The sequence below is a fragment of the Panthera uncia genome (assembly GCF_023721935.1).
Source record: "Panthera uncia isolate 11264 chromosome A1 unlocalized genomic scaffold, Puncia_PCG_1.0 HiC_scaffold_17, whole genome shotgun sequence".
In the NCBI taxonomy this organism is placed as follows: Eukaryota; Metazoa; Chordata; class Mammalia; order Carnivora; family Felidae; genus Panthera; species Panthera uncia.
The window spans coordinates 100,840,099-100,912,187 of NW_026057577.1; the positions used below are offsets into that span (position 1 = coordinate 100,840,099).

Sequence of the window (72,089 nt, forward strand, 5' to 3'; positions counted from 1 at the left end):
ACTGGCCATGTATCTCATGAGAGAGTCCGGATATTAATTGGGAAGGAAAGTGAGGCTAAAACTTGGATGGTGACAGCTGAGTGGACTTGAGCAGGGCTGAGAATCTTAGAACTTTAAGGCTTCCTAAGACTTTCTTATAATGGAAACAATCCACCTTCCTGGATGTGAGAAGACACTCTTGCTCTTGAATTCAGATCCTTCAGTGATTCTGTCAGATAAAAAACTGCAAATCAACCAGTTGACAGGCCGACTACAAAAAAAAAGTAGTAGAGGAAGGGTGTTATTGTGTCAACTACAATCATGTAACTAATTACAGATATGGGAACTATAGAAGGTATGAATATTTCCATTCCTTGCTCGCTATTACTTTCCTAAATATATATAGCTCTAGATATCTCTAAAGATCACATGGGCATTTAAACTAATTGATATTTGTATATATTAAATAGTTTCTTTTGACCTCCTTTCTCCTATCCCTTTAGTGTTCTACATAAAGGTGTTTTCATCATAGAAAGGCTTACAATGGACTCTTTGGGAAACAGATTATTCAAGTGTGCTGTGATTATATTAGATTAAATGTCATCACTCAGAAATGGATACTATAATTGCTGCCCAGAATGGATATGATGGCTGTGCAGATCTTGTATATCTCCTTTTTGGACAAATGTTGAGAGTATTTTGTTTGCATCAAGGATAATTGCATCTTCTGGTTGGGAGTCAGCATACATATACAGAAGTGAATGTGTGATATCAATTAACTGACAGGGTGAAGTATGTCTGTTATTAAGCATTTTTCTGTCATCTCCAAATCCAACCTCCTATACCCTATTTTATGATGCTGGGCTGGGAACTCTTTAATTTCCATTTCTTTTCTGCCCCTGACACGTTATTCTAGTAGAAGGTGCTGGAGGAAGATTAGAAAGCAGGTGGAAAGAGAAAGGAACATTCTCCTTTCTATCAATTTGTTTTGCCTTTTAATGTTACCCTTCACCTTGCAAAAACAGTTGATTAGAGTCTTCAGTGCTTTGCATTTCCAAAGCCAGTCTCCCGAAGGTATCAGTTGCAGTCAAGCAGCACCTCCTCCTTGCGAGACTGATCCTAAATGTGCAAGTGTTCTTTGGCACATGACTGAGATCCCAGCAGCACATGGGCAGACCACAGAGGTCTGAGACCCAGCCCTGAGGTGCCCCTTCTCCAATTACCTGTGATTCCAGCATCGGGCAGGTGGCACCCTGTCCTTGTCTGACTCCCAGCTCTGGGGTTTCCTTCTCTGAGCTGCTGAGCTACTTTCACCATCCAGGTGGTGTCTTCTCTTCACATAATGGAGTCCATCTCTAGAAGGCCTCTTGCCTAACTTTCTAGGCTCTGTGAATAGTACCATCTTTCTTTTGGTGTCTGCTCCTATAGTTACTATCTCTATGTTGCTTATTCATCAGTTTCTTCTGTATTAAATTCTCTTTATTGAAATACCTAATCTGGTTTCTGTTTTATACAGTTCTAATTTGTGTTGACTGGGATAACTCATGTCCCCATTCAGACTCAATCCCTTACCTGTTTAACTCGTGGGTGGTTATAGAAGGTATTGTACAAATAATATCTAAGGTGGTTTCCCAATTTTTTTTCTCTGGGGAATACTAGTCCTAACATTGTCTCCTTGCAAAATAATACCTATGGCTGAGGGGATTTGGGAAATGTTAAATACTGTAGCAATCTGTGAGAGAATCATAATGCACATAAACATAATAAAGGCTCTGAGAAGTCCAATAGAAAAGAAACTTATTTTACTCTGATTCAGCACATCTTCCCAAATTACTTGATTAGAAAAATTGCTTTATTTTCATTTAACATCTATCACCACTCCATGACATACACTGAGAAATAGTATTCTCTAAAATCCTTAGCAATTCAGAAGTTTTATAATTTTATGGATTTTTAAGATCATTTTATTGGGGTGAAATCTGCCTCTAATATCTAATGAGTTTAATTGGTCTTATCTGTTTCAGTTCTAAGCATAAACGTTGACTGAAAGTAAAGTCTTTTGCAGTGAAATGTAGAATGATTGCTGAGGACGCGGCAGGAAGGATGTCAGAACACCAGAAAATTACTACAGGAAATGAAAGATGAGATGAGAGAATTCTGGAGGGGATTAAAGAACAGAGTTACACTGGGTTTGATGAGGATATGTATGGTTATGGCTATGTGAACAAGCTATGGATTCGCACTATGTGGGTGTGGCTCTCAGTTATACTATCTGAGTGCCACTGGCTTTTGAAGAAATTTAGTTATCTTCTCTGTACCTGGTTTCTTATTTGAAATGGAAGTCTGGGTGCCTGGGTGGCTCACTATGTTAAATGTCCAACTCTTGATTTCAAGTCAGGTTGTGATCTCAAGATTGTGAGGTTGAGCCCTGCATCAGGCTCTGCACTGGGTGTGGAGCTTGCTTAAGATTCTTCCTTTACCTCTCCCTCTGCTCCCCACCCCCAACTCTCTCACTCTCAAAGATAAATAAATAAATAAATAAATAAATGGAAGATCATAGTGGTACATATTTTACTGATTTGTGAGGAAGGTTAAATGTAACATAGAGTATAAGATGATTAACCTCTGCCTAGCATTTAATGTACTTTCTAAAACAGAAACAGGCCCTATATAATTAGACTAATTTAATTTACATAGAAAAGAATAGGAATGACATAAGTATAAATTGTTCAAAATGGAAGGACCTCAAAAGGGCATCTGATCCATCCCTCTTATCCTATAGCTGAGAATAGAAGGAAGTCTCCCAGAGACCAAGAGATTTGTTCAGGGAGCTAGTTAATGGAGATGTTGGATGGAGTTCTCTGTCTCCTCCCCTTAGTAGAGAACTATTTCAATTAACTTGTCATTTGTTAGACTGTAGAATTTTCCCATTTTTCTGTATTAACTCAAGAGTAGTAATCTCAAAATGTTTTTTCTGCATTCATAGCTCAGGGTGATGTCAATGATATTTAAGCCCCAACAGCAGCTAATGAAGAGTTTATCAGTTTGGACAAACCACATCACATGCTTTTTCCTACTCCTAGTTCCTGTTTCTCTAAGAGTATCATTCAATATGGGAGAAACATGGCTGGACTTAGAATCAGGGAGAAGTAGGATAGCATAAAAAGAGAAATAGTCTCAATTAATTTTTTTCAGCTTTATTGAGGTATAATTGACAAAATCACAAGGTATTTAAAGTGTACAATGTGATGATTTGATATATGAATACATTATGAAATGATTCTCCCCACTGAATTAGTCAATTAATGTATCTATCACCTCACATATTTACCTTTTTTTTTTTTTTGCCGAGAACATTCAAGTTCTACTCTCTTACCAAATTTTAATTATGTAATATAGTGTTGTACTCTAGCTATCATATTATACACTGGATGATCAGACCTTATTCATCTTACAACCGAAAGCATGTTGAGTGAAGTAGGAAAGACATGAAAAATCATCTCTTTGAATACAAACTTAACTCTGTTTAGAGCAAGATGACTGAGACTGCCTGTCCCATACCTTCTACCTGTCAGAATCACTGGGGACCCTAACATTGGGTAGAGGTAACCACTTCATTTCTTCATATTTAAGAGAAAGCTCTTTTTCCCTATCTTTATTAACCAGATCCAGGGAACCATGTTTTTTTTTTGTTTTATTTAGTGGCATACTTAAAAAGGTAGAAAATGTGAGATATAACCACAGTCAAAATATAACAAAGTTTTCTTATAGTCTCATTTTTTTCTACAATCTCATGGAATTATGATAAGCATATTATTTTTAAAGGAACTCCTAATGAGATAAAACACCACTGTATTGCAGCTTAATTAAAGCGATATACATATGCATACTTTATGTATTTATTGAGGCAAAATAGCACAGCAAGGTTAAAAACAAATGGCTAAGTTCAATACAGGCTTAACAATGTCACTGGAAACCATTTTACTAGCACAAAGGCCTTCAACATGCTGGTATTAACCTATTGATAAATATTTAGACTATTTATATTGTGTACTCTTTGACAACTAAGCCAAAATAAACATATTTTAAGGCAACCTTTGGAAGTATTAGCATTTCTTATTTTATCTTTGTGGTTAATGCTCTTCACAGTGACAATTAAAATATTGAACATTGAAAGACAAAGATTGGCAAATTCATCTTCAGGGCATCTTATTCTCATACAAATTCTTCCTCTAACATATAGAAAAGTCAGTTTTCAACAACATTCAACTTCCAGTTTTGAGGGGTAACATTATTGCTTTTTGGCCCAAATATGCTTACTCAAAGCTATGTGTTACAGGTTTTCAATGTTCAGAAAAGCATCCATACAATTCTTAATGCTATTTTTAAAAATTAGAAAATGAGAACTTATAGAATAGAAGTTATCCTGGCTGCAAGCTATTCAACACTGCTGCTCATTTCCATTGTGTCTTTGGAAAGATAAACTACCCAGTATACAAGGTTAAATCCTGCAAATGCAACAGGGAACAGAATCCGAGAATACTGGTCTATTTTACTGGTGCCTCCAAAGGCTGCAGATAGTGGTGGGGGTGTGACAGGTGTTGACTGTAAGATAGGAGCCCTAGTGAGGACTTTGCTGGCCTCAGGGGATGGAACTATTGGCAAGGTCAGAGAGGAGATTCTTTTCTTCAGATGATACTTGGAATCAGGATGCTGTAGGGAAAAGACATAAAATTCAACCTAGGTAAAAGACTAGAGATTACTTAGTTATTCACTTTTTCATCACTGACAGGTATTTATTGACTACTTACTATGTAAGATAAAATATTAGCAAATTGTTAATAGTACTTGATAGTGCTACTTTTCCAAGAAAGTGTTAAGTTTAAAAAAATGATTTGTTTCTATCTAACATCCTATAATTTAATCCATCAGAAATTGATGCCAAGCATATTCCACATCTCAGAAACTGTGTTGAGCATTAGGCTATTAGGAAGAGATGAACCGTGTTACAAAGGCTTATCTAGCCACTTGCAGTTGCTGGTGATGCATAAGTCTATAGGGCAATGAGTGTGGGCAACGAGAGGGGAATTCACTTTGGAATATATGGACAATTACTTAATATAAGAAAATATAGCAGTGTGCCTGGGTGGCTCCCTTGGTTAAGCATCCAACTTAGGCTGAGGTCATGATCTCATGGCTCGTGGGTTCGAGCCCCACATTGGGCTCTGTGCTGACAGCTCAGAGTCTTAAGCCTGCTTTGGATTCTGTATCTCCCTCTCTCTCTGCCCCTTACCTGATTGCACTCTTGTCTCTTAAAAATAAACAAACATTAAAAAAGAAGAAAATATAGCAGTTCAGTTAGTTGATATCATTCTTCTAGCCTACATCTTTATCATCACACATTCATAAATTTGAACCAGCTGAGATGACAACAACAAAAAATATTAAGGTGCTTGTATATGTGAAAAGCCAGTGGCAAAGTATCAATACCTTTAAATTGCATGGGATGACTGTTCATTCCTTGAAATACAATTGGCTCTTAAGCCCAGAAGTTTTATATTGAGAGCTTTCTGCTTCCCATTCAGAACTTCTCCACTGGTCTCCCTCCATTCTAGGTCACCAAAAAATGATTCATTGACTGACCTCAGAATTGTTATATGTTCTTTTTTATCATTTGAAATCATGAGACAACTACTTTTTGTCCTGAAAGAGATATTTAGCATATTAATTGTTAGGTGAGAAGTCTAAGTCCAGAGGGTGGAGGTGAAAATGCCTCGTCCATAGTTGCACAGCTATGGTGACTAGTAATAAACTATGCTGGTCAATTTCAATGCTTGTTTCATCATCCCCACATTTTCTTGTCTTTACTCTGAAGTATTGGGTCTAGTTCAGAGACTCTAATTCTGTTTGCTTTAGCATCTTTTCATACTGTTAGAGACTAGGGAATCTTCCTTTGATTTGTATCTTTTCCTGTCTACATCCTGTAATAGTCACTCTCCTTGTGGCCAGGTTGTCGTCACTGGGTCTGCCTTCGAACACTTGCTGTACATTATCTCTGCTCTTGTAAAACTGCCTTGTTTTCTCCCTGGCAGCAAAATCACCACTTTGATGCCTGGCAGGGTATGTTACTCACATGGGCAGACTCCTGTGGCTTTAGCCAGCAACCCCGCGGCAACAGGATGAGGCAGCTGCCTCCCCTGTGCTGGTTGAGCCACAGGACCAGAGTGACCTGCCGATGTGGTGACATTTGGAGTGTGAGAAACAACAATTCCAAGAACCTCTTCTCTCTATCTTCCTCTCCTGAATTTTGCTGTTTGATTTGTCATGGAATTTACTGAGTATCTAAATAATAATAGACATCATTGACAGTTCAAGCCCAGTGTGCTTTTAGAGACCGTGGGAAAATCTCTCTCTTCACCAAAAACAAAAATGAATCTCTATAGTCAAGTTTTATTTCTCACGCCCATGGTGAATTTCAAGGAAAAGTGTGTATCTTTATTTGTTAGGTATTGGCGCAGAATTGAGCTAGGTATTCTGGACAGAATTAAATAAATCATAGGTCTTGGGAGTAGAAGATAATTTAAAATAGTAGAGGTTTCAGTCTGCTGACCTTAGGAAATAAGTGACACTTTCTACTAAAAAACATGTGACAAATAAGGACTACTGTGCTCGGGGTCACCAGTCAGTATGAGGATAGGACCAGAGTAGTGGTATTTTGGTCTCAGTGTATGCTGCCTGTCTTAGGAAATAAACACAGTAACTTCTTTCAAGAGCTTTCTATTGTGTATCTCAGATTCTAATTGGAATTTTCAGCCATTGAGTATGTTATTGAAATATTCTCCACATAAAAGAGCAAAATGTATTACTGTTGCATTTTCCAAAAAGAGTTATCCTCCTCCCAGATCCATGGAACACTAAAAAATTTTACTCTAGTAAAATTTCTAAGGATCGTGATGGAGTAGAAAGAGGGCAAGCCTTTAAAGCAGATTCTCTTTTTAAACTCACCTTGATTTTTAATGGCATGCATTGCCTATGTTCATTTCTTTTTTAAGGAGAAACAGGGTAGACATAAAAAAATTCATTGAGACAAAAAAGTGATTATAAAACATAATCTTCCATAAAAATATAAAGCATTGTGTTATCTTCCCCTCTTTAGAGCTGTGGGGCAAAAAGGTATTTGTCAATCTTTTGGCATTGTCACACATAACTTAATAAGAATTACCAAATGACTTTTGTCCAGCGTTAAGCAACATCACTCAAGACCAAACACCATGAAAAAATTAATGACATTACCTTGAAATTAAAGATTTGCCATTTCCTCATCTAGTTCTCCAAACAATCTCTATGGAGGCTTGCTGAAGAGTTAAGACAGGAGAGTCAAAGAGCCCTGGATTGCAATTCCACATATACTACTTACCTACTAAATGAAGTTTCCATCTTTAAAGTTAGGAATTAAGTTTCTTCTTTTTGTTAAGAATTTGAGGAAGAAAATGTAAGATATATTTATCTGATAGATTTATAGATAGATGGATAGATATTTTATATATATATATATATATATATATATATATTAGAGAGAATACTTTTTGCCTTAGTTATTATCATGTTCTTACATTCTTCCTTCTAAACACTATTGTGCCTTATCTCCTTTCCTGACGTGAAATCCACTTATTGGTAGAGGGCATATATTCTTCATTTAAAAAAAATTGTTTTAATGTTTATTTATTTTTGAGAGAGAGAGAGAGAGACAGATTGCAAACAGGAAAGGGGCAGAGAGAGAGGGAGACACAGAATCTGAAGCAGGCTCCAGGCTCTGAGCTGTCAGCACAGAGCACATGCGGGGCTTGAACTCATGAGCCACGATATCATGATCTGAGCCTAAGTCAGATGCTTAACTGACAAACCACCCAGGCACCTCACAGGGCATATTATTCTTAAGTATGAGTGTCCCACAGTGCCTAGCCAGTGCATAGAACAGAATATATTCTTAATAAGCAAATGCTGATTCAACAAATGAATGAAAATCTAAAAATTTCCAGAATTTCTTAGAGTAGTCAGGCAAAGAGGAGAAAACAAAAAGTTTTATGATTGTTTTACATTATATTTTAGTATGTTGTTTCATATTATACTGTAAGTACCATATCTAAATGCTTACCAGTGACAAGCACTGCACAGCATTTTGCATGCATTATTTTGCTTATTCCTAGAAAAAATCTATAAGGTAATAGTATTATTTTCATTTTAAAGATGAACAAATGAAGGCTTAAGCAGGAAGTTAACACAATAACTGGCAGTGCCTGTGATGCTACCAATCACACTCTTAATCATTTTTGTGGTTTCTTCCCATCAGCTTTAAGGTTCAGGGCATGGTTTCCCAACCACTGAATTATTGACCTTTTGTGTCGCATACTTCTTTGTTGTGTCCTGTACATCATGAGACGTTGAGCAGCATCCTTGCACTCTACTCACAAGATACCTGCAGCAACCCACTCCCCAATGTTGTGACAACCAAAAATATCTCCAGACATTGCCAAATATTCTCTGGGGAGAAAAGTCTTACCGCTGAGTATCACTGATTTAGAGTCACAGCTATCTCACTGCCCAGCAGTGATTGGGGGGTATTTCTAGCAGGAAGTAAATACGATATGCTCAAGGAAATGCAAGAGGCCTGGCTAACCCACATGCTGGACAATCAGTTCCTGCATAATTGGGAATTGGCAATACAGAAAACTGGACTACGATTTAGAAGATCACATTGAATTTCTGAAATGAAAAGAAAGCCAATTTTGCAAGCCATTCAAGATACAGGTTTGCATCAGGCCCCGCCTGCTCTATTGTAAGCCCAGCAGCTTCAGCTGATGGTAAAATAGGTTTTTGTCAGAGTCCAGATGAGGGCTCAGCTTGGGGCTGTCACTGTTTTGAGTGGAACACCTGTGGTTTTGAATTTTTCCAGCGCTCCCCTGCTGCTGAATGCCATCCTGCTCTGGGTATTTATAGAGTACTGCTTTGTTTTAAGTAATGCCACATTGCAAAGGTACTTTGAGTCAAAGTGGACTTTATGACAATCAGTTATTTGATGTAAAGATAAGACATTTGGAAAGTGGTTAAGGCAATTTTAATATGACGTTCAGTGAATCTAATATGTTATAGAGGAGGGGGCAATGGGTTACCTCACAAGAGAGAGATTCTAACCAGGGCTGCATTACTCAAGGAACAAACAAAGCATCTGTTTTGAGAACCAGCAAACAGGGCAACAAATATAAGAGAGAATACTTTTGAGGGTGAGAGAGAGAGAGAGAGAGAGAGAGATGACACGTGCCAGAGGAGCAGAGGGAGATGGAGGGAAAGAATCTTAAGCAGGCTCCACACTCAGCACAGAGCCTGATGCGGGGATCAATCTCAAGAACTGTGAGATCATGACCTGCTCCGAAATCAAGAGTCAGATGCTTAACCGACTGAGCTACCCGGGCACTCCAAGAGAAAACATTTTTGAAAACATTTAGTACTTGATATTTCAAAAAACCCCACTATTATATTAATTATTATGAAAGAAATAAAAATTCCATCAAATTTTCTTGCATCTACGTAATAGCTGGTAGAATTGGGACAGAGACAATTCCAGAATTTCTATAAAGAAGCAGCTTATTGGCAGCAATCTGGTGGGTTAGTGGTGTGGGGCACATGTCTACAAACCATATTGGAATGCTTAGAGGGTAGAGAAGGAAATATTGGATGGGGATTTGATAGAGGGTATGGGGAAAGAACTAACCACCTACATCCCTCATCTAATCCACACTACCCTCTCTATAACTTATGCAATAGCACAACCATGGTGAAGGGACTCAGAGTCTCTCATTAACTTACTTTAACCCTTAGTTCTACAGAGTAATGATAGTATTCAAAGAAATCTTGGCAATATTTGGAATGCAGGAGGCAAATCTTTCATTATATGCTTTGTATCTCTTTACATAGGTGGAGGGAAACATAATAATGGCTAAGCAGATCATCCCAATCTTGAAAGGGATTATAAAAAGGACATAATATGTCTTATTTTCCTCTCTATGCCCAAGTTTCTAGCAATTGACTTAGTGTTTCTAGAACAGGACAAGGTTCATCCTTCTATCTCAGCTTAGGCATCACTTCTTTCAGAATCATGACCCCTCCAGTCGAGTTAGGTATTCTCACATGGCTCTTCCTTAGCCACTACACATCTCTAACCACAACCTTTATCACAATGTTTTGTCATGGCTTATTGGTTTGTCTTTCTTCCTGTTGAACAAGAAGCTTGTGAGGGAAGAGGCCCTATTGATGTCAATCACTAAATGTATCCCCGGCATTCTACAAAGGATATGGAACATAAAAACATTTAACAAGTACTTATGGTATGAATAGTTCAATGAATACATAGGTATTCAATAAATGGGTTCCAGATGAAAAGAAAAAAAATAAATTAATAAACCGCATAATCAGTATAAATATAATTATTGTCCTGGCTAATGAATTTTTGGGCAATTTTGTTTGTAGATAATTTACCAAGAATATCACACCTCCTGTGAAGAAGAAAAGCCACATTGGATGTGTCAATAGGTGGGGGAATTCATTCTTAGGAACATAGGAATGAGGGCTTAGACCTTTAAAATAACAAGGAAACTAGAAAAAAATCCAAAAATTGATTGAGGTCCAAACTTGGTCTTACACACAAAATAAATATACCCTAGTCACATAATAATTAATGAAACATGAAGATAAGAATAACTCTCTAATCCCAAGAGAGCATGCCAGATAAAAATAATAAGGAAGATACCATATAAGCAAGAAAGAAGCTGTGGACAGTTTCTTCTCAAAATCTAAGAAGAAAGAAAGAAAGAAAGAAAGAAAGAAAGAAAGAAAGAAGAAATGAAGAAAGAAAAGAAGAAGGAAAGAAAACCCAGTATCTACTTCCAAATGTCTTAAAACCAGGAGGATCATTTGTCTACAGAACACTGCTGAGGATTTAGTTTTAGATGTCTCTTTGGGTTTGAGTACTACATTTAAAACTCCTGAATTTCTTTGCCATTATTATATTACATTTCAAGGTCAAAATCAAAGTGATAAACTTTCTCCCATATTCATTCTTAGTTTCTTGTGAAAAGCAATGAGGACATTAAAATATAAACTTAGAATCACATGAAATATCTAAGCACGTAATTTTACTTCAACCTCACCACATTGGTTTGCTATTTTAATGTTCAAATTACTCAAGTAATGTTATTTTGATTACAACTGAATAGCCATTTTTAAATGTCGTGGTATTTGAAAGAAAAAATGACCTGGCAATCATAATATACCATTGTGTTGTATAAATTGCAAATGTGTAATTTATGTTTGTTCCTCTGTATTATATAAGGCAAATTCCCAAGGTTTGACATGAATAAATAAAATGTAAATGTTCTATGTAATCATCTATATTTATTTTTGATACCTACAAGGTTTGCATTGTTAGGTTTGCTTATTTTGGTTTTTATTTTTATTTTTATGCTTTGACCAGCCTTTTAGAAACAAAATGCAGCTTTCCATTGCCTTAAAATATTTTAAGTGAAACCAGGTTAAGAAATAAATTTTTTCATAAGAAAAAAGTCAACTTGCAGTCAACTTTGAGATGATTTAAAATGCATTTTTTATCTAGCTTCCCAAAGGACCTGCTCATTATAGGTTACTATTTTAGAATCATAGAAGATAGCTTATATGAAAACCTGAGATCTTAAGTTCCATCTTATTAATAAATTATACCTTTAAAATAATAGACATAGGGAATGCTAACTCTATACTTTCTCCAAGGATTTGAAGTCATTTTCCTCTCAGTGATCCATATTCCAAAAGAATTGAATAAGGAAGTTGGTCTTTCTTTTTATCTCAATATCAGATCAAAGAACATATTTAAAATAATTTGAGTTATTTTTTATCTTGTCTTTCATGAATTTCTCTTTTGATTTTAATTGCATTTCTCAAAGAAAACTGTTAAGCTGAATTCTGATAAATACCAATTCTTCTTTCTCTATAGACACATGTTAAGATAATATATGGCCATTGGGACATATATTGATTATATGTCTATATATATATAGACAGTTTATAACATAATCACTTATTTTTACAAACAAAATAATTCTCAAAAATATTTTCTAAAAAAAAATATTTTCAAGTGTTTTGGACTGAGTCTTCAGAGTAGCATCTTTTTTGCTATAAAATTGATATTTTTGTGGTCTTTCAAAACATTTATATAAAGAAAACAGCATTAGGTCATGGGAAGAATTTTGGGAATGGCCTAGCATTCTGAAAATGTTTTATATTGCAGTATGCATTCCTTTATATTTCAACCTTTGAGAAATTATTGGGGAGGGGATGGCCTCTGCCTCTGGTGTATATCAGGACTTATGGAATCAATTTCTAGTTTTCCTACCAACTAGTAACTAACATTTCCCCCCTCTGAGACTGTTTTTGATTTGTAAGCAGAGGTAGTTAGTCTGGATTACTGGTAAAAAGAATGGTAAACTTTTTTTTAATGAGAGCTAATTTAAGAAAAAAATCTTTAAATTTTATCTTATTTTATCTTATCCTTGGAGAAAATAGATTCCAAGAAATATACCAAGAAACTTGTTTCTTAGTATATCAAACCAGATGTTTCAATAAGAAAGTATCATCTTTTTACCCAAATACATGCCTGAGTATATGAGAAGTACAACACACATAGTAATTTTTATCATTAAAGTTAACCAAGGATTACCTAGACTGCATGTGGTTCTGTGATTTGGAAATGTTCACAAGAATTGGTTATAAAGACATTTTTAGTTCAAAGTGTTTGCAGCACTTGATGTTACAGAGCAAAATTTTCTTGTTTCAAGAACTATTATTTGGAATTTGCATTGACATAAAAACTTGCATTTGTCAGTAAGTTCTAAAATCCATTAAAAAAAGTGTGTGCAGTTGAACTGTTGTGAGAATTTACTCAGATGTGAAATTGAAATTTGGGGACACATTCATGACCCTTGAATTATTAATGCTATCACTTATTTCTTTTTCAAAAAACCTTTGAGGACCAGAGCTTAGCAACAGAAAATCTAAACTGAATTTTATAGGTATTTATCACTTATTATTAAGTCTTTGAATAAGAACAGGTTGGGATATATGCATTTAATATACAAATATGAACATGAGAATGTTTTCACGTAAATCAAAAACTTTGCTTATGACTCAGCATTCACAGAACCTATTATTCACATCTTGCCTTCATGAAATAAAGCAGCAAACAGACAATTTCTAACAAAAATTGTCTATTCTATAGGAGTCCCTGTTTATTTCCCTCAGACTCTGAAGCTTCATTAGGAACTTTTTCTTTTTCACTTTATTCTCCCTAGTTGGTAGAAGTAAACCTGTTCAAAGGAAACATCTAAAGGCTGAGAAGAATTTTCTCATCTCCTCTGAGAGCACGGAATCTGCTAGTACCAGTGAGGATGATAAAAAAGAATGCCAAAAGTTTAGAGCAAAGATAAATGAAGGATTGCTGCTTCAGGTTTCTTTTCTTCTATGAAGTTGGAAAAGAAGTTGGCCTTAGAACCAGAATTATGTAACTTGTGCTCAACTAATAGTATTTTTGGACTACTAAGTTGTTTGTGATCACCATTTGGCTGCCTTTTCCTAACTGGTAGGTAACATTAGAAAAGTAAACAATTACCAAAACAATCTCAGCTTCCAAGGGTTCAGTCGCTTTTGATATTGTCACTGGGGGTGAGGCTGCAATCTGTGCCCTCCTTTTGGCCTTCTGTGTCTGAAGATTGGTAAAATAGTTGACAGCCGCAAATTCAATAAGAGCAGAGAAGACGAAAGCAAAGCAAACAGCTATGAACCAGTCCATGGCAGTTGCATACGACACTTTTGGCAAGGAGTGCCGGGCACTGATGCTTAATGTGGTCATGGTTAAAACAGTGGTGATCCCTAAAATGAAAAAGAATGAGAAATGCAGTATTAGCATTTAGAATCTTATAATAACATCAAATGACAATGTGTCAGTGGATTAAACGTTCTGCAAATGTAATTTTTGTTATTATTGTTTTTTTTAATGTTTATTTATTTTTGAGAGAGAGCACAGGCAGGGGAGGGGCAGAGAGAGAGAGAAGGAAACACAGAATCTGAACCAGGCTACAGGCTCTGAGCTGTCAGCACTGAGCCCAACATGGGGCTCAAACCCACAAACAGTGAGATCATGACCTGAGCCAAAGACGGACGCTTAACTGACTGAGCCACCCAGGCGCCCATGTTATTTTTTGTTTTTTAATTGTTGACAGTTACTGTCATAGGTATTAAAATTTTTGTATCCTTCAGTACCCAGTGCAGTGGCATGTACACTGGAGTTGATAAAAAAATATTTTTTAATTTGATTTAGTTTAACTATTGTAAAGCTTAACTCGCAAATAATTCTAGTTGTTTACTTCTTAAGAAAACTCACAGCAAGTAATTATCATGTAAGTACTAAAACCTTGAACTCCTGGTCTATCTGAATAGATGATGATATCTATTATCATATTTAAGAAATCTATCTGGTATGAATAGTAAACATAAATTAAGTCCTTCATTTTTTAAAATTTCTAGCTTGATTTTAAGATAAAATATTTACTCATGAGAAAATAATTTCATCACTGAGTTGTCAACAGTTTCATGTCTTGTATTATACTTGGGGAATTTATGTAATTTCAAGATGGTCAACATCATTGTATAGATATTCTTTTATAATTTGCAGAAGGAGGTCTGTTTTAAAATGTACTAAATTAAAAAGTCAAAATTCATCTGAGATTTCAGTTCAACTCAGGTCTTACCTATGAACTTCTAAATTATAATCATGAAAACTCAGAAAAAATTGGATTTTGTTATTATTGATGATATTTTCGGTTACAGCTCTTTCTCTTATTACATTTTGTTCCATCAAAACTAATAGTGATTCTATATATCATAAATGGAGCTCATTATTTATGTTGAACCATGGGAAATTGGTTATATTTAACTATTTTCAGATCTTGAAAAATGGCAACGTTTTACAGTTCAATCTAATAAAAGCAAGATTTAATTTATATATTAGATATAATTTATATATCAGGTTTCAATATCTTAGCCTTTGTTTTCATGGGTTTACATGTCAGTTGTTACTTTCCTGCTTTTCCTTAGTTATGAAATAGCAAATTAAGATTTTATTTTATTTTTTTAATGCTCATTTATTTATTTTTTAGAGCAAGAGGGTGAGAGAGCACAGGGGAGGAGGGGAGAGAGGGTCAGCTGTCAGCACTGAGCCCCACGCAGGGCTCAAACTCATGAACCAGGAGATCGTGACCTGATTCCAAATCAAGAGTTGGGTGCTTAATTGACTGAGCCACCCAAGCATCCTGAGATTTTAAAAAAGAAAAAAAAAACAAAAAAACTAAAACTAAACAAAAAAGCCTCCTTAATAGGGCACATGAAAGTCACAGGAATCCAGCCAGAATTCTTGCTAAGACAAATTTTTTGTAGATTCACCACACAGCTTAGGATAATATAAGGGTCATTTTATGTAATACATATGCCTGAATAAGATAGGAGTCTATTTCCTTTGTGGATTGAAAAAGTGCACTAGTGTGAATATTCCCCTAAAATACACAAGCAATAATTGCTGGAGGATGGGTGAAGTATAGCCAGAGAATGAAGCATACCAAAGACAGTTCTGGCTGGGACAGACTCCTTATTAATCCAGAAAGACACTTGAGAAAGAATGACTGTCATAATGCAAGGAGTGTATATCTGTATCATGAAGTAGCCCATCTTCCTTTGCAAGTGGAAATAAACTGTCATTATTACGTATTCACCTGTTGGAAGACACATATATCAGAATTATTGCTCTTGACAGTATGCAAAAAGAATGCAGCTGGAAATAAATCTTGCAGATCTTTAAATTAACATGGGCTGGAAGAAAACAAGCAAAGGCATATTTCAATGTATGTCAAAGATACTTAATCAGTGAATGATAGATACATCAGCTCACTGTTTTCGGTGGTGTTCTTTGTGTCATATACATAGAAAACTACTCATCCCAAGGTTACACAAGTCCTTATACGCACATGGTTGCAAAATCAATTTTAAAGAAACCTACTCATCACTTCAAAACAGCAAGCGTAGCTGAGGATGGCTAATGCAGAGAAGAAAGAAATATATACTTTGAAAATGTACATTAGGGTCACCTTGCTGGGTTGCATTCATGAGTTGGTCTAATTCTTACCTGTGTTAGATTTAATTGTCTCACTAGATACTGTTTGTCCAATCAGATCATACTGGAGGAGGCTTGAAGATTCTTCTGGGACTTCGACTGAGTAAAGTGGTCCTTTTTTCCATGTATATATGATTTCACTTTTGGGGTAAGCATCTGAATTTTTTAAACAAACAGCAGTGAATATGACTAGTTGTGTTTTTCCTTTTTAAAGCAAATCTTGTCCATATAAAAAGGAAAATACAAACATAAATTTTCTTTAATGGTATTCTTTACTCTGTGTGACTAAAACCTCTATTTATAAGATTGACAGACATGATTAAGTGAGTATATTCCTGGAATCTCATTGAGAGTATCATAGTAATATTTCTCTTTTGCTTCCCAGTCTCTGACTATAATCAAATAACTGTATATTTTGAATGCATTATTTGGCTTTCAGAAGTCTTTTGTAACTTACAACTCCCAAACTTGAGTGGACAAGCATGCCCATCCATAGGAAAGTTAACCAGCCTCATAGGACAGTCAGCATTGATGGTAAGCCTAGGGACATTGAAATAAATCGTTCTGAGTTAGTATGATGGACAAATCATTTGGGTAGAGGAAACTGAATTGGGAAAACCTCACCTCATAGTGTATAAAATAGTTCCATTCTGCATTATTCTGAAGAGTTTATTAGGGGTTGTCATATTGTGAGCAATTGATTTTTTGCCATTCCTGAAAAAAGTGTCAGGTGTCCAGATTTTACTGACCATTAAGTTATTCAAACTCAAAATCTCAGTTGGCCCCCCAAACTTCAACCTCTCATCAGTCCAAGTCTGGCGGAAGAAAACGTCCATTGTATATTCCTAAGAAAAAAAATAAGATATTCATGCAAACTGGGGAGATAGTTTATTAAGAATAGTTGATTCACTAACTTATATACCCAATTCTAAAATTTAAGAAATAAAACAACTTTTTTATGACAATAGCCTATCAGAAAAACTATGATTTCAGTAAATTATTATTTTTCTCAAACGCAAAGTTTGCAACATTATTATAAAAGATAGTATTGTGTCGTGCAAACCTCCCTCCTTCACCTTTACCCTCTTCCACATTCTTCCTCCTTTCTATTAGTCATCCACCTCTCCTTCTGTTGGCCTATCAATTTTGCCTTCATTAGCTTAGAAAAAAAAATATGAAAAGATTTACAGTCTAGGTTTTGTGTTGGCCATCCCACCATCAGTTAGTCTAACCATTCCCCTCAATGTCTTGTTCACCTTCAAAGGTGTCTCCAAGAACCCTGGTACCATGAAATCAACTTCCAAGGACAGACAAACTTTGCTTGATAAGTGTACTCTGGCTGCACATCATAATTATTTTATATTGTTCTCAGAGAACATAAAAACAAATGTTACCACAATTACTCAGAGGATCATTTAAGTATGCATAATTAGAACTTTGAGTTTTAATTTGTAGCTTTTATGAAATAACATTAGAAATCTTAAGAATTATGGTGAGGGCGTTGCAAAAGTCAATAATAAATAACAGCTTATAAGTATATCAAAATATTGCCAATAATTGCTTTGACTACTTTATAAGTTCCTTTATGAGACCTATTATTAAAAGTGGTGATTAGATTTTCAAAGTATAATTTGACACATAATATATCCATATAATAATGGTCTAGGGTATAACCAATCTCCACTGTATAAATATACTTTAAAAATGAGACACATACATAAAATGAAGTTCCAAGTGTTCCCCAGACTTCAATAATATAATATAATATGGTTGTGATTATTTATTCTGGAGGTGAGTCAGTAGTCAATGAAAAATATGAGAGTAAAATAATTGAGGATTCAGGATAATTCTGACTCCCCCTTCTTTCAAGACCTAATACATTTATCTCTTAAATAATGTCCTCCTCCTTCTCCTTCACTTCCCTGTTTTCTTTCTTACTTTTGTCCCTCCCTCTCCCTTTCCCTTCCTCTTGTACTGCTTCCTTCTTCTTTTCTTCCCTTCTTGCTTTTTTATTTTCTTGACAACTCAAAAAAGCAGAAGATAAAAAGTCTCCAGTAACTACTTATGCACAGTTACATTTTCCTAATTAAATGAGGCAACTATATAAAGATTTATTTTTACTTCAATTTTAGTATTTATATTTTACTTTCAAGGGGAGATAGTACCTGAGAACTATGAAAAAATACCATGATACACTTTGTTCTAGAAGACTAGTTCAGATTTTCATTGCCACTTACTATAAATACTCTCTTACGAATCCTACAGCCATCTGTACCTGGAACAGAGTTCCCAGAACACCTACTGGTCCATTCGTAACACAAAAGGTACAACATACTAGCCTTTCCAAATGATGCTCTCTACTGTTTAGTAAAATATACTGAGAAGGATGTGCCACAGAAAATATCTATATTTTAAGTTTCATAGATATTCTCAATATACTCTTATATGGCGTATCATCTTTGTTGGTTTTTCTTTTTGCTACTCTAAAAATTTACCAGGACTTCATAAAGATGGGGAAAATCTTATCTTTGTAGAAAAAATCAGTGCATGATATGTGGCCAGAAGAGAGGACTTTAAAAAGTCCCTTAGGTTAAAGCATTCAAGCAAAGTAGTGAAATGTGAGGGAGATTAAGCCAGGAATCTGCTCTAATGGCCATGGCCTCCAAGCATGAGCACACATATTGTACTAGGACTCTGGAACCAAGCTTGGTAACAATGCCCAATACTGTTAGTTCTGGGACTCTGCCCTCCCTTCACCAAATAAAACTACCCTCCTCACTCAGAAGTCACTCACCATCTCCACATCTGACACAGGCCCAAAACTGGTCACATAAATGTCTGTTTTGACTTCAGTGACAGCACCTGAAATTAGACCAGAAGAATGGGGGCAATTACCACCAGTGATGTTAAGGAGACTGAAATTAATGACCTTATCACAAAGTCCCTTCTCATGGTCAGAATCTGCAACATATCCTAAAGCAATCTCAGTAGCAGGAACCCTTGGGTTTTTCAACTCTGAAAACTCATACCAGTTGTGTTATTTTGAATTTTTTCTGGTCAATTTGGGGGAATTTAAGGAATGCAAGAGAACTAAGTTAATACTCTAATAATAAAAACTATAACAATAACACATCTTGATAGCTTTAATGGGACAAATGTTAAGAAAAGTGCTTTACATGGAGAATCTCACTCTATACTCACGTAACTCTATGAAGCAAGCACTGTTCATACACCCACACTACAGCTGAGGAAGCTGAGGCTTAGAGGGTTCAAATAATGTTCATAAAAGTTCACGAACAGAGGAAGGGGCAGAGACCTGATGGGAACACATGGCCTTTCCCAGTACCCCTGCACCTTACCACTCTGCTATCCTTCTGAAGCCTCTGGGTCTTAGAACAGCAGGAAGGGAGAAGGAGAGAACACATGTTTGGTCTAGTAGGGATACTGTCTCTCACCTCCAAATCCCGGCCTCAGACGATTGTCATAGCCTTCAAGCAAGTTGTCTAGGATCCGACTGATGTTTTCTGAGTAGAAGTTGCCTTCATCTTCAAGTTTCCCTAGGGTATTTTCTACCCTGTGAGTAGACAGTCAATGATCCTCACTCCCAGCCTCAGAGAAAATAGGCTGTCCAATCCACCCTCATATACTCCACCACAAATACATGCCATACCACCCAGGCTTCTTCCATGATTTGGTACAGAAGTCACCCAGTGGGTGTGCGCTTTCACTTTCCTTAGCGCTGAAGGGAAAAAACAAAATCTTACTCACCATAGAATAATGTACAGCCAGGGCAGAGGCGACGCCATCCTGCAGAGCACTGCAATGCCCCAGTTCACCCTCCTGCTGGCTTCTCCTCCCTCCTAACAGGCACCCCTTTGCCAATCAACTAGAGTAATATTCCAGACCCCTCATATCTCTTTTCCCTGTTTGCGTCCAGCCAGTAATCCGTAGATGAAGAGGTTACCAGAAAAACCTTGAAGGTCTCCCTTGCTCTCTTGTTCTCGTTTTTGCCTTTTCATGTGGAACAAGGTGGCTTATGGTCTTAGACTACATCCTGATGGACATTCAGCCTCTTCTGGTGGACTCAGTTAGGAAACAAGAGTCTGAAAGGACACTGTATGGTCGGAGAGCAGTGACAATAATTGAATAAGGCATTAGGGGAGATTAGAAGGAAGAAATCCACTGCTAGTTTTGGCATGGAATTAGCAGGTCCCTGTGAGAAAAATCTGGAAAGCTGTGGCATCTTGCTGATTGAGATTATGTTCCAATGGCTCAGCATTTATTATTTCTGTGGTTCACAGAAGGATTCCTACACAGCTCTTACTGCTTATAAAATCTAACAATATTGAGATCCTTTTGGGTTATCTTTCTGATTTCATCAGATTTATGGCATCAGATGCACCTTTTCTCCACATTTAAAATTACCCGTCATTATTCATTGAAAAGCACTACAATACACTAGAACAACTCCTGGTCGTCTGGCTGTTGGTTTAATTTTTTTTTCTGGTTTTTGTTTGTTTGTTTGTTTGTTTGGTTTGTTGGTTTGTTTGGTTTGGTTTGTTTGTTTGTGTTTATGTATTTTGCTTATCCTTCCTGTCAAAGATATGTCATCTCAAGCTAAGATATAAATAGGTCCTACCACTATCTTTAAAAACCCGGCCAATTTCATGGATGCTGCCTATAAGAGACAATGTCTGGAAATAGCTGACTAAGGTTCCCCATGTACAAATACTGTAAGAATAAAGCATCCATGGACATGGTTAATGCTGATGTTGTGGGCACTATTTTAATAGGCTCGCCACAGGTGAACAGAGAAATGTTTGAACTGAAAAAATAGCATTCTTTACCTAGTCTGGTAGATGGAAGTTGGAGGAAAGGAAGTCGCTTTAAACGTTAAAATTTTAAGCATTGTGAATCCCCCCTATCATATATGTGTATATATATATACTGTGTATATATATACATACGTATATATATATATTTTTTTTTAAATAGTAATTCAGGAACACAAGAAATAGAAACAAGTGTCTCACATCACCATCTTCCTGCCAGATCTACACGGCATTCACCCACTTCGCAGTCTGTAGCTTCAGAATCTAAATTCTACAAAGGTGACCGTTCCTATTGCAGACACATAGCACAGTCTTAAGAATCATTTCTAAAGACATGACATAAATTATTTGTGGAACATTTCAATAAATTAGCTGTGACTAAGAAGAAACAATAGAAAAAAGGAAAGACTGCAAGATTTCTGTGAAGTAGTTTTTTTAAGATTACTGAATCTCACAGTTGTGTGGAATTTTCTGGTTATTCATCAATGCCCCCCCCCCCCGACACCCTCCAGTATTCCTGGCAAGTGGTATCCAGCATCTGTTTTCTCACATTGTCTTACTTGTGCTGAGCTGAAACCTGCCCCTAGTCCTAGCTCTCACATTTGAAACCATACACAATGATTTGCTAGGGAAAGACCACATGGCAGCCATTTAAACAAAGCTATGTATCATGTCCTCTCAAATTTAAGCTCCTAAACACCCCTAAAATCTTCTCTTTTTCATTACAGGACCTGGTTTCCATACCTCTTCTTCTTTTCACTCTAAACTTCTCCAGATGATGACTACAACACATTTTCTTTTTTTTTTTTTAAATATAATTTATTGTCAGTTGGCTTACATACAATCCCCAGTGCTCATCCCAACAAGTGCCCTCCTCAATGTCCATCACCCATTTTCCCCTCTCCCCCACCCCCATCAACCCTCAGTCTGTCCTCTGTATTTAAGAGTCTCTTATGCTTTGCCTCCCTCCCTCTCTGTTTGTAACTATTTTTCCCCCTTCCCTTCCACCATGGTCTTCTGTTAAGTTTCTCAAGATAAGTTTTCTCAAGATATGAGTGAAAACATATGATATCTGTCTTTCTCTGACTGACTTATTTCATTTAGCATAATACCCTCCAGTTCCACCCACATTGCTGTAAATGGAATGATTTCATTTAATTTCACTATAAAGACTCAGGGATGATTAAAGAAAATTATTGCCCAGAAAAAGCAAACTTAGTACCAGACACTAAATAGTACTTTCTATGATAGAAAAGAGGCATTAGTATAGAAGGGGCTTGAACCAAAGGATTCTGGTATTTATGTAACTACTTCCCACCTAGTAAGGACATTTTTCCCTGTTTGCTTAGAAACTGTTATGGAGACCAAGTCAGTCTAAAAATAATGAATGCAATTTAAGACTGTATTAGTGAAAATTAACATAATATTAATAATAAATACCAAATATTTAGCATTTACCATATTCCTAGAATTATGTTAAGAGCTCCATATACTCCAACTCATTCACTACTAACACAAAAATCTGAGTCGTCTATAATTGAGTCCATTTTGTAAATCAGCAAGTATGTAACTTGCCTAATTTCACAGCTAAAAAATGGCAGGATCAGAATTCAAAACTAGGTATAAGCAAAGGCCATGGGGTAGAAGCCAGTGAAAAATAAGTTTCCATCCTATTAAAGAAGTAGTTTCTAATTGTGGTATTTATCCAAAGAAGGAAGGAGTACCATAGGAGAAAATGAGTTTCCTGTTAACAAAACGTTCAAGTATACCATGAAACACCATGGACAGGTTTCATGAATGTATGTTTCAGGAGGAAATTACATAATCCCTAAGAACATTCAGTAGGAGATTGAGGCTATTTGGGGGCATCCTAAAGAAGAGCTTTTTGACAGAGACCTTGAGTGAATATTTGTGGGTTTTTTTAATGTCTATTTTTTTTTATTTTATTTTTAAGAGCACGGGAGCAGGGGAAGGGCAGATAGAGAGAGGGAGACAGAGAGTGTGAAGAGGCTCTACATTGCTAGTGCAAAGCCCAACATGGGGCCCGAACCCACAAACGTAGAATCATGGCTAAGCAGAAGTCAGATGTTCAACTGGCTGAGCCACGCAGGCACTCCTCAAGTGAATATTTGGATTCAAAGATTCTGCTATGGAGTTATTCTGGAGTGATATGAGAAGGAGGATTTAAAGAGCTTCCTCCTAGTGGTAAAATGGGTCTGGGAGGTACTGGAGGACAAAACTACTAAAGGAAGAAGAAAAAGTGGTAGATTATATAATAATAGTTAATATTTATTGAATGCTTATTATGTCAATTGTGTACATTGTCATTATCTCTAATCTGTGCAACTGCCTTACAAGCAGCTATTTTCATTTTTATTTTACAAAAGGATAAAATGAGGCATACAACAGGTATGTAACTACCTTAATGTCCCAGAGCTAGTTATTACTGCTGATTCCAAAGTATACACTATTATACACTATGATTTATGTATGACAACTCTGACTCCATTTTCTAAAGTTGGTCCTCTTAAACTCTCTGGACCAACAATATTTCTTCATATTGTTAAGGGATACCCAACCTCTCAGTGGACACTGTAGAAAATTCCCATGCAATATTGTTTGGGAATCCAGTGCAATAAGGACAAAATTGCTCTGGGAAACAAATGGCAATAAAGGGACGGTCCTCTGGTCACCAGCTTGAAATTGTTTTGGCTTGGTTAGCAATAGAACATTGAATACTTTATATGGCAGAAAAGTATAGGCAGGCAATATCAATTTCAAATCTGAAAACACAAATATGGAGGGACTAAAAGTCATGTCAGGGTGTCTGGGTGGCTCAGTTGGTTAAGTACCCGGCTTCCACTCAGGTCATGATCTCAAGGATTATGAGTTCAAGCCCCGTGTCAGGCTCTGGGCTGACAGCTCAGAGCCTGGAGGCTGCTTCAGATTCTGTGTCTCCGTCTATCTCTGCCCTTCCCCCTCTCAGGCTCTGTCTGTCTGTCTCTCTCTCAAATAAGTAAGTAAATAAAATAACAGGTTATTGAATTCATGATTTATACCTGTTCAACCAGTATCCGTCCAATTTAATGTCTGTTTATTTATTAAGTGCTTGTTTTATGCTGAGGATATAGAAATTAAAAAAAAAATAATGTTCACCTTCAGGAAGCTCACATTATAGATGTTAATATCAATGTAATAGAACTGAATGATAAACATATATATTATTAACCATGTGCTATGGCAACAGTAAAAAGGCATCTGTGGGGGATGGTGGTCAGTGATTATTTCATGAAAGACACAACATTTGGACTGAGCTTGAGAAGTTGAATAAACTTTTAGTAGATTGAAAAAGGCCATTCCAGGGCACCTGGGTGGCTTAGCTGGTTAAGTATATGACTCTTGATTTCAACTCAGGTCATGATCTCATGGTTTGTGAGATTGAGCCTCACATCAGGCTCTACACTGACAGTGTGGAGCCTGCATGGAATTCTCTCTCCCTCCCTCTCTCTGTTCCTCACCCCACCTTGTGCTCACTCACTCTCTCTCTCTCTCAAAATAAATAAATAAACTTAAAAAAAAAAACAAGAAAAGGCCATTCTAGGCTGCATGATGAACTCAGAGGTGTGGCCATTCATGTTGTTTATAAACAGCAAATAACTCTGAGAAACTGGAAAATAGGAAACAAAGAATGTCATGGATAAAAAGACTGGAAGATAAACATAGTCTAATAGAGGGAGATTTTCATGCTCCTCACTGGAGGATTTGAGAAAGGCATGGCCATGTGTAGAAGACTATGATGGCATTGTTTAAGTAATTCATAACAGCACTTTTTCTCTGAGAATTGCCCTGCTATTTTATAGGGGTAGGGACTTATTTCTCATGTTTGTCCTGCTTGATCTCATATCAACCCACCATTGATTATACAGAAGACTGGGATACCACTTTGATATCAGGTAACTTGGGTTCATTAGCAGGCAAGTTACTTAGGAAAATTAGTTATTATCTCTAGGTATCATCTTCATCACCATTAAGTGGAATTACAGGGGCTTGGTGAGGATGAAATTTAAAAATGCATTAAGGCATTTTCACAGGAAATTGTCCATAGTAAATAAAAAACAAAAATACCATCAACATCACTACCAACATCACCCATAATTATCATTGTCATTGTCATTTTTGGCCATTTTTTTTTCTCTAGCATTTAAAAATGAGATGAAAAAATTACAGATTGGTCTGTGTCATTTGCTAAGGTTGCCAGTGTTAGAGGAAGGCATGTTTGGCCAAATTCATGCAACATCAAAGAAATATCTGTGAAGAGAGAGGAAAAAACAAAAATGCATCAGCCTTACAGAAAGCAGCAGAAACAAATCACTTCAACCCCAAATCTGCAAGAGCGGCTGCCCAGATTTTTGATGGCCTCCCTGATTCCATTCCTTCATAATCTAGGTATCATTTCTTCCCTCGAGTTCCTTCTGAAAGCACTGTATCCTTATTATTAATTATTTTTAATTTTTATTTATTTATCTTTGCTCCAGATAAGTGGATTACTGTCACTAGCTCCTAAAGGGTCTTTTAACTCAGAAGACTACATCCCAAACTCGAAAACAAAATTTCAGATGATGATACATTATGACAGCTGGATGGACTGACTGCATACCTAGAGCAAACCTAGACAAAGTGGAATTATGAGTGTACTTCCTGTGCCTTCTGGAAAGGAAGGTGCTAATTGGCAAATACATAATGATCTTGCTGCCTAATGAATCTCTCACACCTCCACAGAGTAGAATAAGCATTTCAGTAAACTGCATGAACTCTTTCAGGCCACTAGGGGACTACTGAGCATCATCTTCTGGCAGTGCTACCCATGCCCCAGAATCTGTTTGCCTATTTATCAGGTGCTTGGGAGTATAGGAAAAAGAGGACAGAATTTTGGGTTCAAGCCCAGTGATGAGCTCTGGGGAAATGTTATAGAAGAACAAGGCAGAATGGAAGTCTATTAACATGGATTCTGTTGGACTTGGATAAGATGTAAATTCCAAACCTACTGCCTGTAAAGGGATATTCTCAAAGCAGGTTATAAAAATAAACATTTGAAAGTGCCATGGAAAGGTCAGAGGCTTCCATGGGAATAACTTTGTCCTTCATGTTGTTATATTAAATGACTTTATGTTACTTCTTAGAATAAAATAGAAGAGGCTTGCCATTTATATAGGAGTGATTTAATCTGAGGGGGAAAAAAAGTGATGGGGTGGGTGGGAAGGCTCTTCCAAAAAGAGGCTACGAGGTATTTGATGCATAATTTGGAGCTAATGACTCAACAGTGACTGAACAATGTTACACACGCATGCTGCTGGTAAATGTTCTCTAACAAACCCTGACCATCAAAGACACACACAAATTATCTTAAAATAGACTTTTAACAGGCTTTGGAGAGAACAGGCTAGAAGTAGAGTATCCGATATGTCAGAATTAAAAGAGCTATATAGCACTATGAACTTGCAGTGAGCATATTGTCGTTGTTGGTGCCCATTTTACTATCATGGCACTGTATCAGTAAGGAATGTGTTAGATGTAAAAACAGAAAACTCAACTTGCAGTGTTGTAAACAAAATGGATTCTTTTTCCTACAGAAAAGGAGAAAATGACGGACCTAGGCAGCTCCTGGCTTTGGCAGATAAGTAATGCCAGAGCTGACAAGGGTGCATTTCATGGTTGTAATATGGCTACCTCAGTTTCAGTCATCATATCTGCACTCAACAGAAGAAATAAAGAATAGGGTCACGGGGCCCTGTCTGGTTCCAGAGGGAGTTGAGAAAGTTACAATATAGTCTTTGATTTCTGATTTAGGAAATGAATAAATACAAATAGATGTTCAGATTAATCCACAAAAATCTTTTCATACTTACTATAGAAATCTAGGAAATTGAGTTGATTGCATAGCAAGTAATATTCTTTTTTAGTTTTGTCATCCTTTATAATGTAGGTGGCCAAACAAGATGAGGATTAAGAATGAATGTTAAATGGGCCATCTGTCACAAGCAGGGAACTGCCTCTAGGTAGATTAATTACAATGAGATATCCCATATTCTGGTATAAAGGCTCAGGGAGTGGACTGCAGGCTACATTTCTGTTGCCACTTGCACACTCAGCTTTTGGGCCAGGCACAATCTGCACAAATACGTGGAGAAGCCTGGCAAGAGGCATATGAGAATTTTGCAAAATTTTTTTCTCAATAAATTCTTTCTCAATATTTTAAAGATGTTCTTCTGAATTCCGTTGTCATCTAATGCAAATAATACAGCTACTATCCAACGGTTAATAAAATAAGAGACCTGATAGTTAAAGCACTTAGACCATCAAAGGCTTAAATGGTTGAAGCACATTAGTTTAGCTCCTACCAGAATTATCCTTCCTGGGTTCCATTTCCAAGTTATAAACTGATATCTATATATCTATATCTATATCTATATCTATATCTATATCTATCTATCGTCTTTTTTTTAAGTTTCCTACAGGAAAGAATCAAAAGACATTGTACCTATTACATCAATTAGTAGCCATTATATTAAGTCCCACTTGGGAAATTTCTTACAAAATTAAGTAATAGGAAAAACTTTGTCTTGAAAAGAAACTAAAATAATATTTTTCTTTCTACAAACTATATAACTGAGCATGTTTCTCCTTTTGACCTTGATGCCTGGATACTCGGAGTCAAAACAGAATTATAGCTGACTTTTTTTGTGTTAATCTTCTCTTATCCTTGTACCTGTTTTTCTATTTCTATTCTACACTTTGCATTTGCTTTTTTCTGAAAGGCTCCTCAAAACTTCTGGGGAAAAAGATAGAATATAAACAAATACTAGTCAGTGAAATAGCTATTGGTGATTTTCTGGGCCACTCATTCATTTGGATCAATTATATCATATTTTCTATTGATCACCTGGTATAGTGTTTGAACTGAAACCCAGGATTAAATAAAACACCAAATGGAGAAGACATTAAGCCTGAAAGGACAGTTGGAATCAGAAGATTCAGCAAAATCGACACTGAACTAGAGATAATATATTTTACTGAAAAGAGGCAGTTACTTTGAAGTTCCTGACAATTTATACTTTGAAACTACATTAGCAAAATGTCACATATCTTCTCGTTTTAAAGGTAAGAAGGAAATACTGTTTTATTTATATGGTAAAAAAAAAAGTACTCTTTTTTTCCTTTAGGTCTTTCTTCTTTAGGTTCACAGTAAAATTAAGAGGAAAGTACTGAGATTTCCCATATATCCCCTACTCCCACACTTGCACTGTCTCATCTCTTATCAACATCTCCCACCACAGTGCTACATTTGTTACAATTAATGAGCCTACACTGGCACATCATTATCACCCAAAGTCCATAGCTTACATTTTTTTTTGTTCACTCTTGTACATTCTATGCGTTAGACGAATGTAGAATGACATGTGTCCAAACGTCTAGTATCTTACAGAGTAGTTTCACTGCCCTAAAAATCCTCTGTGCTCTACCTATTCAACCTTTCCCTTGCCCAACCTGTGGAAACCACTGATGTTTTTACTGTCTACATAACTTTGCCTTCTCCAGAATGTCCTATAGCTGTAATTATATTGCATGTACATTTATATTGCATGTACATTTTCAGATTGGCTTATTTCACTTAGCAATATGCATGTAAGTGTCCTCCACACCTTTCTTTGGCTTAACACTTCATTTTTTTAAACACGGAAAAATAGTCCATTGTCTGGATATACCACAGTATATTTGTCCATTCACCTACTGAAAGACATTTTGGTTGCTTCCAAATTTTGGTAATTGTGAAGAAAGCTGCAGTAAACAACTATGTGCAGGTTTGTATGTCAATGTAAGATTTCAACTCTTTTTGGGGAAATACTAAGGAGCACATTTGCTGGATCATATAAGAGAAGGTTTAGTTTGTAAGAAATCACCAAACTGTTTTCCAAAGTGTCTGTACCATTTTGAATTCTTACAAGGAGTGAATGAGAGGTTCTCGGGTACCGTGTCCTCACTAGCACTTGGTGTCATCAGTGTTCTGGATTTTGGCCATTCTTATATGCATGTAGTAGTGTCACATAATTGTTTTAATTTTATTTCCCTAATGATATATGATATGGAGCATCTTTTCATATGCTTATTTTCCATCTGTATAATAATTATTATACTTGGTGAGGTGTCTGAAAAAGTCTTTTGTCCACTTTTTAATCAAGTTATTTGTTTTCTTATTTTTGAATTTTAAAAAATCTTTGCGGGGGCGCCTGGGTGGCTCAGTCGGTTGAGCATCCGACTTCAGCTCGGGTCATGATCTCACAGTCTGTGAGTTTGAGTCCCGCGTTGGGCTCTGTGCTGACAGCTCAGAGCCTGGGGCCTGTTTCAGATTCTGTGTCTCCCTCTCTCTAATCCTCCCCCGTTCATGCTCTGTCTCTCTCTGTCTCAAAAATAAATAAACGTTAAAAAAATTAAAAAAAAAAATCTTTGCGTATTTTGGATAAGTCACTTTCCGGATATGTCTTTGGCAAGTATTTTCTCCCAGTCTGTGGCTTGTCTTCTTATTCTCTTGACATTGTCTTTTGCAGAGCAGAATTTTTTAATTTTAATGAAGTCCAGCTAATCAACTATTTCTTTTATGGAGTGTGTCTTTAGTATTCTATCTAAGAAGGTATCACCATACCCAACGTCATTCAGGTTTTCTCTTACACTATCTTCTAGTTTTGTGTTTAACATTTAGGTCTATGATCCATTTTGAGTTAATTTTTGTGAATGATGCAAGGCCTTGGTCTAGATTAACTTTCTTGCATGTGGGTGTCTAGTTGTCTAGTTGTCTTAGCACCATTTGTTGACAAGACTGTTTTGCTGCATTACATTGCCTTTGCTCTTTTGTCAAATATCAGTTGATTATATTTATGGGGGCTATTGTCATCTCTATATTCTCTTGCACTTATCTATTTGTCTATTCTTTCACGAATGCTACACTGTTTTGATGAGTAGCTTCATAGTAAGTTTATGAAGTTGGATAACATAAGCCCTCCAACTTTGTTCTTCTTCAATATTGTATTAAGTATTCTCCATCTTTTGCCCCTCCATATAAACTTTAGAATCAATTGTGAATATCCATAAAATAATTTGGTGTGGTTTTTATTGGGATTGCATTGATGAATTGATGAACCTGTAGATTGAGTTAGAAATGACTGACATCGAGGGGCACCTGGGTGGCTTAGTCATTAGGTGTCTGTCTTTTGGTTTCAGCTCAGGTCATGATCTTACAGTTCTTGGGTTCCAGCCCCACGTTGGGCTCTGGGCTGACAGTGCTTAGCCTGCTTGAGATTCTCTCTCTCTCTCTCTCTCTCTTTCTCTCTCTCCCTGCTGCTCCCCCATTTGCACTGTCTCTGTTTCTCTCAAAATAAATAAATACACTTAAAAAAAGAAATAACTGACATGTTGACAATAGTTATTTTATTTTGAAGAGTGTTTTAAAGTACGGAAATGTATAGAGAACAGTTACCATCATTCTGTTACCTAGCATGAGAATTACAAACATTTTTTTTTTCTTTAGGTAAAATGTTTTGGACAGAAAATTCCAGATCAAGATGAAGTTCTATTTGTTTCCTTTCAAATTTTTTTCTATTCCCTTGAGAAAGTCAGATAACATCTTGAATATGCTATATACTTTAAAGCACATGTTTTTGTAATTTTACTATGCATGCAGATGTAGAGAATTTAATGTTTTTAATTTATAAAAATATTGTTACACTCTATCAATATTTCTTTCACTGTATTGCTTTCTAGACATGCTGTATATATCATAATACAATTTTATATTCCCCACTGGATAAACAGTTGGTTTGTTTTTTTTTTAATAAATTTTATTTAATTGTTTTAAAGTGTACTTGAGAGACACAGAGACAGCGTGAGTGGGGGAAGGGCAGAGAGAGACAGGGTGAGAGAGAATCCCAAGCAAGCTCCCCGCTGCTGGTGCCCCGGCCCAGACCCCACAATACTGTGAGATCATGACCTGAGCGGAAACCAGGAGTTGGATGCTCAACCAACTGAGCCACTCAAGCACCTAGGTTTGGTTATTTTTTAGATTATAAATAATGTTATAATGCATATCCTTTTATATATCCCTTATACATGCAGGATTTTATAGTTGTGCATTTTAACCTTTTATTAGATTTGCAAAACTGGTTTCCAAAGTTGTTTTACCAATACATCATCAGGACTATTACATGAAAATTCTTGTCTCCTATAAACCAAATCTTGATATTTTCAGATTTTGTTTTGCTAATCTGATATGACAAAATATATCATTGTTTTAATTTGCCTAAATTTACAATTAAGATTCAGGTTTGTTTTTTTTTTAACTTGAATGGCCCTTCGGATTTCTTCATATTTGAATTGCCTATGCGTAGTCCTTACCCATTTTATTACTTCATTGTTCATCTTTTTCATAGTAATTTATGTTATAATTTAAATACATATATATAAATAATATGGGTTTGAACTCTGAAGGTCCACTTATACACAGATATTTTACAGCACAGTACTGTAAATGTATTTTCTTTTCCTTATGATTTTCTTAATTACATTTTCTCTTCTCTATATTATTTTATTTTTAAAATACAGTATAGAATGCATATACAAAAATGTGTTAATTGACTATGTTATTGGTAAGTCTTCTAGTCAACAGTAGGCTATTATTACAGTGTATATGTTTATGTATATATTACTTTGCCCTTTTATGTTCAAATAGGCTCTCAGTCTATTAGTTTACAATATATTGTCATATATTTTTTAATTTAATATTGTAAACTTTATTTTGTTTTTCCTTAATAACATGTGATCTAGGGTGCTACCTAATAAATCATGTCCTCCTGTGAGTGAAAGTATCTAATACATTTTCTTCTGGTAGTTTTAAAGCATTTTTTCCATTTAAGTCCTTAATTATCTGAAATATGTTTTTGTGAATGGGGAGTATTAAGGATCTATTTTCTTGTCCTAATTTTAATGCAATTGTTCTAATGCAAGCGTGGAATAGTCTGTATTTTACTCTCAATTCTGTTCTATTGACTTATTTGCTTATATGAACGCCATTGTTTTTCACTGTTTGCCTTAAATACCATGTATAATGAATGTTATGCTGTGCCTCTTCTAGTGAATCTCCTGTTAATAATGAAGGACTTATGTCTCTACCTGCTGGGAATGCTGTAAGCCCTTTTCCAAATTTCTTTAGCTGAAGAGTCTTTTAATAAGCATGAATCTTTTCCGGGGTAGGCAATCTTCAATAACATGGATACAAATATTTAGACACCTTCCCAGAACTTGAGAAAAATGTATACAGCCATCTCAGGTTCAAAGCTCCCATGGGTTTGTCCAGGGCTAATTTTTTTTTTCATTTTTAAAAAATTTATTTATTTGGAGAGAGAGAAAGAGAGACTGTGCAAGTGGTGGAGGCATAAACAAAGAAGGAGAGAGAGAATCCCAAGCAGGTTCTGCAGTGTCAGCACAGAGCCCAATGCAGGTTGGATCTCACAAACCCTGAGATCATGACCTGAGCTTGCCAATAGTAAGTTTCTTAACTGACTGAGTCACCCAAGCTCCTCACAGGGCCATTTCTGAGATTGCAAATTCTCTAGTACAATCCCTTCCTTTCCACAGGTGGTAATCCCAAAAGCACTAAGAAACTGCCTGCATGCCATCCCTCTCTTTTATAATCTTCAGTTCAGGGAATGAAGCATGTGACTCAATGCAGATTTCATTGGCAACCTTCCAGTTTCTGGCCTTTTGCACAAACTTCTCTCTCTCTCTCTCTCTTTCTATATGTATGTATGTGTGTGTGTGTGTATGTGTGTGTGTGTGTTTGTGTGTGTGTGTGTATACATATATATATGGTATAAAATATATATATACAGTACACACACAATATACATATATATTATATGCAAATTTCTCTCTATATATATTGTATAATATATATATACAACACACACACATATATGTATATATATATATATATATATATATTATACAATACAAACACACATATACACACACGCATATATATGTTTTCATATCTTATATTTCTAAGTGGTAAGCTACTTGTTCTTGAAAATATTTGTGAATATGCCACAACAAGGAATTAGACCATATATGCAATTTTTTAAATATCACCAAAGAGTGTTATGAAAGAATCAATTATGGAAATACATACACTAAGCATTTTTTTCAACATTTCAACAAGCCTCTAGATCTAGTATGTACTAGACTTTACATGTGATTCCAGAGATTCAGACAAAGGCTGAGTACTGTCATCATGAAGCTCATTGCCTACCTTTTGGTTTCTCTTTTAACCACTATGTCAATATTTCTTTTGATTTTCATGTGTTTGAAATGCTGTGGTTAAAATATTCTTTCTCTGTGTGTGTTTAGTAATTTGCTTAGCAAACAGTCAGTGGTAGTTATATGCCAAATACTGAAGTGGTTTTTAAGGGGGAAACAAGGAAAGCAAGACACCTGATCTGTCCTATGGTAGAACGTGACAAGTGTGAAATGACCATGTGGCAAATAGGCTATCAACTGGGATATGTGGAGGTGCAGAAGGCAGTGGACATTTATGTGAGGGAGACTTGAAGGCTCAATTTTATTCCACTGGTCAATGGATTCTCTGTTTTTGTTTCAATCATCTATTGTAGACCACTCTTATTCCATATTTGCTTGGAAAACATTTTGAAATCTTAATTTGTCTTTCTTTCCTCCCCTTCATTTTACTTTAATTTTCCCCTCTTTAGGCAGTTGGCAAATTTTGTCCTTTTTTCCTTCAGGCGAGTTTGTGGCCTGGCAGAAAGCAATGAATACACTTTTACCTCCTAAATTTTGTGTCCAGAAAGCCCTATAGTGGTAAGCATATACAAGGTGGTTTGAAAAAGCGTGAAAAAAGAAAGATTTCATTCAGATTCCAAGATTACCCCAGGCTAGGGGAGTAGAGAAATATGGACATATACATAGATCTGGGAAAAATAGGATTGTGATACCGTGCTTCCCAGCTACAACATCTGAAAGGCAAGGAACCAGCATAGAAATAATAGCATGGTACATCAGTCAAATGGGATTACAAGCAGAAGTTTGCCCCCCAGGAATAACTCAGAAACCATGGAGAACCACTAGATGTCACAGGGCCACATAGGCAGGGACAATGAGAATTCACTGTCAACTCTGAGCTGATGTTTGAGAACAGATGCCCTGTCCTCAGTCCATGTCTTGGCACTGAATAACACCCTATAGCTGTAGCATCAGGAAGGAAGAAGTTTCATTTTTTGCATACCAGAATTTTCCAAAAGAGATTTATGTTATGTCTACAACAAATGTATATTGTGGTCTTCTGTTTATTATTTGCCTTTTATTCAAATACTGCTTCTTTTGTTGTTTTATAATCCTTCTTTAGGACTTTGTATGAGGTCAAGATAAGAAAAGGATTTACAGAGAAAATGGGAGCTGGTGCAGATATAAGCAATAAACTAGTTTTCTTCTCAAAAACCATTTTTTTTGGCCTCAGTCTTTAGCCTGAAAAATGATGTTCCATATGCAGTGGTGGTGGTGGAATTACTAATCATTCACAGACTTGATGCCTAACTTTTATTCATTAGCTGCTCTTTTTCTCAGAGATTTCTGAATGTATAATCCAAGGAATGGATCTTTTATGATGAATATCACTTGCTAATCCTCTTTACCTTGCAACTCATATTCCAGGTTGCAACTTAAAATGTCAATTTCACCACCAAATCTACCCTTTCCCAATTTCCTCCCCCAAATAACTGGTTTTGATTCTTCAATTATGTATTCTTACAGCATGTAGCACTTCTATTATGTACTTAGCATAATAGTAGTTACATTATTTTTTACATAATTCTTTGACTAAGGATCTCCTTTCTTCCACTTAGAATGCAAACTTTTGTTTAAAGAGTTACTTCTATAGCACCTAGTATAATGTTTGACACATAATAAGTATTTAATAAATATTGCTTAAGTGAACATGGGAATGAATAAACTTCAGTTTATCACTTCCATTCTTCTCTACTACTTATATATAAGTATATATATAATATAAATGTGTGAATATGAATATATACGTACGTATATTCATAAAAGATTACATTTTTATAATTGTCATTTTACAGTGGATAGAAACTCATGTAGTAACATTTCATATGAGAATAGAAGAGATGAAAAACTGCAAGTTGAATGAAGGATTTTTTTGGATTCCTTTCTACAGTCTCTGCAGTTAGATCAAGCTTGCTTAATATTCCATTAACACATGTTCAGGGAGATCTATGTGACCAGATAAGAACCATGGTGTGATGAGCAACTCCAGGTTGCTACTCGGTTATATTTCTTTCCTGGAGTGCTCATGTATTTGCACATCTGAGGGAGATTTATAGAGCTCCTAGATTTTATGCAAAAAAAAATTATTGAGAAAAAAATTAATTATGTACCTCTAACACTTGCAGTGTGCTGGGTAGCAGAATCTGAATATAGAAAGCATTGTCAATAGAAGCATGAATATGGCAAAAGAAAAATGCAGTTCCCAAAGTGTCCAAAATAACCCATTATATACTATTTGTAATTTGTCACATCACATCAATCGGTTACATTTGAAGGTCTTGGGTTAAACACAAGTCCCTTAAGATTTGTAAAATATGAAAGATGATTTCACTTTAGCCTCCAGTACCCGACTGCTTAAGACAGGTGCCTTCATTTTAGCTGCAATTAAACACACACACGCGCGCACACACACACACACACACACACACACATAAATATATATAGGTATATATGGTATATACCTATACATATGGGTGTGTATACCCCATATGTATACACACCCATATGTATAGGTATATACCATATCTATATGTGTGTATATATATATACATATACACATATACATATGTGTATATGTATATACATATATATACACATACACGTAGATATATAGGTATATACGTGTATGTGTGTATATATGTATATGTGTATATATGTATGTATATATATATTACTCACAGGTGTGTGTGTATACACACACACACACACACACACACACACACACATATATATATATATATATATATAACTGTAGAAAATATGTATACATATATATTCTAGAAGTGAAGCCCAGTAACAGGCAATTCATTTCTTTGTAATGTGCTCTGGATCAGAAACTCCATAAACACATTACTGAATATGTTGTCTTAAATGTAAAATAAACATTAAAGCCAACTCTGGCCATTTCTGTTTTACTTCTATTTCTGATGCACAAGACTAGGAAACAACTTTTAAAAGACACTCATCTTGCCTTCAAGCTTTGTTATATTTTGTTTAAATCTTACTTTTATTTATTGCATATATCAGTGAAATAGGGCATAATTTGAGTATTTAATTGAAAATATAAGTAATGGGCTGTACAAATGTTTACGTGGTTGCAAATAATGTTATTCAACCATTTAAGTAAGTACCAATGTGTGGGTGATTAGAATATAAGAGTGCATAGATATTATTGAGAAAATCACCTATTTTATCAGTACTTTATTTTTATTTACCTCTATAATAGAAAGATAGCTATAAATGTATACCTATTTCTAATGTTCTTCACTTGGGATTATTTATAAGAAAATCACAATAGCTGTTACAATATTGCATTGTGAGAACTATGCTTATTTTATTTAGTGTGGATTTTTGTTTTTAGATAAGTGTGTAGGTGTTTAGGTGTCAGCCATATGACACCCCTGTGTACTCTGAAAATTACCCGGAAAGCTACAGGCAATGTTACATCAAAGTTGGAAAAGAATAAAATCTCAAGCATTCTTATTAAATTATTGTCTTACTTGGTTGGTGCCACTGAATATTCACTGCTAGATAGATCAGAAACTCAATAGAAGAAATGACGATATTCTTAGAATTTGCATGAAGGCAGAAAGAGAGGAGTAGGAGAATAGGAAATGATATAGATCTACACTGGGGCAAAAAAGACCTACCTATACTTTGTTACTCCTTTGTGTTAGTAAGGATTCTATAGACAATTAGAACCAACAGCATATACAGAGATTTATTATAAAGAATTTGTTCACATGGTTATGGAGGCTGAGTATTCCAACAATCAGCAGTCACAAGCTGGAGACTCAGGAGAGCAGGTGATGTAAGTCGCAGTCTGAGAACCAAGAGAGCCAATGATGTTACATGTTAGTCCAAGTGTAAGAAGAAAACCTACTTCTCAGCTCAAAAACTCTCAGGCAGAGAGCAAATTCCACATTTCTCTGCCTTTTTGTTCTATTCAGATCCTTAATAAATCTGATGCCACCCATATTGGGAGGGAAATCTGCTTTATTCAATCTACTGATGCAAATGCTGACCTCATACAGAAACACCTTCACAGACATATCTAGAGGTAATGTTTAACCAAATATCTGAGCATCCCATGGCCTACTCAAGTTGATATACAAAATTAATTATCACACCTATTTTTATTCCGAATATCTTTCATTGTAAGCATGCCTGGGTTCAAAATTGCTTCACTACTCTCAAGTTATAAATGCTCTGTGCCTTGACTTTCCCTCATCTGTGTCAGAGATAACTGACAAATAGCCCTGTTGTAAGGTTTAAGTGAAATAATACATTTAAATTGCAAGGTACAATGCAGGCCTTATCAGTAAGCACTCAATGAGTGTTATTTGTTATTAGAATTATTAACATGAATAGAAATAATAAAAGTTTGAGTTCATCTAAAATCTACTATCTTGGTTTTCAAGAGAGCCAGGATGTACAAGTCTATTACTGGCCTACAGGGCAGAGAGTCAGAAATATTAGACCAACAGCATGACTGGCTGCCATGAAAAGCCAGTCACGTGAAGGTCAAATAACAGTTGCATAGAAAAGTGACAGGAAACATAAAGTCAGCTACTCTCCTTTGAGTCTCTTGGCCTTATTCACTGGTAAAGATGCATACCTTCCACCTGGTCCAAAACTTCTGTCATAATGATGAGATATTTTGCTGTTCATGTAACTGGCTCATCCTGGATCTATTTTACTTCAACAGTATTCTCATTGAGACTCCTTCATCCATCTATTTTCAGGGACACATCTTGGAAACTTTAAGACCTAGAAAAGCTTTACCTCAGAAATATATAGCAGTATTTACCCTCTGAACACCAGCCCCATCAGTCCAAATTTTTACTCATATCATTCTCACCCATTCTGCTCCTTATTCTCATGGAGAGTTCCAATCTGTTGGTCTGTCTGATTCCCTTAACTTATACACCTCTTCTTGGTATCTCTTCCGGACTCTAATGGAACCACAAGCTTGATTGTCTTAATGGTTTCTCACCAGTAGTACCAACTGGCAGGCAAACTTATCTAACAATGTATCTGTCAGGAAAACAACTCTATTCTGAATGCAAAACATTTCAGATTACTGCTTACTTTCAGAAAAAAAATTTAAACCATTATGTTTATAAACATGCTAAATCCATTGTGTCCAAAATTACCATGATTCTCTGTGCATGCATCATTCATTTGACTTATTCTTGGTTGGTCTGAGCCCTCCTATTCTCTAATGCCTATTCTAAGGCTTCATCTCTGAGCCAGCTAGATCCATCGTCTCTCTGTACTCAAATGATTCTATAGGAAGTATTTGGTAAGTAAAGATTCAGGAGATTTTATTGAACACATGATGCTCTCCATGACTGAAAAAAGCAGACATTCGAGGGGATTGCATAAATTTCAATATCCATCTTCCTTTCTAATGAAATCTGCCAAAGAACATCCTTAAAGTATTATTAAGATCATGTTACTGTGTATAGATTTTAAATTACATAACTCAAAAAATAAAATAAGAGTATGGACCACCAGGGGCTCCTGGGTGGCTCAGTCGGTTAAGCGTCCAACTTCCACTCAGGTCATGATCTCATGGCTTGTAAGCTCGAGCCTCATGTCTGGCTTTGTGCTGACAGCTCAGAGCCTGGAGCCTACTTCAAATTCTGTCCCCCACCCTCTCTACCTCTCCCCTGCTCATGCTCTGTCTCTCTCTGTGTCTCAAAAATAAATAAACATTAAAAAATTTAAAAAAAGAGTAAGGACCACCAATTATTATTTTTAATTCATGACAACTCTTGTGATTTTTAAAAATATATACTGTATGAAATCACTTCAATTATTTTTCCTACCTTGGTGCTCCTGTTTTGCTGGAATTTATGCAGATGTTTAATTTACCTATTGGGTAATACAAAACTTAACACCAGAAAGACTTGCATGTAAAAAAGGAAGGGAGTGTGATGAAAAATATTGAGAAATTTTGCAACTTTAATTCTTTGTATTGGGAAATCCTTTCCCATTCTTTAATATTGTAAGTAATTCATGAATTGATCAACTCGCTCCTCATGCTATGACTCAAAAATGTAAATTTATATAGTTATTATATCAGAGGGAGAAATGGGCACTGTGGACTTTTTATACCTTTCCCATCTTAACTCATGTTTACAAAAGGCTGTAAATGTGTCCAAAAAATGAACCCTGTGTGTTTAATAGAAATATTTTAACTCATTTGGCTGCAAAACTATAAAAGAAAGTGATTTTTTTAGATGTGTGTCCATTGAAAGCCACCCACATCAAAAAGATTCATTAAAGATTGGGTAAATGGTAACAGATTTTAAATTTTACTGATCAGTTCATTTTCAATTTCACTTTAATCTTAGACCTCCACATTTTTTCAATAACAGACTTAATGATATATCATTCAATTCAGATAGTATAAAATTCACCTTTAAAGTATTACAATTCAATAGTTTTTGGTTTAGTCACAAGGTTGTGTAATCACCACTGCTATCTAAATCCAGAAAGCTTTTCACACTGGAAAGAAACTCCGTACTCATTAGCATTCAGTCTATTTTCCCCTCTCCCCAAGCCCCTGCTAACTACTAGTTTACTTTTTATTTCAATGAATTTGCCTATTCTGAACATATCATAGAGATGGAACTATACAAAATGTGGGCAATTGAACTAACTTCTTTCACTTAAAATGTTTTCAAGGTTCATCCATATTGTCGCATGTATGAGTACTTAATTCTTCTTTCTATTTAGACTAGTTTTAGATTCACAGAAAAATTGTGGGAGAAAATAGTAAAGTATGATCCCATACACACTGCATCCAGCTTCCCTTACATTAGTATGGTACATTTGGTACAATTAATGAACCAATATTGATATATTATTATTAACTAAAATCTATACTTTCTATTTCCCTAGTTTTTATCTAATGACATTTTTCTGCTTCACAGTCTCACCCAGGATATTACATTACATTTAGTCACCATGACTTTTAGGCACCTCTTGCCTGTGACTGTTGCTCAGAATTTCCTTGTTCTCAATTACTTGCACCATTTTGAAGAGGATTTTTCAAACATTTTGCAGAATGTCCCTGTATTATGATATGTCTAATGTTTTACTTATGATTAGTTTGGGGATATGGATTTGGGGGACTAAGACCCTAAAGATAAAGTGCCATTGTCATCTCGCATCAGGGGTACTTAATATCAGCAGGATTCATTATTGTTGATGTCAACTTTGAAAATGTGGCTGAAATAGTGTTTGTCATATTCTTCTACTATAAAGTTATTCTTTCCCCTGCCTTTCCATGCTGTACTCTTTGGAAGGTAGTCACTATGTGAAGGCCACATTTAAGATAAAAGGAATTGTGATCCATCTGCTTGAAAGCAAAGTATCTACATAAATTGTTTATAATTTTTCTGCATAAGAGAATTCTTTTTTCCCCCATTTATTTACTTCTTCAAACTTTATTTATACCAAAACTTTACTCAGTTTATTTCTTTTTTTAAAGTTTATGTATTTATTTATTTTGACAGAGATAGAGACAGAGAGAGCATAAGTGCACAAGCACATGAGTGGGTGAGAGGCAGAGAGAGAGGGAAACCGAGAATCCCAAGTAGGCTCCATGCTGACAGCACAGAGCACTGATGTGGGGCTTGATCCCACAAACCATGAGATCATGGCCTGAACTGAGATCAAGAGTCAGATGCTCAACCAACTAAGCCACCCAGGTGCCCCTATTAATTTTCTTTCTGAATAATATCCCATTTTATGAGTATACCACATTTTGTTTATTCATTAAATAATTGTACATTTGTTTTATTTCTGTTTTTTTGAAGTTATTATAAGTAATGTGCTATGAGCGCATTTATATAAATTTTTGTGTGGATGTGCATTTCAATTCCCTTGGGCACATATCCAGGAGTGAAATTGCTGTGTTGTACAGCAAATCAATATTTAACATATTGAGGAACTGCTAAAGTCTTTTCCTAAGTGTCTTTACCATTTTACAACCACTGCCACCAAAAATATACGAGGGTTCCAATTTCCCCACATCCTTGCCAATATTTATTATTTTCTGTATGTTTTATTTCAGCCATCCCAGTGGGTATGAAGTATCAATTGACTTTGGTTTGATCCTATTTCAGTAATGATTAATGATTTTGAGAATCTTGCCATATACTTATTGGCCATTTATATATCTTCTTTGGAAAATGTTTATTCAAATATTTTCACTTATTTTTGCTTGAGTTGTTTGTTTTTTTATTATAGAGGGTAAGAGTTCTTTATTTATTCTGGATACAAGTCCCTTATCAGAACATGATTTTGAATTATTTTCCTCATTCTATGGGTTGCTTTTTCACTTTCTTAAAGGTGTCTTTTGAGGTACATCTTTAAAAATTTTGATGAAATCCAATTTACCTACTTTTGGAATGTTACCTAAGTTTTGGTGTCATATCTTAGAAAAACAAAAAATAAACAAAAAAAAACCTGCTTAATCCAAGGATGTGAAAATTTTTTTCTGATCGTTTCTCCTAAGACTTTTGTAGATTTCATTCTTATATTTAGGTCTATGATCAATTTTGAGTTATTTTTTATAAATTGTATAAGGTAGTTATCCTTTGCATGTGGATGTCCAGTTGTCCTAGGAACATTTGCTGAGAAGACAATTATTTTCCAATTAAATGATCTTGGAACACTTTTCAAATTTAACTGACCATAATTGCAACATCTTATTTATGGACTCTCAATTGTATTCCATTGATTTATATGCCTAGCCTTCAACTAGTCCCACACTGTCTTGATTACTTTGTAGTAAGAGATGAAATTGGGAAGGATGAGTATTACAATTTTGTTCTTTTTTAAACATTGTTTAAGCTCACCTGTGTCCCTTGAATTTCCACATGAATTTTATAATTACCTTGTCAACCTATGCAAAATAGCCAGCAGGGATTTTGATAGAGATTGCATAAAATTTGAAGACAAGTTTAGGGAGTATTGACATCTTTGGGAGACTTAGTGTTGTACTTGAAATACTTTTCCATTTATTTAAGTTTTCTTTTGTTCCTTAAAACAGTATTTTGTAGTTTTAAGTATATAAACGTTTTACTTTTTTGCTAAATTTATTCCAAAGTATTTTATTCTTCTGATGTTATTGTAAACGAAATTGTTTTCTTTTTTTTTTTAAACGTTTATTTATTTTTGAGACAGAGAGAGACAGAGCATGAACAGGGGAGGGCCAGAGAGAGAGAGGAAGACACAGAATCTGAAGCAGGCTCCAGGCTCTGGGCTGTCAGCACAGAGCCCGACGCAGGGCTCAAACTCACAGACCGCGAGATCATGACCTGAGCCGAGGTCGGACGCTAAACCGACTGAGCCACCCAGGTGCCCCTAAAATTGTTTTCTTAACTACAATTATATATGTTTCATTTTATTGCCAGTTTATACAAATACAATAGATTTTTGAGCATTACTTTTGTATTTTGATACCTTACTGAACTTGTTTATTTGTCCCAAAATCCTTTACATGAAATCCTGCAGGATTTTCTACATAAAAATCATTAGCATCTTTGGATAGACATAGTATAACTTTTTCTTTTCCAATATCAACACCTAACTTTGTGCGTTCATGAATAGTTGGAGGAGGAAGTTCATCTTCTGTGGTGAAGAGTGGATATCTTACTAGATAGACATGGTCTCTGAGACTGAAACTGAGTCCTACTTAATGTAAAAGAAATTAGTTGAGTAGAAAAAGGGTCAAGTGATGGAGAAAATGAAAGCTATGAAGAAAATGATAAGAAGATGAGGAAGATCATTAATCAAGGAAGTAGGGTATAGATGAGATCTTCTTAGCCAAACTGAGAGATCTTGTTCCAGGGGTGAGTTAAGTGATAAGTGAAACTGATAATCTTGGATTGACAATACAAACATAACACAGAATAAAGGCAGAAACAAATTTTCCATGTAAGAATAACTGGCAATATACCTGGTATCTACCAGGCATACACAAATATAGAACCTGTGTGAAAGGTTCCCAGGCATATTTGTGGGTTGTGTAATATCTGTGAATCCTTTTTACATACATATACATGTCTTAAATTCATCTACTATGGAATAGGGGCAGCTGGGACAAAGTACCTGGAGTTCATTACGAAGGAAAACCTTATTTTTGGTGAGGAATTCATTCATTCTTTGCTCTCAGCAAGAATTTCAAAAAAATGTTGGTTTCACTTCTCAGTCCATGTTCTCACTACTTTTGAAGAAAAACTTACCCCTCAGATCCTCCATTTTCTCTAGTGACTTCAGCTTTAGAGGAGCAAGATCTAGCTCCCCATAACTTTTTTGTACTTTGAAATATTTTACTCAGTTATATTAATTAAATTAAAAAGACAACACAAGCACCATTTCTTCCAGGATGCCATCTGGATCAAATAGCCCTTATCTAAATCTAAGTAAAGTAAGATAGAAATAGAAAAATTGAACAAATATATATTCAGTCTTGTGTTGCTGGAGAGACTGAATTTGGAATTGACCTTCAACAAAGGTAGAGAGGATTTGACAAAATTCCTAGGCTTTCAGTTGAGACCCTAATTTACTACACCTTAGATGCATGGGATATTCCCTAGGCTTAAGAGTGAACCAGAGAAAAAACATTCTTAACAGAACCTTAAAACCCAATTTTGTCTGTACACTAGTGGCTTGGGACAGAAAAAAAAATATATATGTGTGTGTGTGTGCATAAATACATATATATACACACATGTGTATATGTATATATACATACATGTGTATATGTATATACACGCATATATGTAAATATACATATATGTAAATATACATAACAGCAGCCAGAGCCATTTTATTTTTTTCATATTTAATACAGAGCATTCATTCTTTTTAAAATTTTTTTAACATTTATTCATTTTTGAGAGACAGAGAGTGGGAGTGGGGCAGGAGCAGAGAGGGAGACACAGAATCTGAAGCAGGCTCCAGGCTCTGAGCTGTCAGCACAGAGCCCAACACTGGGCTCGAACTCACGAGCCATGAGATCATGATCTGAACCGAAGTCGGATGCTTAACTGACTAAGCCACCCAAGTGCCCCTAGAGCATTCATTCTTACCTTACCAGTTATGCCCAAAAATGAGCAAATAAACTCCAAGAAAAATAAATAATAGAAATAGACCTACATTGGTTCAAATATTGTAGTTATCAGAAAGAAACATTAAAACTGTGATTAATATTTTCAGTAAAATATGCACATAATTGGAAATTTTCAGCAGAGAACTTTTTAAAAGATGAATCATTGCCAAGAGCTGAAGATTACAACTGTAATTCAGAACTGAGCATATAGTTTTTTTAATTTTTTTTAAATGTTTATTTATTTCTGAGACAGAGAGAGACAGAACATGAGTGGGGGAGGGGCAGAGAGAGAGGGAGACACAGAATCAGAAGCAGGCTCCAGGCTCTGAGCTGTCAGCACAGAGTCCGACGTGGGGCTTGAACTCAAAAACCGCGAGATCATGACCTGAGCCGAAGTCCGCCACTCAACCGACTGAGCCACCCAGGCACCCCTGCATATAGTTTTAAGAGAAGATTTGATGTGGCAGAAGAAAGGATACATGAACTGGAAAATAAATTAGTAGAAAAATACCCAGATATAAAAATAAAGAATTTTAATTGGAACACCTGGGTGGCTCAGTCCGTTGAATGTCTGATGTTTGATTTCAACTCAAGTCATGATCCCAGGGTCATGGGATTGAGCCCAGTGTTGGGCTCTGTGCTGAGTCTGGAGCTTACTTGATATTCTCTCTCTCTCTCCCTCAAATTTTAGAAAAAAAAAAACTCTAAAAATAAAGAATTTTAAGATACAGAATATAAAATATGTGTATATACATATATATACACATACACACATATTATATATGTGTGTATATATATGTACACATATAGTTACACATATTATATATGTACACATATAGTACACACATAGTATATATGTGTGTATGTGTATATACAGTGAAATTTTTTAACATGAATATTTAGAGGCTTAGGATAAGAGGAGAAAAAGAATAGAGCAGAAGCAATATTGGAAGAAATAACAGCTGTGATTCTTGCAAAATTGATGAACACATGAATCTATAGATTTATGAAAACTTATGATCCCCCAAACAAATTAAATGCAGAAACAAAAAGACAAAACAAAGTATATCTTGGCACATAATAGAGAAATTATTAAAAGCCAAAGGTAAAAGAAAAATCATCAAAATTTTCCAGAGTTCTTTTATCACTTTCTGAGTTTTTCTAATTGTGATTTATATTATTCCTTCACATCCTTCATTGTTTTAAGTATCTGTTAGCTCATTTTAAAGTGGTGACTTGTGGTTTTGATCTGGTTTCATGCACATAGATTTCTGCAAGGAAGTTATTTTGCTCTTTATGATTTTTTTTTGTCTTGTAATAATTTTGTGCTAGATCTTATCTTGATACTTTTCTGTTATTCTTTATGTGAATTAGCATTCCTAAACGTTTAGAATGAAGTGGAATTTAGAAAAGCAGTTCTAACTTCACAGAGCTTCCTCTTCTGTTATTTTTATGTAAGGTTCAAAAACAAGGAAGCTTGCTTTCTGGGATTATTTTGGTTACTCTTTCACAAACTTTGGTGTGTATGTTCTCTTTCCTGTCTCTTTCTTGTGCCTATCCTGCTCAATTTTTTATTCTACTCTTAATAGTTTCTCATCATGGGTTGTATTCTGGAAGGAAACCTCTGGTGGTCAGTTTGAGAAATCATAAGAACAAGACTATTTTAAGGGCTAGAATTCCTTGCACTCACTCATTAGTAAGGAGAATACAGCCCCCACCCATTTCTGTTGCTGTCTGAAAACAATCCCATTACTTTACAATGGATATCAGTTAGCTCTTGGGAATTATCTTCTTTTTAGGTCCTTAGATGACATGCTATTCCTTTATCCTTATTTCTCCAGCACAAGGCCAATACCATTCAGGTACTGGGATTTTTAATGGTTTTCCTGTACCCACATAGCATTTTAGTGTTCATGGAAAGAGTCTGTCAGCAAGGTTTGTTGTAAATATTGACTATGGTTTTTTTTTAATGTTTATTTATTTCTGTGCGTGTGAGAGAGAGACAGAGAGAGACAGAGAGGGAAAGAGAAACAGAGCACTAGTTGGGGAGGGGCAGAGAGAGAGGGAGGCAAGAATCTGAAGCAGGCTCTAGGCTCTGAGCTGTCAGCACAGAGCCCAATGCAGGGCTCAAACCCATGAGCTGTGAGATCATGATCTGAGCAGAAGCCAGATGCTTAACTGACTGAGCCACACAGGTAGCCCTTGGTTTTGTTATATAGTTGCTCTACCTGCTTCTATTTGTGAATCTGGAATGCTACCACCACCCGTTTCTGAAATCGTCAACCTCATTTATGAGACAAGTTTTAATATCATAATCTGACAAAGATATTATAAATTAGTAAGATAGTAAGATAAACTTCTCATGAATATAAGTGCAAAAAGTTGAAACAAAATACCAGCAAACAATTCCAGCAATATGTAAAAAGGATAATACATCATGAGAAATAGGAATTTAGTTCAGTCATGCAAAATTATCCAAACTTTAAAAAAAATTGACGTCCATCACCACATTAACAAAATTAAGTAAGAAAATCACAATATCATCTAAAAAAAATCTTAAAATAATCATTACCCATTTAATAATTAAAAGAAAAACCGTGTCAGCTAAGTAGGAATGAAACTTCCTTAATCTATAAAATTTTCACAAAAAAATATTATATTTAGTTGTAAAATATTGAAAATGTTCTCCTGAGATAAAAAAAATAAGACAGTTATGCCCACTATCACCAACTCTATTCAATGGTATATTAGAAACTCAAAGCTAGTAAATAGGCCCCACTCTACTCCCAAAATGTAAAGATGTAAGGATTGGAAAGTAAGAAATAAAATTGTCATTGTTCATACACCATGAATGTGTATACTAAAAAATCTAAAAAGATCACTAATAAACTATAATTAATGATCTAAAGCGGGTTGTTGAATACAAGTTAAATATAGAAAATAAACTATATATCTATATCTATATCTATATCTATATCTTAATACTGCAGTGATATGAAAATAGTGAAATTTTACAAAGCAACATATATCTATCAAAGTATCAAAATCAAATGCCTAGGAATAAACCCCAAAATTATGGGAAAGATCTTTACACAGAAATTTAGCAAAACATCTGTGTGAAAATAAAAGGAGATGTAAACAAATGAAGGATTATATTAAGTTTAGGGATTTTAAACTTTCTTTTTTTTTCTTTAAGTTTATTTATTTGAAAGAGAGAGCACCCATTGAGGGAGGGGCAGAGAGAGGGAAGGAGAGAGAATCCCAAGCAAGCTCCACACTGTCAGTGCAGAGCCTGATGCGGGACTCAAACTCACAAACCATGAGATCATGACCTGAGCTGAAACCAAGAGTCAGATGTCCAACTGACTGAGCCACCCAGGTGCCCCTAAGTTTAGGGATTTTAAAACTTAATATGATAAAGATATCAAATCTCTCTAACTTGATCTATAAATTTATGCCATGCTACTTAAAATCCAAGCATTTTCCTTTACGTAAGTTAACAAGTTAATTTAAATATTTATATGAAAATGCAAGCAAAAAAGCCAAAAGAATCTTGAAGAAGAGCCAAGCTAGAGGATTTATATTATCATATATCAAAACTTATTTCAATTTACAAGATGTGAAGTGACATAAGGCTATACAAATATACTACTAGAAGACAATAGTAAACTCAGATTAATAACCTATCATATACGTGGACATCTGATTTATCTGTCATGAAGGCACCACTACAGTGCTGAAAAGATGGTCTTTCTGATAAATAATCCTAAATAAATTGAAAATTAATTTAAAAAGAAACCTTGGCCTGCACTTCAATAAATTCCAGATGGATTGTACATCTACATGAAAAAGGTAGATCAGTAAAATTTCTTAAAGATAACATAGGCTAACTGAGCATATTTCTTGACAAGGGCAAGCTAGATTACAGGAAAAGGAAATAAATGAGATCAGACATTAATCATCACTCCAAGGTCTTCCTCCATCCATGACCTGTAAATCCTATAAATGAATTACTGCTCTGTAAACTATTCCTGGAGAGTTATTGTACCTCCTCAGTCCAGTCACATTATAGACCAGGATGTAATGAAGAAATAAATTAAGTAGAATATATTTTTATCACAATGCTGTATTAATAGGTCTTGGTATTTTTGGCCTGTAGCTTCTAGGAGTCAGAGACCATGTCTACTATCTCAAAAATATACTAATAAAGTATACTTCATTCTTCATTCATTTCTCAAGTCATCACACGTTAATTATTAGGTGCATCCTATGAATGAATGCTAGGTTAAGATAATGAGGAAGTGTACTTTTTGTTCTCTTTAATTGACTTAAAATCTACTTAGGAAAATATATATAATTTTAAACTGTTTAAGTGCCCTTTTGCTACTTCATATCTTAATACCATAGTTAAAAAATATAAATTCACTTCCAGACAATTAATATTTATTAAGTATCTACATTGTGCTTAGCACTCTGCAATGTCATATATGCCAGAGATATGAAAAAAATATGATCATGGTTCTTGCTCTCAAGAATTTTATAAAGCAATTGAATGAAGGCTATAAAGACTTTCTACTCTGTGATTTCAATAAATTTTTACTGTAATCATGACTCTATCTCCTTGAAATAAAACATAAATCATAAATAAAGAGGCACTGCTTCCCATACAGCTCTGTATATTTCATGGTAGAAAACTGATAAGTCAAATAATTTTAAAATGAGTTTCAATTACAACAAATTCAAACTCTGTGGCAAGATGTTGATAGTTGGGGAGACTGTGTGTGGGGAGAGGAATAGGGGCTTATGGGATTTTTCAGTACTTTCTGCTCAGTTTTGCAGTCAACTTAAACTGTTCTAAAAACTAAAATTTTTAGGAGTGCCTGGGTGGCTCAGTCAGTTAAGCGTCTGACTTCAGCTCAGGTCATGATCTCATAGTTTGTGGGTTTGAGCCCCACATCGGGCTTAGTGCTGACAGCTCAGAGCTTGGAGCCTACTTTGGATTCTGTGTCTCCCTCTCTCTCTGCCACTCCCCCACTCTTACTCTGTCTCTCTCTTTAAAAAATAAACATTAATTTTTTTAAATAAATAAAATAAAATTTCTATGTAAGAAAATAGGTTTATCATGTTATGTCAATGATGTGTTCTTTTAGAAGCTATGCCTAACACTTTCTTATTTTACGAGACCAGCATTGCCCTAAAACCCAAACCAAATAAATAGATAAGAAAAGTAAATTGCACATGAATATCTCTCATTAATGTACATATAAAATCCTCAACTAAATATTAAAAGCTTGAATCCAAAACGAAATAAGAATTATATGCCATCACAAAGTATAAGTTATCCAAGCATGCAAGACTGTTTCAAAATTTGAAAATCAATTAGTATAATATACCACAGGGACAAAAGAAAGAAGCAAAATCATATGATTGTATTAATTGACATTGAAAGAGATTTGACAAAACCAACACTCATCCATGATAACAGCTCTTAGCAAACTAGGAATAGAGGGGAACTTAACCTTGATAAAGGATAGTTACAAAACAAAACAAAACAAAACAAAACAAACAAAACACTACAAGTAACATAATAGTTGTGAGAAACTAAGGACCCCTGTAAGATGAAGGAAAAGGCAACAATTTTCCTTTTAACCCCTCTTGTCCAACATTGTATTGGAAGCTCTACCTGGTACGATAAGACAAGAAAAATAAATATTATATATATAGATTAGAAAAGAATAAATGATTGTCTTTATTCATAGATGACATGATTGCATAGAAAACCTAAAATAATCAGAAACTATCTCCTGGAACTTATAATAAGTATTGTGAAATCACAGATATAAGGTCAATAAACTAAAGTCTATTGCTTTCCTATGCCAGTGATGAATATTAGAAATTGAAATTGAAAAGACAATAAATTTATAATAACACCAAAATAAGTTAAATATTTACATACACATCCAAGAAATATGTACAGGATCTGTAGGTGAAAAACCACAAAACAGTAATAAAGGGAATCAAAGTAGATCCAAATAAATGGACAGATATTCTGTGCCCATGGATTTGAAGACTGAATATCATTAATGTCAATTCTTTCAAACTTTATCTACAGATCTCCAACAAATATCCCTATTTTATATATATCAACAAACTGATTCTAATTTCTAATTGAAAGGCCAAACCTTAGAATAAGCAGCACAATACCAAAAGAAAAGAAAAGAAAAGAAAAAGCAGGAGGATTCACACCAACCAACTTCAACACTTACTATAAACCTGTAATAAGTAGACAGATTAATGGAAGATAATAGAGCACTGTGATATTGTGATTTGATCATTCAGGTGACCAAATATATATTTGGTACATCAGTGAGGTGACTTTTGGAAGGCACTTGAGGATGGGGGCTGGTAGCCAATGGAGGCAACCATGTCATTAGAGGGTTGAAAAGTTCAGCCCCACCCCCTGATCTCTAGGGAGAGGAGAGGGGCTGGAGGTTGAATCAATTGCCAATAGCCAATGATTCGATAAATCATGTGTATATACTGAAACCTCCATAAAAGAAACAAAAGAACAGGGTTCAGAGAGCTTCCATGTTGGTGAACATGTGGAGATACGAGGAGAATAGTATGCCCAGAGAGTGCATGGAATCTCTTAACCCCTTCTCACATACTTTGCCCATGCATCTTTTCTAATTGGCTGTTCCTGAATTGTATCCTTTTATAATAAATCAGTAATTTAGCGTGTAAATGGGTTTTCTGAGTTCTGCAAGCTGCTCTAGCAGATTAAGGAAACCCAAGGATTGAGTCTTAGGAACCTCTGATTCACAGCCAGTTCATCAAAAGCATAGCTAACAACCTGGGCTTATTATCTGGCACCTGAGGTAGGGGGTAAAGGATAGTCTTGTAGACTGAACCCTTAAACTGTGGAATCTGATGGTATCTCTAAGTAGATAAATGTCAGAATTGAGTTGAATTATAGATCACCCAGCTGGTGTTCTGAAAATTGCTTGTTGGTGTGAAGAACCATCCCTGCTCTACACTGGAATTGGGTCCAGGAACCCAGAATTTAAGAGGCCAGAAACAGATCCACATAAATATAGTCAACTAATCTTTCTCAATGTTTCAAAGGCAATTCAATACAGAAAGGATAATATTATCAACAAATGGAGCTGGTGCAATTGAATACCCAAACTTTTTTTTTTTAATGAACCTAGAAAAGATCTTTCACATATCTCAAACAATAACATTCAAAGAACCCTATACCTAAAGGTAAAACTAAAAACCTGTAAAACTTTTAGAAGAAAGCACAGAAGTAAATCTATATGATTTAGTTTTGTAGTGAATTTTTAGATATAACACCAAAATCATGATCCATGAAAGAAGTGATTGATAATTTTGTCTATTTTTTTACATTAAAAAATTTTTTTTGAGAGACAGAGAGAGAGACAGAGTGTGATCAGGGGAAGGGCAGAGAGAGAGGGAGACAAAGAATCTGAAGCAAACACCAGGCTCTGAGCTGTCAGCACAGAGCCTGAGGAGGGGCTTAAACTCACAAACCACAAGATCATGACCTGAGCCCAAGTAGGTCATTTAACCAACTGAACAACGCAGGTGCCCCTAATTTTGTCTATTAAAACTGAAAATATGTGCTCTGAGAAAGACACCATTAAGTCACTAAAAAGACAATACACAGACTGGAAAAAATATGTGCAAAATCTATTTGATAAAGAACTTGTATCCAAAATATGCAAAGATATTGTTAAACTACAAGAAAACAACCTAATGTAAAAAACAGCAAAAGATCTGAACACAAAGATAATATATATATTATATATTATATGTCATGTATTTTTTACATATATGTGTGAATGATAAATACGCATATAAAAATATCTAGCCCAATTTGTCATTAGGGAAATTAAAATTAAAATAACAATGAGACACTACTACACACACATGAGAATATCTAAACTCCATAAAACTGACAATACCAATTGCTAGTGACAAGGTACAGCAATAGGAATTCTCATTCACTGCTAGTGGAAATTCAAAATATTCAAGTTTTTTGTTTTTTTTTTTTATAAAGCAAACCATACAATCTGACTTATCTGAAAATTATAGCCACTACACAAGTCTGCATGTAAGTGTCTACAATAGCCAAAACTTTTTTCACAATTGCCAAAAGAGTGGAAGCAACCAAGATGTTCTTGAATAAGAGTATATATAAACAAGTTTGTGGCATATCAATATAATAGAACACTAGTTAGCAATTTAAAGGAATAAGTGAAAGAAGGAATGTCATAAAAGGCTACATACTATATGATTTCACTCTTTCAATATCCCGGAAAAGTGAAAAATATGGAAATGGTAAACAAATCAGTGGTTGAAAGTGTTGATAGAATGTGAAAAAAATGACCCTTTAACTCTGTGGTCTTCCATCCAAAAACACACAATGACAGTCTAGTCATGAGAAAACTGTAGATAAATTCCAACTGAGGACCATTCTACAAAATGCCTAATCACTACTTCTTAAAACTATTAAGATCATAAAAAAACCCAGAATCTCCAAAAAGGAAAAATTTAGTTTGGGCTATATGAGAACTCTATTATACCTTCACAATTTTTCTAAATCTATTCTAAATGTCAAAATTGATTTTTTGGGGTCACCTGGGTGGTTCAGTCAGTTAAGCGTCCAACTTCAGCTCAGGTCATGATCTCTCAATTTGTGAGTTTGAGCCCCACATTGGGTTCTGTGCTGACAGCTCAGAGCCTGGAGCCTGCTTTAGATTCTGTGTCTGCCTCTCACTCGGCCTCTCCTCTGCTCATTCTCTCTCTCTCTTTCTCTCTCAAAAATAATAAATGAACATAAAAATAATTAAAAATTTACTTTTTAAAGAAAAATCCATCCTTTGTGTGAAAAACAATTTGTTTGTGTGAAAAACAATTTGAGTACGTGCACAAGAGAATTTTTTATGATGATAAAACTATTCTGTAATTATTATAATAGTGGATGTATGACATTATGCATTTACAAACCCATAGAAATTTAGAGAAAAAAGAGTGGGACTTAAATTAAAAATTTAACAATTTGGCGATCTCAAAATGGAATGAAAACTATGAAGAAAATCAAACTATATTGTAAGTATACAAAACAGTCTCATTGAAGGGACTGGCCAAAATGTTGCTGATCTAAGTAACACTGGAAATGAATGGAGTCTGTAAGGCTAAAGCAAAAGGAAATGCACAAAAACACTTTAGTTCATAAAGTTTTTATTTTCCTCTACAGGGGTATGATTAAAAATTTGGAAACTACTCTACATGTGTATTGGAATTGAACACTAATTCAATAGATGGTGAATTGTGGAATCCAGGTTTCTCACTGTTGGAATAGGAGATTACACACAAACAAGGAAATAAGGCTATGATAATCCACGTGATAACGGTTCAGAGTTGGAGACACCAGTATTATCTCATGTTTAGCTCAATATAGATACAGATGGATAAATGTTACATATGATGAACATCACAGCTGGTGTCCATATCTTTTTTCCTTCTGTCATTCTCTAATAAAAGGGTCAAGACTCTGGAGAAATGGTTGATTCTAGGACAAGCAGGAAATATACAGAATGAGTCTGGAGCATTTTGTTTTTCCAGAAAGTAAGGAAGTACTATAAATAACAAATACAACAATAGAAGTATTTCAAAGGGACACATAAGCCAATTGAAATATTATCCAATGATCAAAGCTAGAACATTGTGAGCAACAGAATAAATAATCTAGTATTGGAATATAATTCTAAGAATAAAATAAGTATCTATGAGTCTATGCTAATATAGACAAATATATAACTAAACACATAAATGGGGGACAACACATTTCCCATGAGAAAATTTGAAATAATTTTTGTAGGTACTCCACCCTCAGGGAAATGGAGCATAATTCCCTACACCTTACACACACACACACACACACACACACACACACACACAGATGTTTCTTATTTTGCACCATGAAAGAACAGCCAGAGTTCAAATGTGAATATTCTTTGTAAACTGAATAGGGTAAAAGGAATAGACGCTGTGATAATAATCTATATATGCCATATTTAGATCAAGTAGAGATGATGAAATCTGAGAACCCCTTGTTAGTATACTTGGAAAATGGCTTCCAAAATATTAAAATAATAGCTCTTCATTTATCCTCTGTTGTAATAATCTGGATTCTTTCTACTGCAGTTGACAGAGCCCAACTCAAACTGAAGCAAAAAAGGAGAATTTATTTGGTTAGAGAACTGCAAAGCTCTGAAATATCTGCTAACTTCAGAAATGGACAGAACTAGGGGCGCCTGGGTGGCGCAGTCGGTTAAGCGTCCGACTTCAGCCAGGTCACGATCTCACGGTCCGTGAGTTCGAGCCCCGCGTCAGGCTCTGGGCTGATGGCTCAGAGCCTGGAGCCTGTTTCCGATTCTGTGTCTCCCTCTCTCTCTGTCCCTCACCCGTTCATGCTCTGTCTCTCTCTGTCCCAAAAATAAATAAACGTTGAAAAAAAAAAAAAAAAGAAATGGACAGAACTAGGAGTTCAAAAGTGTTTTTAATATCTATATCTCTCTATAGTCAATTCATGATTTACTCTGGCTGGCTTTATTCTGAGACTTCCACCTCATGGCAGCTACAGGCTTATATTCTTCTAGCTCAGCAGCATCTCTAGAAAATATGGCTACCCTTTCCAAATAAATTAAAAAAAAATACAAGTTGAGTCTTATTGGGCCAGCTGGGTTCATAATTTACCACTTCTGTAAAATACAGTGGGATGTTCTAGAACTGAATAATGCAGTTATCTCTGACAGAAGCAGTAACTCAAAGGAAATGGCCCTTTATGGTTAATTGAATAAGGACCATTTTTTTTTTTAATGTGTGATTTCAAGTTCTATAGATTGGATAACTGACTACATGTAAAAACAGTAAAAATGGATAAATGTAAAAATAGAAACAGGAGTAAGTTTAAGGCAAAAGTAAGATAATGTACCTAGTTTTGAGCAATTTGACTTTCAAGTGGCATGGGGATAATGAATTGGGTTTGTCTAAAAAGAAATCTATGTTGAGAGACTATTGAATAAAAGTTAGGAAATGAAGAACTTTCTGTTTGTAATTTAATTTTATATAATATTGGAAGTTTTATGTACGTATATTTTTTTAAAAAAAATGCTACCAGAATCCTGTGTAGAGTAGACCAAATGTCTCAATGTGTAACTCACTGGTTCAAGTGACAAATGTGATATGGTATTTTGTTGCTCTTTGAGCTTAAATAAATAAATAAATAATGATGGTTTAATAAAGATTGAAATAATGCCTAAAATCACTCCTCATATTTTAGGGAAATAAGATATTCAACAACAAAATGAGGTGTGATATACAAAAAAAGTACAAACTTAAGATTTTGATCAAAGGTGTCTATTATTTCTCCTCTGTTCCCCAAATGACTTTCCCATCTCCTTGAATAGACAAAAACTCCAATAGTTGCCAGGAAAAAAAAAAAAGGCTAAGAACACAAAATTTCAAAAAAATTGTTTGGCTCTAAATAAAGGTAGCAAAAGTGTCCATACTCAGTCATGCCTCATAAAGTTCCTTTCACACAACCGAATGACCATATAGTTTTATATTCTCTGTAAACAAGACATAAAATAGCATAATGGTTCAATGAGTCCCATACCTGAAATATATATATATATACTGAAAGAAACTGTGGTCCATTATTGTTGTTTGAGTACTTTGACTGAAAGCAACAGGGACTGATTCAGACAAAGCAAAACAAAACTTATATGGGTATAGGGAGGTTACAAGTCAGTCTCAAAATTAAAGAGATTATTTGTTATGGGTTCAATTGTGTCCCCCCCCCCAAATACATCTATAGAATGTACCTCAGAATATAAACAGTGGAGACAGGACCTTTAAAGAGGCAATTAAATGAAGGTGAAGTTCTATGGGTGGGTTCTAATCCAATATGACTGATGTCTTGATAAGAAGAGGAGATTAGGACACAGATATAACACAAAGGAAAGACCATGTGAAAACACAGGAGGAAGGCCATCTACAAGCCACTGAGAGAAGTCTCCTAAGAAACCAACGCTGCTGATATCTGACCTTGATCTTGGACTTTTAGACTCCAGAAGTATAGGAAAATACATTTCTATTGTTTAAACCTCCCAATCTGTGGTACTTGTTTATGGCAGCCCTGACAAATACCACTGAACACTAGGTCTCAGAAAGAATGCAAATAAAGTTATTTACAGATATTGTTGTAAAATCCAGTGAATTGTTATTTCAGAATTGTAGCTTTGAATTAAATAAGTATAAACTCAGTCCATCCTTACATAAATTCAAAGTACACAATTCCCAGGAGAAAGAAGCTGATTGGCTAAGACTGAGTAACATACTTACCTTTTCACTAGGACAAAAAATATCTTGATTTAACAGCTGCACCAAAATTGAATAAAATAAGAGAAATGGAAAATAAATAATGTAATAAATAATTTCTACTACAGCTATTAACATCTTCCAGAATGTTACACTCTTCGCAGAGGAAGGTAAGTAGAGTCTCAAAGTTCACTGAACAGGGAAAAGACCAGAATATTCTATAACCAGACAGAAACTCTGCATTCCTGGAGAATGATGGGGGAAGGGAGTTGTAGGCTGCAAGATCAGAGAGGAAAAGAGAGAGGCCATAATTTTTAGAAATGGTTTCATAAGTCACAGAAAAAAGTTTAGATTTAATTCTCAGTGCAATGTAAAGCCATTGCAATTTCATTCAGGGAAGTTACATATATATTTTTATAGTTTTAAATGATATTATGATAGGAATATGCCAGGAAAGTATGTAGCAATAAACAAAGCAAGATGGCTGGTTAAGAGGATGATTGCATTTTATATGAGGGAGATACTTAGACCAAAGCAGAAGTAGAAGAGATGTGACGTGGTTAGATGCAGGATATTTTTTGAATGAAAAGGTAAGAGAACTTGTTAATTAATTGAGTATCAAGGGGGAGGAAAAAGGGGAGCCATAACTCTTAGTACTTTGACCTGGATAATTAAGTGAAATATATATAATTAACTGAGAGAGGGAATTTAGGGAGGCACAGTTGGGAAGAAAGGGGTGCTTGGTAAGAAATTAACAGGTCAGTGTTGACTATGTTAATTTAAGATGCTATATTCTCTAGTAGAGAAAAATCTTCAACTGGGTTAAATACTAAGGAAATAAGACAGGTTAAGAAATTAAATTTAGTAAGATTGAAAGCCACTACTGATGTTGACAAAAGTAATTTCTGAGTATTAGTAGAAATAAAAGTCTGATGGGGGTAGAATAAAATGTGAAGATTTAGTAAAAGCAGATGTAAATGGTTTTCCCCAAAGGAGGTACATTGATTGGGGGACATTATGGTATATTTCATGCTGATGAAGTGATTCAGTAGAGAGAATAGAATTAATAATACAGTGGGGGATGAGTAGATCATTTCAGAAGCGAAATCCTTGAGCAGGTGAAATGGTGTTGGATTTTATGTCCATATGTTGAGACTGGATTTAGAAGAAGCAGGAGTACTTTGATCATAATTACAAAAGTGGAAGCAGCATATTTTGTTACAGCGCCAGTACTATAGGGTAAAGATATGAAATAGTCATTGCATAAGGGAGGCAACAAGTTTACTAGGAAATTCAATGGAATTGTCAGGGAGTACTGAGTCCCCACTTGTGATCTGTGGTCATAAATTTAAAGCACAATTGGTAGTTTTTTTTCCTGCCACATTAACCTCTTCAGAAGTAGGATTTCAAAATAGAGAGGTGTGTTTAATCTGGGTTGAGAATTTACCTGGAGAGTCTGATGGCGAGAAAATGCCCAAGGAGTAAGGAGTCACTGTAAAAGAGAGATCAAAATGTTGACACCAAGACATAGATGGGGTAAACAAAGAAGCAAGCTACTAAAATTGCTTGTAAAAAAAAGCCAGTTCCAAAGAACTACTACATCATGAAGAATACACCTATAAAAGCCTAATACTACAGGTTCCTTCCATTGGAAAAGTACAGCTGGTTGATCACGTGAGGCAACAGAAGCAGGAACATAGATTTCTTCATCCTAACTAAAACCAAGTCATTGAGAGCGTAGCAGAAGTTCCCGAACCACCTATTTACTTCCAAGACCATCAGCGGCATCCCTGTGAACTTGCTTTGTCCAAAGAACAATCAAAATGTCTGCAAGAATGTAGAATATTTATGATTTGTCTGTAAGAATGTAAACATTATTCAGCCTCCTATTTCTTATCTTTCCATTTCTTTCCAAAGTCTCCCTTGACATTATCTTCTATTATCTGGAATTCATGAACTCAACATGTTCTTTACACTAAATAAATAACCAATGCCTTTTCATCTCCAGATACGGAAGATTCATGTTTTGATTAATAATTCTTTTTTTAAGTTTAATTTTGAGAAAGAGGCAGAAAGAGTAAGAGAAAACAAGTGGGTGAGGGGCCAGGAGAGAAGGAGAGAGAAAGAATCTGAAGGTTCTGAAGAAGAATCTGAAGAAGCAGGCTCCACCCTTTCAGCATAGAGCCTGACACGGGGATTGATATCATGAACCATGAGATCATGACCTGAGCCAAAATTTAGAGTCGGATGCTCAACCAACTGAGCCACCCAGGCACTGCTTAATTAATAATTCTTAATACTGCCACAGATGTATTAACTCCACTGATATATTTTTAATTGCTATTTCCTCATTCATGTGACAGGCTCATTCATAATGAAGGCTCATAGTAACAGGAATTTTGGAATTAAAGAATGAGAAGGCATCTTAAGGGCGTATTTTAATAGGAATAATTTTGTATACATTCTAGGTACCAGACATTACATTATGCTGCATTAACTCTTTAGAGTGCATGGCAAATATAATTATTCCCATTTTACTAGTATATCCCCAGTTTACAGGGGTGAAACAACTTGACCCAAATCACAGCCCTTCACATACCTGAAAGTCAGGTTTCACTCTCAGATTTCCATGTGTGAAAATTCGGGCTCATATGTAAAAACTATGCAGTGTTGTTCTTCCCTCTCTAAATAATATGAACTCCTTTCCCAGATAAGTAAATTGAAACCCAAAATTAAGAACAGACTTACCTAAGCTCCCACAGTTAATTGGTAACAGTGCTCAGGTTATCTTCCAATGTTTTAAAATGTAGGGAAGTTTTACTGAGTAGGGGACTATATTTTTAACATTGCATAAATTATTACTATTGTTTATTTTATTATTTAAAATTTTTATTATTATTTTAATTGGAATATTGTTAGTTTAAATATACTGTTCATGACTAAGAACTGTGCTGCAAGTGGGGTGGTTCAATTTTTGCAAATCAATCAATGTGATACACCACATTAATAAAATACAGGATAAGAACCATATGATCCTGTCAATAGATGCAGAAAAATATTTGACAAAATACAGCATCCATTCTTGATAAAAACCCTCAACAAAGTAGGTATAGATGGAACATACTTCAACATCATAAAAGCCACATATGAAAAGCCCACAGCTAATATCATCTTCAATGGAGAGAAACTGAGAGCTTTTTCTCTACAGTTAGGAACAGGACAGGGATTTCCACTCTCACCATCACTATTTAACACAGTACTAGAAATCTAACCCTCAGCAATCAGAAAACAAAAAGTAATAAAAGGTATCCAAATTTTCTTGGAAGAAGTCAGACTTTCACTACATACAGATGACATGATAATCTATGTAGAAAATCCAAAAGACTCCACCAAAAAATTGCTAAAACTAATGTATGAATTCAGTAAAGTCTCAGGATATAAAATCAATACAGAAATCTGTTACATTTCTATACACTAATAATGAAGCAGCAGAAAAAGAGATAAAGGCATCGATCCCATTTACAATTGTACCAAAACAATAAGAAACCTAGGAATAAACCTAATCAAAGAGGCAGAAAATCCGTACTCTGAAAAATATAGAACACTTGGAAAGATATTGAAGAGGACACAAAGAAATGAGAAAAAATTCCATGCTCATGAAAGGGAAGAACAAACATTGTTAAAATGTCTGTATTACCCAAAGCAATCTATACATTTAATGCAAACCCTATCAAAATACCACCAGCATTTTTCACAGAGCTAGAACAAACAATCCTAAAATTTGTATGGAACAACAAAAGATCCTGAATAGCCAAAGCAATCATGAAAAGAAAACCAAAGCTGGAGACATCACAATTTTGGACTTACAGCTATATTATAAAGCTGTAGTCATCAAGACTTTTTGGCCCAAACATAGACACATAGATCAAAGGAACAGAACAGAAACTCCAGAAATGGACCTACAACTATATGGTCAACTAATCTTTGACAAAGCAGGAAAGAATATCCAATGGAAAAAAGACAGTCTCTTCAGCAATGGTGTTGGAAAAACTGGACAGCAGCATGCAGAAGAATGAAACTGGGCCAATTTTTATACCTTACACAAAAATAAATTCAAAATGGATGAAAGACCTAAATGTGAGATAGGAAACCATCAAAATCCTAGAGGAGAACACAGGCAGCAAATTCTTTGACCTCAGTCATAGCAACTTCTTACTAGACATGTCTCTGGAGGCAAGGGAAACAAAAGCAAAAATGAACAATTGGGACCTCATCAAGATAAAAAGCTTCTGCACAGCAAAGGAAACAATCAACAAAATGAAAAGTCAGTCTACAGAATGGGAGACGATATTTGCAAATGACATATCTGACCAAGGGTTAAAATCCAAAATCTATAAATAACTCATCAAACTCAATACCCAAAATACAAATTATCCAGTTAAGAAATGGGCAGAAGATATGAATAGACATTTTCCCAAAGAAGACATCCAAATAGCTAACAGACACATGAAATGATGCTCAACATCACTCATAATTAGGGAACTACAAATAAAAAATACAATGAGATATCACCTTACACCTGTCAGAATGGCTAAAATTAATAACACAGGAAACAACAGGTGTTGACAAGGATGTGGAGAAAGGCGAACCCTCTTGAACTGTTGGTGGGAATGCAAGCTGGTGTAGCCACTCTGGAAAACATTATGGAGGTTCCTCCAAAAGTTAAAAATAAAACTACCCTATGATCCAGCAATTGCACTACTAGATATTTACCCAAAGGATACTAAAATACTGATTTAAAGGCATACATACACCCCAATGTTTCTAGCAGCATTATCAACAGTAGCCAAACTACAGAGAGAGACCAAATGTCCACTGACTGATAATGGAATATGACTCCACTATTAAAAGAATGAAACCTTGCCATTTGCAATAACATGGACAAAGCTAGAGTGTATTGTGCTAAATGAAATAAATCGGAGAAAGACAAATACCATATGATTTCACTCATATATGGAATCTAGGAAACAAAACAGATGAACATATGGGAAAGGGAAAAAAAGGAGAGAGCGGAAAGGAAACCATAAGAGACTCTTAACCATACAGAACAAACTGAGGGCTGAGGGAGGGAAGATGGAAGGGGGAATGGGCTAGATGGGTGATGGGTATTAAGGAGGGCACTTGTAGCGTTAAGCACTGGGTCTTATATGTAAGTGATGAATCACTAAATTCTACTCCTGAAACTAATATTACACTATATTTTAACTAGAATTTAAATAAAAATTTGAAAAAAAAAAGAACTGACTGCAAGTGAAATTGTGGAGTTGAACAGACCAAAAAACACAAAACCGTGTGGCTTGAAGAGAAAATAAGGAAACTTGTTTTATTTTTTAAATTTTTAAAAAATGTATCTATTTTGAGAGAGAGAGAGAGAAAGACAGCATGAGTGGGGGAGGAGCAGAGAGAGAGGCAGAGAGAGAAAATCCCAAGGTAGCTCTGTACTGTCAGCACAGAGCCTGATGTAGGGCTGAAACTCATGAATTGTGAGATTATGACCCAATCAAGGGTTGTATGCTTGGGATCCAACTGGGATCAGCCACTGGGAGCCCCAGGAAACCTTTGTTTTAGTCAGTTCTGATCAACCAATTAGTTATTTTTTCTTATCATAATAATATACCCTAAGATTATAAAAATATCTTTGTTATTCAAAACACTGAAAAAAAAAAAACCAAATTTGCTTTTGTGAGTTTAATACAGTAAAACCTTGGATTGTGAGTAACTTGTTCTGCAAATGTTCTACAAGGTGAACAAACATTTCTAATAAATATTAACCTGATAAACAAATGATATTTTGCAATACAAGACATGATGCTGAACATTACATGATCACAGCTGAGCCAATGATTCTTCTCTCTCTGCTTCTCTGTGTCTCTGTCTCTGTCTCTCTCTCTCTTGGGGATTGTGGGTGATCATCTCCCATGCTTGGATGCTCAGTCCCAGGCTGCAGTATTTGGCAGAGATCAGTGATTTTTCAGAACATTGGAAGTGCCCCCAACTGGCACTGTGTTTTTGTTACTTCAAAGCACCTATGGCCAGTCCTTTGCTTTTCCATACAAGAGTAAGCTTGGGAATGGTTTGCTTCATTCTAGGTTGGGCTGCCTGTAGATACAGACCCTTCCCTCTGCTGCCTTATTGCCAGTTACATTAAATACAGTTTATGACAAGAGTTTATTAATACTGTACTGTAGTCAACATCCATGTGAGTGTATACAATGCCCCCCATTCAGAAAAAGGATGAAAAGAAAGGCAGTAAGAAAAAGGAGATAATTATGGTGGAAATTAATAAGGAAATCATCAAGAAGTATGAACGAGGTATGCAAGTGGCCGAAATTGCAAGATTTTGGAAGTCTACGTCTACATCTCCTCTGCAGAGGAGGAGAAAAAGGCGGAGGAATCCCTCACTTCAGATGAAATTAGGGAGATGTGTAAAATGCGGGAAACAGTGCAAAATTTTGTAGAAAAGCACCACCCAAATAAGGCTGTAGCAGTGCGAGTGATGAATCTGTTTAACGACAATGCAATGTCGTATTTCCACGAAATCCTCTAAAGAAGGCAAAAGCAAGTGTCATTGGATAGGTTCCTTGTTAAAATTGCATGAGGGAAAAAGATTCCATTGAGCCAAAAGATAGCAGTGCTTCTGTTAGTGATAGTGAAAGTCATCCTACACAATAACCCTCCTCTCTCTTGTTCCCTCACACCAGCCATGAAGGTTTTCAAAGGTAGGTGCAAATTAATTTGTTTATTTTTCTCTATATTTTGTATTTTCTTTATTTTTTTGTAGTATATTACAGTATTGTAATCATTTTTATATGAATATTTTTGGGTTCTGGAATGAATCATCTGAGTTTCCATTATTTCTTATGGGGAAATTCGCTTTGATACACAAGTGCTTTGGATTACAAACATATTTCTGGAACAAATTATGCTCACAAAACAAGGTTTTACTGTACTTTATAGTCCATAAATGCTTTCGTCAATTGAAATAATTAAACATCAAGTTGCAATGCAATACAATTATTGCAATGCGGTGTAATACAACAGTTAGGAATTTCATGAATTAAGTGAATAAAAATTACATAGACAAATAACCAAACTCTTTCTTTCTTGTATTGTATACAACCATTCCTAAGAGAAATTATCATTTTTCTTTTTATCATGTCTTCAAAATGACAGCTTTTAGTGGGTAACATTCTAATTTTGCAATATTGCAACATTAAAACTCTTAAAAATGGAAAATAACATTAAAATATGAACTAGTTGTAGCTGTACTTGTAAATTTAAAGGTTCATTTTAGCAAGGGAGAATACATTTATAATTAAATTTTTCATAGCAACAAAAATATATGTTCATTTATAGTAACGGCTTTAAGGGAGAGCAAAACATAAGTAAACTTAATCTTGTCTATCAAAACAAGATTTTAAAAGAAATTTGATAGAGGAAAATATTAAACAATGATTATATTTTATTCAAATTTCTTAATAAAGACTTTTCCTTTGCATTGATGCAAAATAAAGATAAGTAAAAAAATACATATGTTTATATAAATTAATGAAAAGCAACAAAATATTCTTGGCATAAAAATTGATGACAATTTTTTTTTAAATGATAAAGTTTTGCTACACAATATACATGCATTAGAATATATTTAATTTTTTTAAGTTTATTTATTATTTTGACGGAGAAACTGTGCAGGAGGGCAGAGAAAGAGAGAGAATCCCAAGGAGGCTCTTCACTGACAGTGCAATGAATGCACTGACAGTTCAACGTTGGGCTCGAACCCACGAACCGTGAAATCATGACCTGAGACGAATCCAAGAGTCAGATGCTCAACCAACTGAGCCATGAGCCACCCCGGTGTCCCCCTTGAATATATTTAAACCTACTTAAGCAATTGTTTAAAACAACAAAACTCTTCATTGTTTGATGATTGAGTAGTTTAATTTTTGATTATCAATGTCATCTTTTTCTATAAGTTTATTTTCCTCTCCACTTAAGAAAAAAGGAAGGAGTGACAAGAGGGGAAATTATGATGAGAATCCTTTTTAAAATTTATTTTCAAAATCTCTTTTAATTAGAAAAAATTAAATATGAGTTTTTCCAGCTTATTATCAGATAATCACTTTGCAGATATACCTAGGTGTGAAAAAAAAAATTAAGCAACTTCCTCAAACCATTTTGCTATACTATATTCCATGAAAAGTGTTCAGGTTGCTAGAAGTAAGAATCAGTTCTTTGACATAAATATTTTGAACTAAAGTGCAAAGTTTATTGTTTCTAACATCTGTAGATAAACAGTAAAATATGACAGAAATACATTTCCATTTTTGGTGTGAATTTGTGATCCATATTCAGGAAAGATAATTTAATCTAAGCCAAATGAAAATTGTTATGGCATATTTAGAAAGGAAGCAGTTTACATGATCTCTGAACTATAGGTTATGTCCCATGCCCAACTGTAGTTGAGTCCTTACCTATTCAAATCATTTTGTTAATTAATATGTTTTCTTTTACTGTACCAGAAGTCATTTTGCTCCCTCTTTTATTAAAGGAATCTGTTCCACCTCCTTGCCAGCCCCCAACCTCCTTCTCTCCCATTGTATCTAATGCCCTATCATGTTGGTGTTGGCAGTAGCATGGCAAGTGATTATCCAGTACTACAGACTATCAATTGCAGAGTGATTTTTTTCCCTCTTCTTTTTCTTCTTTCCCTTTCCCTTCTCCTCCTCTTCCTTCCTCTCCCTCTTCTTTTCCACTACTACATTTTTACAACTGATTTCTAAGTCTTTGAAAGCTTAATAAAACTGTTGGCAGTTCCTAAATTCATTACTTTGTACTCAGTAGTGCTTAAGTATGTTGGGATTTTGCTCTATGAAATTATACTCCATAATGTAAACAAGTATTAGCTCTTTTAGAAAACAATAATAAATGAATTCCCAGGGCAAAGGCTAACAAGAAAAATAAACTACATCAGGTGTTTTAGGTTGATGACTTTCTAGAACTTAATTCCAGCCATATCACTGATGTTTAGATGGGGAAAAAAAAGGAAGAAAAGGTAGGCTGTGAATGGTTCTTTCATTTGCTAGTAGGCTACATGTTATATGTTCTAGAAAACAGAGAGGGGAAAAAAGATTATCTTCTGTTTCTCTACCTACTCTGTACCTTCTAGGGGCATGTACTCCCTTACAAATCAATGCTTCAGTTGTGACAACTCAATATCAAGTCATTTCCCTCCCAGAAGTGGAATAATTTTTTTCTGTTTTATTTACAAAATTTATTATTACAGTGTTCTTTCAGAGTTCTGTGATGAGCATCCTTAGTATCCATGTATTCAAATACATGTGTCTCTCAAATCATTGTAACATTTTTTCAAGGCTGTTCAATACTCTTCTCATGGATCATAACACCAAGTACAACATCTTTACTTGGTAGCAATTAAATAGTTTGTACCTGTAACATTGAAAAGGCTTTTAGGAATGGGTTGCAATGAGGTAACTCAGGTATATCAGCCTGAAGTACTCTGGCATTATAGTTCTTCATTCTATTTGGATGAGAATCAAATTTGAAGAAAAGAAACACTTTTGGTCTGGCAGAGAGGTGAGTGATACTTTTGAAATAGCGACAAATCCCATTTTTCTTTCAAGTTCACAGTACTTTTGAGGAAGATTCTTGCCAATATCTCAAGGAAGCTGCTTGCCTCAGAAGAGAGACCCAGGAAAGGAAAGTGGTGTGAGAGGCGGAGAGTGTAAAGGATGGAAAGCAGGCATTTCTGCAATCTTTTACTTGGTTTATCCTCAATCTACTTTTGAATTTGTTTTGGCTAGAAAACTTCCTTCTTTTGCACTTCATAAGAGATCTGGATTTTAAAAAGACAAATAAGATTTTTACATGAGAAAAAGTAGATACTCAGTTAATTTCACCAACATAATTCCATAAAGCGAAGTCTTAGTAGAATCTCTAAAATCACTCAAATATGTGCCAGTCTCACTAGGAAGTGATGACACTTGGGATATTTCAGCACCTTCTGTGTCCTTTCAGTGTTGAGAGCATGAGAACAGAGATTCACATCTCAGATCCTCAAGTCTCAGTGCTCTTCCTGTTCCTGAAAATGTCATCTTAACAGATCTGTTCAGCCTGAAACATGTCACCAACTTCAGTTTGATCCAAGGATGTTTCAGGGAATTGTCTTTGATGCTGGGCATATGTTCTAAGGATGTATCGCCAAAGTGTAAATGGAGGCTAGTAACACTATTGAGTTAACACCTACATACATTTTTAAGAATACTTTTCTTCACAGTCATCATTCTATTTTCACACCTCAGTACTAGTCAATGACTATTGTTTGACAGCAAAATGGCAAACTGAGGTCCCAAAAAAGAATTATTTCCTTTATATAAGTCCTTTGGAAGGCAAGACAAAGGAGGACTTTATGGCTAAGCAATTCATAAAATGTAGCTTTCACCACCCAATTCTACAGGTATTGTGTTCATATTATTATGAGTATAATGTTAATATTATTAATTTCCACATAATCTTTTGTAAAACACCACCTGAATTAATCACTTTATATTGATTTTTTGGTGCACTTTGTGCCTTTGAAGATAGGAGCTGAAATGTTCAGCAATGACTATATTTTTCTTTTGTATCTTTGAATGTAACATTCTTTTGTCTGAGTTATTAATTAAAGAGAAAAATAAATTGTCCTTTTTTTTCATTTTTCATTCACAAGTATGTGATTTCTCAGGTAAAATTGTTGATGAAGATAGCTGGCAAAACAAAATGAAGTGTTGCTATGTTGTATTGTTAGTGATGCTTTGATGAAGTCATTGAACCAAAAGAAAAACCTATGTGAAACTGATGAAGTAGTTAACATGTATAAGTTGTTCTTTATTTATATTGGAAATATTTGAATAATGGCTAGAATTTTAAAGCATCCAAATATGTGTTGGTGTATTTGTCGAAAAATATGGGGATATTTAATCGATTTTTTTTCATTAATATGTACACAAACTTTAAGGCTTGGATTATACATCTACCTTGTTGAATATACCTAGATATCTCCTCAAAAACATTATGAATGACAACGAAAGTGAAAAACTGTAAATCCTACTTTTATTACCAGAATTATGAAAAAGTTTAGGTAAACTTAGCAAAAATGCAAAGAAAAGCCAATAGGCCAGCATAAAGTTAGGACAAAATTTATTGTTTTGTATTTAGTCTCAGGCCTCAAATTATTATAGTTGCAGTTCCCAAACCTGTGAACTATGAAGTAAAGTAAATTCAACAATTCTTTTATTAGTCTGTTCCATGTAAACACCACATTTTTAACATCCACATAATCAAAAAATTAAAACACAGCAGAATATATATATATATGTTATTATATATATATATATGTATATATATATATATATATATATATATATATATAATTCAATTTTCTTATAAAGACCAATTAGAAATTGCACATTTTTCACTGAAACATGTAACTGAGACAAGTGAAAGGGATACGATGGAATAACTTGGGAAATCAAATCTACAAATCTGTTATTATAAGTTTTCTGAATTTTATCTGTGTTAGCGCTGTCTGTCATCATATCATGCCTTGGCAATAAGGGAAACAAATGTTATAGCAAATAGGAATAAATGTTTGTCAAATATGACAAAGAGCTGGAAGCATTATTTTATTTCAGCTGTTCTTAGAAAATACTTGCTATATAAAAAAAGAAGCTTTGATCTCTTTTTTTTGCAGGTAAGGAAACTGAGGCCTACACATATTAACTAGCTGGTGTCAGATAACTCTGTTGGATGAATGGAGTCTTGGGGTACCTGGGTGGCTCAGTCGGTTGAGCATCCAACTCTTGATTTTGGCTCAGGTCATGATTCTAGGGTTGTGGGATCCGGCACTGTATCTGGCTCTATGCTGAGAATGGGGCATGCTTTAGACTGTCTCTTTCTCTCTCCCTCTACCCCTCTCCCCAGCTTGTGCTCTCTATCTCTCTCTCTCTCTTCCTAAAAATAAAATAAAATAAATAAAAATTTAAAAATAAATAAATAAACCCCAGTCTTACTGATTCCTGAGCCCATTACCAGAGGGCCAGTTTGTAGGACAGGAGAATGAAACAGGAAGAAAGTGGATTTCAATGCAAACACGTGTTACATGGTTTGTCACCACTAAAGTGGTGAGTGAGAACTATGGGTTCTCCATCCTGCGGGATATCCTAAGAAGCCTTACAAAATATGTCCTTAAAACTCCAACTGGTGATGAAAGGGGAATTATTTATTTATAGACTCCTATCCCTCATTTACCAAGAATGACCCCAAGGACATTAATTCAAGCAAATTTCCAGGTTACACATTTTGAAGTGTATAATAAAAATTCCTAAATTTGGAAGCAGATGTTAGGAAGTTCTATCTAGGTGAAATAGGTCAATTAAAATCTGTCCTAAATTGGTCACAGGGCAGTACTGGAATGGGAGATGAAACCAAAAGCTTTAAAGTGGTGTACAGGAGGTATTTAATGCACTCTATTTCTATTTTCTCTAGGAAAACCACTTTGAGAACCAATTGTTTCCAAGTAACTTCATGATACTCAGAAAGACCAAAAAGTAAAAAACTTTTATATTAACCATAAAGCCTAGCATAATGTCCTGTATGTACATGGTAGGTACTCATAAAAAATGTTGATTTATTTATTATTCTCTCATTAGGTTGCATTTTTAAGTGTTTTATTTATTACATTTAACTTGTTATTTCATTTGAAATTATTTTGGTGCATTATTTATTTTTTCTTACATTGGTTTTCTCATTACCAAAATAAAATACTGAATAATCCATCTATTCTTCCACTGATTTATAAATCTTTTCTTTTCTATTAAAGATTTAATCCAGGGGTGCCTGGGTGGCTCAGTCTGTTAAGTGTCCAACTTCAGTTCAGGTCATGATCCCATGGCTCGTGAGTTCAAGCCCCACGTAGGGCTCTGTGTTGACAGCTCAGAGCCTGGAGCCTGTTTTTGATTCTGTGTCTCCCTCTCTCTCTGCTCCTCTCCCACTCATGCTCTGTCTCTCTCCCTCAAAAATAAACATTAAAAATTTTTTTTAAAGCCAATCTATTTTATTAATTATAATAAAGTCATGAGTACCACAAGAAATAGGGCATGAAAAGTGCTGAGCAAAATCTCTGGAACAAAATATGCACTCAAGAACAGTCACTTTCTCCCCTTTGTCATACTATCTGACTCTAACCCTACTAGCATGTGCTAAGAATGACTTCAGTATGAAAGAGAGACTACCTTAAGACTTTCTCATTAAACTGGAATCACCACCATTCTGGATAATAAGCCCTAAACCTATGTTTTAGTCCTCTATCACCCTTAATTTCTGTCTCTCTTAAAGATAACCACAAGAGACTAACCTAAAAACTTTGGTTTAGAATATTTAGCCTTCACATTTCTCCTCTGTGTTAGGAAGATTTGGAGAATTTCAATATTTGGCAATTATTGCAAAGAGTTTTTAACTTATTGGTTTTCTACTGTCTCTATTCAGTAATTTTCTTAGCACACAACTCAAACACATATCAAATTAAAGAAGACATTATACTATAATGATTGTCATATTTACATATTTCACGTAAGGAAATAAAGAAAAAAGAATACATCTTTGGAAAGAGGATCATGGCACCAGTGATAGGAAGGATGACATGTGCAGAGAGAATAATTCCACAGTTGTCTATTCCCAAAGCAACAGGCCAAGCAGAAGTCTTCTCTGTTGCATGTGCAGATCATTGCCCACATGTGCACAAAAGAACACTGTGTCTGATATGCAGATTATAATCCCAGTTATGTGTGTGCATATATACATGCACACGTTTTATTTATTTATTTTGAGAGAGAGACAGAGAGAGAGAGAGAGAGAGAGAGAGCGTGGGGGACGGGCAGAAAGAGGGAGAGAGAAAATCCTAAATAGGCTCCATGCTGTCAGTGCAGAGCCCAAAGTGGGGCTCAATCCCATGAACTGTGAGATAATGACTGAAATAAAGAGCCACTTAACTGAACCACCCAGGAGCCCCCCTCTTACTATATTTTGAACATGTTTGCAAAATGAAACAAAATCTGATTTCAGAACAATTCTGATTATGGTGATTTGAGCCATCAGAAACAATCAACCCAGATTAACTGCAGAATCAATTCACTCACCCGTATATAAAGAGGTAAGAACTATTACCCAAACAATTAGCTCAGCTACCACATTACAACCTAGTTAAATTCATCAGAGAGCCATATTTCATATGGTCAATATGTCCAGTATTTTCAATTCCTTATATTCCATATGGTCAAATTACCCTGTGTTTTCAATTTCTTCTGTGCATTAGCAATAGCTGTGATGACAACACTTCTTTGATGTAAGGGAAACCATGTAATCTATATTATGAAAGCAATTTTATTTTACATGACAATATGGGTATGCCAATTATTGCAAAGAGTTTTTAACTTATTCATTATTTTTCTACTCTATCAGTAACTTCCTATATCCACTAATTTTCTTAGCAAACAACTCAGCAATCAAATTAAAGGCATTATGCTATAATGACTGTCATATTTACATATTCAATGGATGCATTGTTTTATTTCAGCATTTTTTTCTGGTTTTGTTGAGGAATAATTGACATACCATTCATTTTTGTAAAAGTTTGTGTCATGTATTCAGCTGCCTTTTCTATTTAGGAGTTGGCGAAAGAATATTTTGAAATAAACTTGGAAACATTTAAATGGATAACTAAGCAATGATATTTTAGTTATATATTATTGTTTGACTTTTACTAAATTAGAATAAACACTTTTGAATGTGTTATCCCATGCAACAGACACTGATTTTGTCTAAGAAATTCAAACTTCCAGAGTGAACATTTGAATTTTCAGTTAGTTTTAAGTTTTTGGTTATATACGAACTATGAAGAGACAGTTTCACTGAGGAGGCAGATTACTATGGTGAAATCTTTTGTTTTGATGTA

The 72,089-nt window shown here is 35.1% G+C and overlaps 1 protein-coding gene across 1 annotated transcript; it reads right to left on the reverse strand.

Annotated features, from left to right (window-relative positions):
• Positions 1-4,272: 4,272 nt before the first annotated feature.
• On the reverse strand, positions 4,273-20,174 carry GABRA6 (gamma-aminobutyric acid type A receptor subunit alpha6). Its single transcript, XM_049648849.1, has 9 exons — positions 20,012-20,174; positions 19,699-19,817; positions 19,038-19,105; positions 16,868-17,088; positions 16,701-16,783; positions 16,256-16,399; positions 15,693-15,845; positions 13,691-13,950; positions 4,273-4,692 (listed from the first exon to the last, which is right to left on the reverse strand). The coding sequence occupies exons 1-9, from the start codon at positions 20,047-20,049 to the stop codon at positions 4,417-4,419; spliced, it is 1,362 nt and encodes a 453-aa protein (XP_049504806.1). The 5' UTR covers positions 20,050-20,174; the 3' UTR covers positions 4,273-4,416.
• Positions 20,175-72,089: the final 51,915 nt, after the last annotated feature.

Bases quoted from the DNA above. Each gene is read 5' to 3' on its own strand.
- GABRA6 (XM_049648849.1), bottom strand. From the start codon at position 20,049: ATGGCGTCGCCTCTGCCCTGGCTGTACATTATTCTATG. The intron at 17,089-19,037 runs GTGAGTGACTTC...TTTTTTTCTTAG, and splicing joins CTGTGTCAGATGTGGAGATG to GAATATACAATGGACGTTTT. The intron at 13,951-15,692 runs GTATGCTTCATT...TTTTCATTTTAG, and splicing joins CCCAGCCAGAACTGTCTTTG to GGATCACCACTGTTTTAACC.